Source organism: Rhipicephalus sanguineus, chromosome 1 (assembly GCF_013339695.2).
Source record: "Rhipicephalus sanguineus isolate Rsan-2018 chromosome 1, BIME_Rsan_1.4, whole genome shotgun sequence".
In the NCBI taxonomy this organism is placed as follows: domain Eukaryota; kingdom Metazoa; phylum Arthropoda; class Arachnida; order Ixodida; family Ixodidae; genus Rhipicephalus; species Rhipicephalus sanguineus.
In genome coordinates, this window is record NC_051176.1 from 278433517 (window position 1) to 278505139 (window position 71623).

General features: G+C 46.5%; 4 protein-coding genes across 4 annotated transcripts; 2 read left to right on the forward strand and 2 right to left on the reverse strand.

The window, feature by feature from the left end:
* Positions 1-1801: 1801 nt before the first annotated feature.
* Positions 1802-6119, reverse strand: LOC119379058 (eukaryotic peptide chain release factor subunit 1). The gene is made up of 4 exons (XM_037648207.2): positions 5722-6119; positions 5434-5609; positions 4483-5376; positions 1802-4422 (listed from the first exon to the last, which is right to left on the reverse strand). The coding sequence occupies exons 1-4, from the start codon at positions 5820-5822 to the stop codon at positions 4268-4270; spliced, it is 1326 nt and encodes a 441-aa protein (XP_037504135.1). The 5' UTR covers positions 5823-6119; the 3' UTR covers positions 1802-4267.
* A 2887-nt stretch (positions 6120-9006) lies between these two features.
* On the forward strand, positions 9007-33669 carry LOC119379060 (L-seryl-tRNA(Sec) kinase). The gene is made up of 5 exons (XM_037648211.2): positions 9007-9282; positions 17105-17354; positions 22631-22814; positions 33066-33226; positions 33349-33669. Exons 1-5 carry the CDS (start codon positions 9103-9105, stop codon positions 33516-33518), a joined length of 945 nt encoding a protein of 314 aa, XP_037504139.1. The 5' UTR covers positions 9007-9102; the 3' UTR covers positions 33519-33669.
* An 824-nt stretch (positions 33670-34493) lies between these two features.
* On the forward strand, positions 34494-43869 carry LOC119379059 (docking protein 1). Its single transcript, XM_037648208.2, has 4 exons — positions 34494-34727; positions 35192-35371; positions 36350-36524; positions 43285-43869. The coding sequence occupies exons 1-4, from the start codon at positions 34665-34667 to the stop codon at positions 43851-43853; spliced, it is 987 nt and encodes a 328-aa protein (XP_037504136.1). The 5' UTR covers positions 34494-34664; the 3' UTR covers positions 43854-43869.
* Positions 43870-46633: 2764 nt separating this feature from the next.
* LOC119382929 (endothelin-converting enzyme 1) lies at positions 46634-48628 on the reverse strand. Its single transcript, XM_037650851.2, has one exon. It carries the CDS (start codon positions 48492-48494, stop codon positions 46641-46643), a length of 1854 nt encoding a protein of 617 aa, XP_037506779.1. The 5' UTR covers positions 48495-48628; the 3' UTR covers positions 46634-46640.
* Between the last annotated feature and the right edge of the window lie 22995 nt (positions 48629-71623).

The following is a 71623-nucleotide window of genomic DNA, read 5'->3' on the forward strand; positions in this document are numbered from 1 at the left end:
GCAATACAAGTGAGCATGCAGAATCCACTAATGATAGATTAAAGGGAAGCTGAAGCACCTAAAAAAAAAAAGTTCATTGCTGCTGAATTCAAAAACGAATGTGCAAATTCTCAAAAGTGAACACAAATAGGATTTTTTGGCAAAACACAGCCACTGCGGCAGCAGAGTTTCGTGAGATGCTGAGCGAACGCTGTGACGTCATCTTCTGTATGCCACATCATCTCCAACAGCAGCACTGCTGAAGCATGGCCTCCGTGATTAGCCCCGTCAACGGCACGCAGCTGGGGCTAGTCACAAGGCCACGCTACGATACGAGAGACTTGCGTTCAAATTGCACTCAGCTGTTTGTCATTATGGCAGATATGTAATCTAACTGCGGAACTTTCAGTGTCTCTACTTCCTTGAGCATCCGGTACATAAACAGCGCTCTCACAGCTCAGATCAGCGAGTGGCGGGAACCTTCCGTCGGAGCGCAGTGCGGCTCCGCTAAAGAAACATGTAGTTCTGGTTAGTTCGTTTCCACGCCCACACTTTCGGTGCGCTCATGTGGGTGGAGCAAGACAAACTTTTCTTTTGCATATTCTAAAGCTACTGTTGCAACAACCGCGGAAAAATTATAACAGCGTCGACAATAATACCGGTCCTTGTTAACCCAAAGTTTTACAGAATTCTAAAACCACGTCAGCTTCCCTTTAAGCTTGCTATACGGCCCAGGATATTGTACCTGTTCTAAAAACAATCATTTTTGCTGCAGGCAAGTGGTTAACATGGCAAAAATGGGATACGAACAAGTGAGCCTCAATCAATAGCACATGGCAAAAATGCTTTTCGTTTAAGAACAGGCACAAGGTCCCAGCCTTGGTTCCCTACCACACAACCAGAGCCCAAGAAGCCACTGCTGCCACATACAGAAAATGCCTGTAGACAAGCTCAGCACTCCCATTCTAGTCTTCATACCCACTACCTGAAAAGCAAGCATGCACATAGGATGCTGTCAACAGTACAGTCAGACATGCTCTCTCGCGTCTATATTTTATTTGTCTCTATCAGTATATAGAAGTCAGCATAGTTCATTTAAATTGTAGGAGACAACGGTGTATATCAATTAAAGGCTTGTGCAACGTCTTCAATGCAAATGAATGGGTAGTATTGTGCTACAGAAAAAAATTAGATGAGTTGCCTGCCCTCACAAGTGTTTATAAGTCATCTAATTTGGGTCTAAGAAGACATCTAGCAAGAACTTCGGAGAAGTACTCTCATTATGTAATCTTATGTTACTAACTTGCTTTCTGACAATCTTAAAGAATGGCACTTTGCAAACCAAACGTGGAAAATTATGCTTTTCTGCAAACATTTGACTGTGCTCGATAGCTATGCAGTTGCATCTCCAATACTTCTGTTAAGAATGCACATGGCTATCCTTCATAGTCCGCAGAAACCCATTGTTTCTCTGCGCTAATGGCAACACTAGTCATAAATCAAATGACAAATTTCTAGCTACACAAGCTGGGGTTACTCTCCTGTGCAATGTTTCATTGCAAGAGCCACGCCTGCACTTTCCATACCATAATACAAGCAAACTGCACTTGTATAGTGCGCAATACTGAATAGTTGGGCAACCAGCATTGCTGGACAGTTTAGCAGGAAAACCAGCTTTCATAACTATAAAAAAGGTCCATTGAAGGCATAAAAAAATTTGGCTAAGAGAAGCATCTTTCTCTATATATGCACCAGCACAAATTGAGGTTATGAAGATTTGAAAAGACAGGCAAGTGCAAAAAGAGAGGCCCTACAATGCAGGTCAGGCATACATTTTTTTTTATTTTACCTTGGCATAGTAGAGCTGTGCTGATGAGAGCAGCAACATCAGAACATTTTGCATTTTAATTTGGTTAATGCATATCCCGTAGTAACTGCTGCAGCATACAGTGGCAACATTTGGAAGCAAAAACTCTGCACCTGAGCATGTTCACCATGATTCATTGGGGCAGAGTAAGTCTTTTCCCCTTGTTCTTATCAACAAATGAAAAAAAAGGGGGGGGGGTGAAAATTGAGTCATTTTATCTAGTAAGCAAGCACAAAAACGAATGCATCCAAAGGCTGGAATTTTGAGATTGGGCTAACAGGGGTGAAATGAAATCTATGCATGCATTACTTCCAACAGGACATACTCTTTTGCTCTCCCCTTTCCACCAAATAGTTTTCTATCCTTTGGAAGTTCTGTGAATGCACTACTGAGCAGATACTTGTTTTCCAACATCTGCACAAAGGAGTCCTGGGTAAGTCCTTTTGAGCAGTTGGAAGCATCAACATAAACCCCCAAAATGCTGCCTCTAAAGCAGTGGCAACAAGATAACCTTGTTAGCAAGCTTCCAATATGTACATAAAAGCCCTGCTCTCATTCATGGCAAGATTGGCATTGCTAAGCACGTGAAATGCGAGAGGCTTATTTTCATCTCCTTTGTTCAAGGTTCAGGTTTAATACCTTTTTGTCACATGTGCAAATTTTAGCAATTTTTGTGCAGTGAACAAAAAATTGAAGTCGAATGGTTTTGTCCAGGTAACGTCATGGGGCCCCTTTAAGAAGGGTTGCAGAATCAGTGTGTGAACATTTAAGATACTCATTAACGCACAGTCATTTGGCAGTCTTTCCATGCTACAATGTTTGGGTCCTGTTTTATGGAGTGAAACAATTTGGGCCAAAATGGCAGAAAACACGTTTCCAACATGATGTTGCTCTGATGCACACAGTGCTCAGAAAATTAAGGACACATTCTACAAAGATAATAGCTCAATATGCGCACCATCAAGTATGCATATTATTCACCTAATTAGGCCAAGTTGCACTGCACTAAGCAGACTTATCCCCCCACACAAACCGGTGCCTACAACAAAGAACAAATTATTTTCTGCAATGATAAACCTTCTTGCATTGCTACCTGGCTCAAAGCATCAAGGCAATTCATAGATCCCTGGCATGGAAAGAGTACTGCTGGTTTTAATTTATTCCTGCTTCTTTGAACTACAGAATTGCTAAAATTTCTTGACCAGCCATATGCACAAAAACCATTTACTGTACATGCATTGAAGCCATGCAGAAGATGGTTAGAAAGTTCCTTCTGCCTGCCTTCATAGCTATGTGCTCAAGACAATGCTGACTGGGTGTGGCAAGACGCACCAGTTGTCTTGCACTTCCTCCAACAAAGGCCAATAGTCAAAAGTTAGCAAGAGAGAGAGAGAGAAAGGCTTGGTACTTGTCTCCCCAGCTTTAATTGAACAAAATTTTAGTGTCATCATGTGCAGGTGTTCTATCTACACGCACCACAGATGTATTGTCAATGCCTCTTTACAATCCATTTCTTCAGCACCATGCACCAGAACAAATACCTTCACAAGCACATCCAGGTAGGTCCGCAGTATTCCTATCAACCAACTTTCACACACATTTCACACATGTTTCACATTTCACAGAAACCCACACCACCTTTTAAAGGCAAAAATGAAAAAGCAGGGCAAAAATGTTTAACAAGCACTGCACCAAATTAGGCTGCCAGTAAGAGAAAGAGGAAAATAAAAATAAAAAGACTGCAGCCTAGAATCTTGCATAGCTAGCTCCCAGGATCATACAATGTGTGTGCGTACCATGTCCACTTGGAAATACGTTCTTGCTAACAATGGTCTTGTCAATAAAATGGGTGGCTATTAAGAATACAATGGCAATAACCACAGCCAGAAGCCTGGAGAAATTTAGAACCATTGTACACACACAGCCGCACACCATTAAAAAAAATCCATTCGCACACATTCAGACCATTTGTAAAAATACAAATTCTAATGTATAATAAAGTTCCTGGCATAGGCATTTTAGTTTACCGCTTGCCTCACTGCCAAAAGGCACACATCTTGTTCATCCCAGACCCACAACTACACTTCAAAGTGACAAAAAAAATTTGTCGACTTGTGCAGGAAAGGCAGCAGCAGCAGCACTGCTTTGATAGCAATTCACTAGGAATCCTCTCCCCATCACGAACAGTCTTCCAATGAAGGGGAGGGCACAGGGCACACATGCTGTCTGGCCAGTAGAGCTTGGGAAGGACAAAGCAGCAAGAGTCATCTTCTGCAATGTCGCTCACCCTTGTGGCCCACTGTACAGCACACCCAGGGCAGATGGAAGGCCAGGCAGTTAGCCAAGTGTGCGTTATAATAGTTGGAAACTCCTCGTGCACAGCGGCCACTAACCAAAGTGCTGAAGGAGCTAAATGGGCGTTTACAGGTCATCTAAATCAAAGTCATCCACAAGGTCATTCACCTCGAGAGACTGGAAGTCCACACGGTAGCGCAAGATGCCTCCTATGCCACCAAAACCCTTGACAAACTGTGAGCCCTCCTGAGACTTGTCTGTGATTATCTCTAGTGTGGCACCTGTAACAGAAAGGAGAGTTGATAAGCAAGGGCTACTACCCACACGCTGTCAGTACTCACCAAAATTCTTGTAGTTATTTGCCAGCCATTCTAGCAGTGCCATGGACTCCACCAGCTCCAGCTCCACGCCCGTCTCTCGATCCAGAAAGTGGGTCTTGTCTTTCTCTTGCTCGGGGGTAAGGTGCAGTATCTTCTCTTCGTCACTTGTGTGGTTCTTCAGCACATAGCGCACAATGTCAAGATTTTCCCATGCAATTAGGATCTCAACAGAGCCCATCTCGAGTGCTTTCAGTGTGTCTTCTACACCGAAACAATACTTGCCAGTGTCCTGAGAAATTTCATCGAAGTAGCGGCCAATAAGTTTCTTCTCCTGAATGAACTTCACATTGGACAGCACCTCAGCTGACAGCTCAATGGCCTGATTGAAGCCATTTTCGCCACCGTAAGACACGTCAACCAGCTTGAGCACCTTGACCTGCAACCTTGGGTCAAACATATCTGATTGGCTCAACTCAGTCTTGAAGTCAGCAGAACCAGCCAAAATGAGGCCTGCAATGTTTGGCCTATCATTGCTTATGTAAAGCGTTGTGGCCACTTCGGCTACTTTGCGCACATAGTTGTGCCTCTTCTCCATACGTAGTCGAGCAAATCGCAGAGCAGACTGACCTCCACGTCCGTGCTTTTTCGGCAAATCTACCGTGAACTTGTGCAGCACCTCCCGCGTGTTGCCTTGAAGGGTGCCAAAGAGAGCTCCGTTGCCGTCCATCACAATGAAGCCGAATTTGTTATCGTCCGCAAGCAACGCAGACAGGGCCTCTGTGTGAAACTTATTATCGCACAGATACAGTGATGTGTTAATTGGCTTGAACGGCTCGAAGTCGATGTTAACCTTTTTCTCTTTGCCCTCCTCGGTTACAATCGTACCACAGTAGATGACCAATCCATTGGGCGGCACTGCGTGGATGGCGAATGACAAATGAGACACTGGTCACCGCAGAGAGTTCTGCTCACCTTTCGTGTAGAGCTTGAGCCGGTGCTGTACGGACGTGATAGCGCCGAGAACTGACAGCCGGTTCACACGGCTCTTGATGTTGGAAGCCGTTCCGAATTCGTCGGCCAACATTTTGGATACTCGAGAGATCTGGTCCTTCGGTGGGATGATCAATGAGATCATACTCGTGCCATTGCTGCACAGAAATTATCATCAGCGCATGACAACTTTAAAACGCCGGTCTGACACTCTAGGCTTAGCCTTTAACCCTAACATATGCCAAACACCGATGGGAAAATGTCACTCACCCCCGCGCGGCCTCCAAGCTCTTGATCAGTTTCTTGATCTTCCAGATTTCCACATTCCTATCAGCGTTGGATTCCTCCAAGTTATACCCAGTAGAAGCCATGGTTAAATTAAATTAAAACTATAAATACTTCAACGTGGCCGGTTCACACCGATGGTATCCACCGCTCGTAGGCCTAATGTCGGCCCCAAGCGCTTCGCTTTCTGGCCGTCAGGAGCGAATCCCACAGTAACAGCGCACTAGCAACGATAGGTGAACCGCTCCTAAATGTTACGCAAGATTCTGCGTGCCAGAACAGAAACGATAGCGATTACATGAACTGGCAGTGCCCACTACAGAGCCAGTAGAGAACAGGACAAAACGTGACTACACCAGCGGACCCATGTGGAATTCACGAGTCAGTCAGTCGACGTCACACGCCGCGCGCAGTCAGAGTTCTTCAGGGTGTCCAACTGAAAACCAGCTTTCGCGCTGACCCTGTCGTGCTCTCAACAAACGTGTTTCTGGCATGCTTTGTTTTATACAAAATTACGCACTAAAACAACAAACAACACCGCTTAGTTATCATGACGCATACTTGGATGCCACCAGCATAACGAGAAGTGTTATGCGTGATTTCCTCATTTCATCACTGCTTTTTCTTTTCTTTTTTTAGCCTCTTTCAGGTCGTTGGAGTCATGTGGTCGAAGTTGACTCAGCTTTATCACCGTGTATTCAGATTAATTTGAGTTCCATTGTAGATGTTCTGTGACCATGGACATGGTGGTTACAACCCTTTCTCCTTACTGAAGGAATGGTCGCCTACCCCACCAACGCAAACTTCCCGTCATGTCAGTTTTATAAAAGGACAGTTTCCATTTCCTGAACAATGTCGGTGTCTCCCAGCGCCGACAGTAGCTTAATTAGCACCCTGCATTTCCGAGCAAAGGAGTTAGTGTGGTTCGGGGCTCTGAGACTCTAGAAACACTATGAGCTCCAGACTATGCAGGCACTGCAACTTAACTCATTTTCTTATGTGCCAATACCAATACATCTAAACAGCGCAAGGCAGCAGTCACAAGGAAGAGACACGTAAGCAGGGCAGGGCATAGAATTTAATACTATAAATGAAACTATATGGGACAGGGCTTATGTACCATCTGCCATCTGCTACTTCTAGCAGACGATGCCTCTTTACTGACCACAGCGCAGTTTTTGCATCGTGATGCGGAGAAGTAATGAAGCAGGCTCTAGATGACGCGGCCTCTGCAATCGGCTCCGGCAGCGCACAAATCGCAGAGGCCACGCATACGAGTGCGGGTCACTCTGCTACTTCTCTAACCACCGTAGTGACGGTAACCGCCGTGTAAACCGTAAATCGTAGTACGGTCCCTACCGTAGTACGAGTACGGAAGGCCCAGGGACCATGGAATTTGTGTACCACTATACCTAAAGTCCCTAGATTTTTGAAAAATCTAGGGACTTTTACTGCTTTTACCTTTGGAAGCGTCTCGTGCGCCGCGCGGTGCAGGAGCCGATGCCCGATGCCACACAGAACTGGCTCCTGCAACGCACGGAAGTGACGTCACCTCATTAAAGTAAACTTAAAACAACTCAAATGGACAGATTATTACTTCATAATGTGTTAAACCTACAAAAATATTAAACAAAACGTGTTTGACGACTTATTTAATGTACATTTGTTAATGACATATCGCAACCACCACCTTAAATCCAGGGGGCGCTGTGAAAGGTAACAGAAGGCAAACATAGCAGCTGCGAAAAAATCTATGCGCGGCAGAGTTTGATGATCTGCGGGTTGTTGCGTTGTTGTTGGAAGTACTGCATTTTCTAGTGCGCGATGTAAAAACGTGGTGTTGTCGAGGGTGAAATTGACCTTGCAACCGAGTACCTCATTTTGCTTGTCGCGAAGGGTAAGGTTGACGATGAAATAAATGTTGTTGCACAGTTCGTGTGAACGTCCAGGCGCACAAGAAATCCCAGTGCGGCTGGGAAGTGTTTTTACTAAGCCTGTGATTTCCGATGGCCAATGCTCCTGCACTGCAGGTTTTTCGCAAAGTGCGAACACGTAGCGACCGTTCATCCGTTGCTAGGTAAATCATGCTGTGAGGTCACCGGCCGTCTATTCAGCAAGGCAGACAAACTGTGCGGCACTGTTTTGTAGGTAGGTGGGCTAACGCAGTCGGCTTTTGCCATTGGGCATCGTTTATCAAGTGCTGATCGCCTAGAGTACAGTGTAGCCTAAAGCATCACGGCAACACTTCAGCATTTTGAAGCGACTTAGTCTGCCGATTACTTCGTGAGGCGGTAACGGTACCAACGGTACACTGAGCGACATAAGATTTCGTGTTGCATATTCGGCGTGGCTACAAGAGGCGAAGAGAAACAGTGACTGCTAGCTGCTAAAAAAATGATGGCAGGAAACTTGTCCATCATCATTTGTTATGGTTATCATCTACCAGTCATGTCTTGTACTCGGGACACACACGCAATGCGATAGCGCCAGCCGGAGCAATATTCTGGCGCTACAGTGACGCCGGCCGAAAGCACAGATTCGCCCAGCGATATTCAAAGCGTGCTGAAGTTCGACTGTGCCGAAAGCCACGCTTTACGCAGTTCGCGTTTCTTTCTGTTGCGATATAGTACGTCACCACGAGCCGTTCGCGAAATCTAGGCGCCCAGTGACTCAGTTCTGAGACCACGTTCTGTCATCCGAGCCTTGATAAGCCGTGCAAATCAACATTCCTGACGCGGATGCCGGAGAAACCAATGCAGCCAGCTGCACCTGATCATCAAACATCCAATATCAAAGGGCCTGTGTAGACAGGACCACCAGCAGCGCAGCAGCAGCAAGTCCGGCTGACAGGAGGCCGATGGGGAGGCATACTCGCTTGCCGACTCGGCGAATTCACGGCATATTCAAACGGCGCGCCTAACCGGAAAACGCATGACGTCACTTCCGTGCGGTGCAGGAGTCGTTTCTGTGTGGGAGCGGCTCGTGCACCGCGCGGCGCAGCAGTCTCTGCCTTTACCTTTTTGCCCGGGGCCACGCAACCAGCCTTTATGCTATGGTAGCCACCATATTTATGCCATAAAAGCACGGAAAAAATGCTAGCTGGCGGAAGTTACGTAGGTCTTTTATTTTCGGTTGCCGAATGTTCTGAACGTTAAACGTGAAACTTTTCCCGCAGAAAGAAACGCGACAGAAAAAAAAAAAAAAAGAAAGAAGGCGGGCAACGCGGGTGCCTTTAGAAACGTACTGAAGAAGTTTCGCCAGTTTCGCTCGCTTCGTTGTTGTACGGTCCGGAGAATCTCCGCTCCTTGCCAACGCCGGTGTTTTGTTTGAATGATAAGGTGAACCAACGTTGGGTGAACTTGCAAGATGACTGCTGATCACGCCTCTGTGCTGGCACTTTTTTGTGGTTTACCAGCGAGTGGGAAAACTACGCTGGTGCAAAGAATCCGTACTGTATTGGAAAGTCGTGGAGCGCCTGGTGTGCCTTGGTGCCCATGTGTCATTTGCTATGACGAACTCGTGAGCATGGATGCACAAGCCGAAATGGTAAACACCACTGGTTTTGTATGCGCGCAGGTGATATCACAATATTGAAGCCGTGACATTGCACATTGCCAGCGCAAACTGTCGACATTTAGACTTATGAGTACCTGCCAGTGAAGAACCGTTTTCACAGTGACAGTTGGAGCCAAAGCGTGACATCTTTTCTATTTCTGGTTCAATTGAAACAGATGGCACGGAGCCCGCAGAGCAATGTTTAAGAACACTTTCGGTGAAACTGGAAATTATTCTGGATTGCGAGCAGAAAGTAGTTCCAATTCGCAAGGAAATTTATTGTGGTTTCGGGAAAAATTGAAACACCGGGTGCTGTTCCGTGTTCAATTTAGTAACAGCGCAAAGGAAAACTAACGTTTAATGGGATTGCTTTTGGTGACGGAGGGAGTTGTTTTTACGATCTTGTTTGAAACTCGTGAATATTGAGTGTTTTTTTTAAAGCGGAAAACGGAGGAGGAATCTTGACTTTGCTGTCTGGCAGCCCAAACTTGTTTTTTTTTTCTTTTTTTTTCCCGCACCCTTAAGACAAAGAATTAATGGTCATCGTATGGACGTAAGGTTCCTTATTTAAAGGAATGATATCACTGACAGTTGTCTACAACTCATGCCACTTATTTGTACCAATTCTCACTTGCAGGCATTTACATTAAAAAAAAACATAAACAAGAACAGCCAAAAGATACATTCTTGATGACTCCAATTGTCTATTTTAATTCTCCTATGCATGTTTTTGTCGAGGAATTGTAGTGTATACGGGGATGCCTCACAAAAATTCCGAGACTCTTCCTTACCTTTCAAGCTCTTTTGGATGTACAGTCAACCGCAAAACTTTGCGGACCCCGCGTGTGCGTGGCTAACAGCCTCTTCGTGACATTTCTGCTACTTCAGTGATGGATCGATAGCAACGCTATGCCCAAGATGCGTCCCTCCCTTCATATATGGCCTGTCTATTTTCTTACTGGGTACAAATATTTCCCATCTTTCTCTGTTTAACACGACTCACTCTTCGGCAGCCATGGCTATGTGTATACGCGCAATTATATCTTGAGAGCAGTATATGAAAATCAGTGTTGTACACGTTCCTCTAAAACAGTAACGAAAGCTCGTTCCTTCCCATATTAGAAACGGGTTCCCGTTACACGTTCCTTTAATGCGAAAGGAATTCATTCCAGTTACATTTCCAACATTGGGATGTGTCGTTACTTTAAAGGGGTATTTACACCTTTTTTCGAAGGCGAGTTTACTCTGCCATACAAATCTCCTTTATGCAGAGACGGCTCTGAGCAAGTGTGAAGCTCAGCAAATGCTGATAAGATATTTTAATTTGATATTAAAGTCAATTCTTCCGTAGTGCGCCTACCGACATCGACACTAGCTTGACGTCACACTACAGTACTAATGCTGGTGACTTCATGCAGCAGTCTGGCTAGTTGTGATGACGTCAGGTACCAAAACTTCCAAGATGGTTGCTTGTGCGTCACCAACGGAGCCACGGTGTAGAGCGGCCGTGCAAACGTCACTATATATTGTGCGAGCACGTGACGAGAAGCTCATACCGTGTTGTGACGTCAGGGTACAGTAGGAACCGAAACTAGCTTTTGAAAACTGATTGTAATTACTTTTTCAGGGTGCACTCGCGCTTAGCGCCATCTTTTCTAGGGTGTTAAGGGCTTGGCCTTCCATTTGACGCAAATAAACAACTGAAAATTTTCGTGTCAGAACCCCTTTAATGTTATATTTTATTCCTTAAATTGAAGTATAGTGCCGGATAATACTGAGGCAAAATAAAGTGAGCAATTTAAAACTCACATTGAACTACGTATATTATACGAATTTGAACATTGCTCGCAGTATATTATCTGGCGATAAAAAGAGTCCAGTGAAACTCACGTAAAGAATTTTTCAAGGGAGCACGAGCCATACCCCAGACATGCCTAACTGCAACAATGGTGCTAGTATATTACAAGTGCTTTGACTGATCTAAGCGCACACAAACGAAAACAAAAAAGGGGAAGACAGCAGGATAAGCGCTTGTCCTGTTGTCTTCCCCTTTTTTGTCTTTGTCTGCATGTGCTTAGATCAGTCAATCCATGCATTTTAACCAACTAGCCCAGTTGTCGATTCTCTTGCACTATATTTCAAGTGCACCTATAGGTCAGCAAACTCACTCATGAGTCGACTCACTTAGATTTGCTCAGACTCGGATTGAGCCATGAGTCTGATCACGATGGAGGAGAATTTAGGCGAGTCTGAGTCCGAGTGAGTCCAGTTGAAAATTTTAGTGAGTCTGGTTGTGGTGCTTTTCACAGAGCTGTAATTTGCATTGGACGACGGATATGCCCCGAAAAATGCATCAGCTTGTGCGAAGTCAGCTTCTGCAACACCGAATAAATAAATATGCCATCTTTTCTCCAGGATTGGCATACCTTGTTATGACACTGGCTGCAGGATAAGCACTTGGGGTACCTTTGGTGGTCTGAGAGATAGTGCAATATATGAAGCTAAAAAAAAATCATAGTCGTTTATTGAATGCTGACTCGATATTACAGTATAAATGGAAAATAAATGTCCAGAATATACATTCGCAACTTCATAAGGTCCTTGTTTGAAGTGAGCAAGAGCTGTGTATCGATGTGGGTGTCCGACAGACGACCCATTTTTTTCGTCAGCACTTAGTTAGCAACGTTGAAGAGCCGTTGCACCAAAGCACTTGACGGTATTGCCATGTTGTAATTGAGAAAACGTTAGTTCAGGCCCTCGAAATTCTTCGAGAGCAGGTAGTCAACTGGTACAAGCAGGTGCTGTGACAGCTCATCCTGTGCCTCATCTGGAAAGGTTTGGTGTCCGACCGACACGAAATTAACCTAATGAGAGCAACATTTTGGGCTAGTTGGTGATCCATGACATCAAAGAAATAGCACGACGAAAAGACGGACAGCTCTGTGTACGGTTGTTTCACGCGGCAGAATGCAGCTAATTCGCGAAGTGACAGAGGCAGAGGCGATTATAAAATTAGGTGATTTGTGCGTTAGCTCACCATCACTGGCCCTCACTGATAAGGAGCTTGTGTTCCTAAGATCTTCTTACGCGTAACTGTTTATTTCACTCATTATTATTACTTTTTTTATGCATGCGTGGTCTTTTTTGCGTCGCGTCCTTTCGCGTGCATGCGTGATGTACTATACTGTGGCATATATAAGCACAATCCAGTGGCACAATAAATCCAGTTGAAAGTTTGCGCTGTGTTTGTACTTGTCTTCTGTCCATGTTTTCGTCGCGCAATTTCTTTGACGACAAGAAATCTTCGGGCGCAGACGTGGAGGCAACATCTTCGTTGGCTGGCTTGATTACAACAGCCATGGCTCTGCCTTTATGTTGATGGCCGCGTGGTCTGGCATAGAAATGTCTACGATCTATCATAGCTTAAACCTTGGGATAAACAATTGGGCACAACAAGGTCACCACAAGTTCCTTGCGCCTCATGCGGCCGCCCATCCACCCAGCATGATGTGCTGCATACGTGCGTGCATCTCTTCCAATGCGAGAGTTAGGGATGGATAGGTAGGTGTGTGACAGTCCCTTGATTATCCAAGTACATGCTGGCAACGTAAAGGAAGAGCCAGAGTCTGGTAAACAGCGCTTATTTGAACTTTTGAAGCCGGCTGTCCGGCTGGGCTGCGCCAAGCGAACTCTCCTGGTCCCATTTTCCAAGCACTCATTTTGGCTCGGTCGTTAAAAAAAAAGAAAACAATCACACAAACCCATTGGCGTAAATCATGGGGGGGTCGGGGGGTCCTACCTCCCTTGTGAACAGACTGGGGGGACACCTCTCGCAAGTGTCCCCCCTTGAGATTTAGCTTTAGAACATCATATATTTGAATTACTTGACAGTTAAGTATAGCACTTTCAACTTTTTTTTAAAGGCTGATTATTTTTTAGTGTGTACCTGTATTCATTACCCCTCAGCTGCGTCACACTATATCGCAAAAGCCGCTCGACAGGTTCAAGGAAGACTGAATAGAACAATGCAATTGCCCAAGCTGGGACCCCATGCTCATTTTTAAATTTTATTTCAAAGCATCGTTTAATTCTTATGTAAATAAAAATACAACCCAAAAACAAAATGGTCGCGATTGTCTGATGAGTGTCCCCCCTTGTGATTTTTCTGGATTTACACCCTGCACAAACTGCATACATTCCCGCTCTCCACAGAAAGGAGAAAAGGACCTGGACAATACACCCTTTTGGCAACACTGCCAGCGTTCCCCACTACTGCAGCCGGTGTTTCTACTTTTGTTTCTTCGTGGCCAGAAGAAGAACAACTTTATTTATGCATGCGTGGTGATTGGTGCATATGGGTGGAGCCGCTATTCCAGGGCCCCGCTGGCTTCTGCGGCTCGCCGGGCCCGGTCGAGGGTTGCCAGCTGGCATCCCAAGTTCAGTTCAGAGAGTCACGCCTCCCCCGACCAGTTTGTGAGTACTAGCGGCGAGACGGCACTTGCTGGGCGCCTCTGGCATTCCTGTGTGATGTACCTGGCTTCCACGAGCCTCCGCAGCGGTCCTGCCGCGGAGGCTCACTTCACCAAAACCCGTTCTCCACGCAGTGTTTCAGGGAATGCCGCCACGGCTTTCAAATTACAGAACCGCATTCATTATGAACAAATAGCCCAGGAAACAAAGCAAGCTACAGCCAGCTTATACACTCACAGACTGACACTGCAGAACGTTTACAGAAGGAATGCCGTAACCTCTACTGTTCCTTCATAAACGTAACGAGTTACCGTTACAATGTCACTGACTCTTAACGGAATGGTGGCGTTCCTCCACAAAGGAACTAGTTCCAGGAACACCGTTTTGTACAACACTGATGAAAATAACTGTTATCTGTTGCAACCCTTCGCACAAACTAATGGCCACCCTATGGTACACTGCTCAAGGCATGCTGGGATTGCTGTGGAAAGTAGAAGTGTGATAGCCTTACTGCAGCGCTATGTGTGAAAACAAACAACTAACGATGCTCTGCACGGCAGTACAAAGTTGATATGCCAGTGAATAACAACAAGACCCGTTTCTAGCCCAGCGCTGTGATTGACGGAAGGTGGTGCACCGCTAGGTGGCTCGGACAGGCAGTTTAGCACGCGCTTGCATGGTTTGTAAACTTTCGCGGTTGAGTGTATATGACCATGTACATTTTGAGAATTTCTCTGTCTATCCTTCGTCCATTATGCTTGTCCTGTTTTAAGCACACGCATACAAATACATGCCGGCAGCCCATGTACACATGGGAGCGCCCCCTTCTGCAAAGGGAGACTTGAAACACTGAATGTAACATAGATTAGTGAACGCCCTCTAAACATCACATCTGCCGTAAATTTGCTGCCGCATCACCACCATTTAAATGTGCTCGGATGTGTTGGGAACTGTGATGAGCCATTGTATTCATGTACTTTGCCACTGCACTGGGTGCAAATAAATCCCTAATTCACATTTCTGTCATACACTAGTCGCAAAAACTGCAAGGCAGCTTTCCTTTACAGCGAAAATTCATGCACAGTGGTGTTGCCTCCCGTCCTTGCTAGACTTGTTATTTGTAGTGTAGCAAGGACGTGAGGCATTGTGCATTAATGCACAATGATGGGTGGGGAGACGCCCTTCTAGGCCAGCCATGGAGAAACACAGAAACGCCTCATAGTTTTTGCAACTCATCTATTGTGAGTACATATTTAAGAAGTCTCATAGTTAATAACATTGTTAATGTGCTGCTTTTAGCTCAGATCAGATTTTATATTAATTCCCAGGTGCTCATAAGGACTAATACAACCTAAGCAAGTATTGCTAAAGGTATGGCTAGTTACCAGAAGGGCTGTTAGTATGTGAAACATTTAAGGCTTTGCATTTGTTAGTGCTGTGTTTGAGTTCATGTGCAATTTTTTGCACCAACAATCAAGGCTAGTAATTTCTTATAAAAGATTTTAATGTCTCGGTTATTTGTTATATAATGATAAACAAATCAGTCTTGTGCAAAGAGGTGTTTAATTAAGTAAGAGATTCAGGGAGAGATAATGTCACCCAACAAAATATAGCGATAACTTGGTGCATAATTGGGCCAGATCTGCTTCAGTAATGTGACTGTTCAAGTTTGTTGGTGCAACATATTGGTAAATTGCTGCACAAAAAGACAAAGACAGAAGTAGGGCTTGTCTGATGTCCCATTTCTTATTCTGTACCTGTGCATATCTCTGCTGTAGTTTACCAGTCGTTCTGTTGCAGCTTGATAATATTAATATGGCATACTCATAGAAGCTCTCGCATCCCATTAGCCATTCATTATTAAATATTGTTAAGTGCCATTAATGATTAGCATAATATCTTCATTGCCACAGCAGAAATATACGATTATCATCAGGCATATCTAAGCCCATAAAGGCTTGTGGGATATTGCCCGGCAAATTTGGCATAGCAATATATCATGATCAAAGAATATTCAGGAATGAACAGAAAAGAACACTAACACAAATGCCATGGTGCACAAATATAATACAGCTGTGCAAAGAGTTGAGTCATATGTCTAAGGAAACATTAACAAACAGACTGTTATGTTCAAATCTGTAATGCATGTGGCAACATGCAGTTGCCACATGCATGTTGCATAAAGTAAAAATCCCATGTAATCCTTAAATTGAAAATGATAAAATATTATTAATCAATTAAAGGGGCCCTGCAACACTTTTCCAAGTAATCATTAAATGACCTCACTGTAGTGTCGCCGCCGCACTCACCATCACAGGTTATTGCCTTGGGAATCGACTGCAGCAGAAATTTTTAGAATCTATTAGTGGGTATAACGTTGCGCATAAAGGACACGGACACAAGAAGAGACGATGTAACACACAGGGCGCAAGTGTCGTCTCTTCTTGTGTCCGCGTCCTTTATGCGCAACGTTATACCCACTAATGGCAATCCAACTGGCCCAAATTGCAACCTTGGTGAAATTTTAGAATCTGTCAAGTACGAGCGGAGTTACAGGGATTTGTCGCACACTCCAAGCGCTTTCTCCTTTCGTCCCAGCGAGCGCGCTGAAAGCTACACAAGGGGAGATGACAAGGGGTCAGGAAGCTACGTCTGTACATCAGTGTGTGTCATCACTTTGTGCACTTTCTTTTCTTGTTTTCTCTGAACGCATAGCTCACTTTCAGTGTGATCACAAGCGCTAGAGCTCTATACAGTGCAGCGCGGACACATCGTGGCACACCACGGCAGCTGCAGTAACTAGGCAGCTCACGATCCTCAAATCAGCCCATTGCCATGCCCATGTGGTTTTGGGTGTGTGACGCAATTGGTATTGGGTATACGGCATCATTTGTCAAGAAAAGAGAGTGATTTCTGCCTGACTTTGAAATTTAATTGTAAATCCCATGCCACATGTGGCGCTATGCCGTTTGGCTCGCATGTTTGCAGGAGCCACGACTACCAATTGGCAGCATTTTCTGACTATATTCAAGAAGTCTTGCTGGGCCTCTTTTATACTTAATTCATAAACATTACAAAGTTTACTTCTTGAATACCTTACAGAAAAAAGTTTTATCAACCAAGAGTGTAAATTACTTAAACATTTAAGCTTAATGAAAAAAAAAATGAAATGTGGATGATTATTGTTCTGAAAGCTTCCACAGCACTAGTAATCGAGAATACCAAGTATCAACAAAGGTTTATGATGTTGATAGTAGATATCTGTATTGACCCTGTAGCGTTTTTTCTGTGGACAGTTAATTTAGGGCTATTCAGCTTTGTTTTGTGGCAAATTTTGACACAGGCACAGAGCAAAGGTCTCACTAAGGAATCCCGTCAGCATTTGCTTGAAGCAGCCGACTGCTACATTGGATGGCTTTGTGGAGAGGGCTGTGAAGCCAGCCCCATGTGTGCTGACCCTGTGATGGAAATGCTTGGTCGCCTAAAGGCTGCAAGAAGAGGACAGAAGCCTGATGAGAAACCTTTAATCATGGTTGATGACAACCTGTACTACCGCAGCATGCGCGCTGCATGGTTCAAACTGGCCCGCAAGTGTAAGTCCTAACTTGTCTCTACCAATAATATATGTGGCTAGCTTATGAGAAGACAAGAATGTTGCAGAGTTTAGATGGTAAACACGCCAACGAATGGTATCTTGGCTATTTTTTGGTTATTTGCACAATTTTAGTGTCCGAATAGTGTCCAACCAGAATCGGAATGTATTTTGGGACCAATTTTATGCCTTCCTTGAGTTAAATTATCAAGTGGTGAGTAGTAAAACTCATTATTAGTTATTTGTAAAAGGCAAATGTGATGTGAAAAAGAATAGTGCTTTACATAAATGTTTTTTATTTCATTAATTATAGGCTTCTAAGATATACAGATGTAGTACAGTCAGTTGCTAGAATAACTAACTTAGAGAAATGCTGTAATTAGTGACCTAATGTATTAAAACATTATGAGAGAAATATAATTGAGAAGCAAAGCAAGTGCAAAACGGGGGGAAAATACAGTTGTTTCTATGGGTAGTTTGATATAATATGCTTCATTGCTTTTTTGTATAGTTTGACAGCTATGGAAATCAAGGAAATTGAAAAATAAATTCCAGTTATGGTGGCATACAACTTATTCAGTTTATAGTTAATTATTTCTGGTGGCATATAACTTATTTGCTTTACTGCTAATTAACTGAACAAGATGGGTAATGTTGTCAATATGTTTAGCTTCCAGCTTCTAAGTTACAACAGATAGTGCAGTCATGTGTTACTCTTCGAATAAATATATACTGCAAAAAAAGATGCGCAATAAGTTGTCACTGGGCTTGAAGAGGCCTATTCTATGAATTTTAAGTCACTTTTAGTTTCCTACGAATCTGAAAAAGAAACAAATGAAAACCTTTTGTAGTTAACAAATGGAACGATGTTCTCAAGAAATAGCAGAACGATGAGTGATAAATAGGGCTCCTTGTTATTGGAGTTTATTTTTTGGCGAAAATTCAAAGTTTATCGGAGTTTATTTTTCTTAAATCCCCAATTCTCCAAAATTCAGAGCTTAATTTTGCATTATTCTCAATACTCCAATATCAGGTGAAATGATACCTGAATACGAAAACATCAGAATACACGAAGCATACCATAGTTATCTGGAAGCTTTGAAAGCACAAACACATATACACGCAAGCACAAATACTTGAACACAAAACATCCACTTCTGTGCGTATTACAATCTTAAAGCTTGTAACAGATGCAAGCACGTTTTGCGAGGTCCGTATATTTGATATCTGGTGTGCCCCAGTGCCGCCAGAGGACCGTATATCAAGCAGTCGTCTCGTGCTCTTGGGTGCCCTACATAAGTTGACGTCTCTTGCTCTGTGCGCGACAAGCCTGTTAAATGTGCGATGGGGGCAGTGTACGAGATACTAAAGTCCCTGAAAAATAACTAAAATAGCGTCGTTCATGTCAGTGTACAGGCATCTCCTCTCTCTTGCACTTTGTAGATTGTAAATGAAGTTAGTTGAAGTGCAAAGCTCAAGGAACATGGCTCTTGGCTGGAAGGAGGGGCTTGTGCAATTCTTCCGCTAGAGCGCATAAGGGCGCTGTGGTACTAAGCGGTGGAGTGGGAAAGGTCCGCGAGAAAAATAATGTGAAAGAATAACGGTAAATACAACAGTAACGTGTAGAGAAGCAAGTAACACATTTTTGTGGTGGGTGAAAGCGCGTAAGCGTAAAACTGTATGGTACATAATCAGTGAGTACACTAAAGTGCTCGCTCCTTATGGCAACATTGCTGCAAACTCGGCAGCGCTAATTGCTAGTTTTTGAAGCGTGACGTGCTAGCCTTTTAGAAGGTTGTGCAAGCACCATCTTGTTCGTTCACTTCTGGGTTGTTTACTTGATCGGCGTACGGTGGTGTGTGGTCAACTGTGCTTGACTCTGTTTGTACGGTGGTTTTAACAGCGAAGCTGTTTAGCAAATCGTTCCTTGTCCGACGAACCAAAAGACTATCATCATACACGGGTTTGTGCCACAGAAATTTGGTAAATCCCACTACTCACCACTGGTCCACTAAAAATGAAGAAGGCAACAGTTAGCCCAACAACAAATGGCTGTGAAGTGACGGCGGCGAGCCGAAGACCCCGAGTACGTACGACAAGAGAATACTACGTAACGGACGGCAGCTGCGAGAAGACCCTGAAGCGATGGAAGGCCTACGCCAACGACGACATGCCCGTAGATCTATGAGAGGTGTGAACGCTTGGTTTCAGCGCGGGTTTCTTTTTTTGGAGTTTGGACATTTGTGTCGTGTCTGTGACTGTCTGTGGTTTAACTCGAACCTCTCCACACCAAGAATAGAAGCAACCTAGAAACAACCTGCGTCACCTAGCTAAGGCCTAGAAGGAGCCTAGAAGCAATCAGATCAGTCTTCAGAATCGTCCAGTTTCTCCATTTCAAGCCTTTCGTGGCTTAGTGCAAGCTTTGCCAATTGTTTTCAGACTTCGGTGTGCTGATCTGCTGTGCCAGTGGTATCAAGAACTGGCACAACAGCAGAATGAAGCAGCTTTCACTACAGCACGAAAAATCCATAGTTTCCTGGTGGACACCCTAGAGGCGCTGCTGCAGCTGTCAGGAGAGGAGGCAGAGGCAAAGGGACGCAGTTGGTGCTACTTTATATTTTTCAGGGACTTTACGAGACACTGTTGACATGAGGTAAAGTTTGCGTGGGCCAAACCGGCCTATGTATCAATGACCGCTTAGAACACAGAAGAGGGTCACATTGGCCGTTAAAATCGGAGTTTATCGGATAAATCCGAATTGTCAAAAATTTTACTGGTGAGTGTTTATCGCATTTTTTTGGATTTATCCGAAAACACGGAGCCCTAGTGATACGAGAAAATACTTTTTCCGGTTTCTCATGAGGGTGGATCAGAAAGATGTTATTTTGTATATATATATATATATATATATATATATATATATATATATATATATATATATATATATATATATATATATATATATATATATATATATATGCTGTATATTGTAGTCTTTGTACTCCAGTTCCATAGAAACAAGTGACTGAGAATCGTGAAAATAATTAAAAAGAAGTGCTTCCCAAGAACACCATCCCTGAGCTTGCTTTGAGCAGTGTGGTGCTGTCTGTAGAAATTTTGTTGACAATTTCACATGCATCAGTCATCTGATAATGTGGAGCTTCACCTGTGGAACCTCTACTGCACTTACACTGCACTATGTCTCTGTGGTGGATGCAGTGGCCGCAGTATAGCATCACCACAAATGTATGAATGAATATTGATCCACTCAGCCTTGCCAAGACTGTAGCTACTGTACCAATGCAAGGCACACTGTAATTTGCACTTACCGGTCGTGGTAGCTCAGCAGGTAAGGTGTCGCTCTGCTGAGCTTCAGGATTGGGGTTTGATTCCCAGCCATGGTGGCCACATTTTGATAGGGGGCAAAATGCAAGAACACTGGTGTACTTAGATTTAGGTGAGCTTTAAGAACCCCAGCTGGTCATAATTAATCCAGAGTCCCCATTCCATGATGGCAAGTGTTCCACAATGGCCGTTATGGTTACAAGAGGCGCTATGACGTGCCTCATAATTGCATTAAATAAGGGGAATTTTTAAGCACTCGTTTTTCTTTGTCAGACACAACATTAATGAAAACTAATGGATAATCAAGCCAAGGAAATTATAGGGGATGTTATTTGTAGTAATTGTCATATAAATGTGAAGAAATTAAAGTGGATAAATAGATAACTTGTCGCCAGCAGGGACCGAACCTGCAACCTTCGAATAATGCGTCTGATGCCCTACCAATTGAACTACGGCGGCGGTCATCCTCCCAGCTACTTAGGGAGTACATCTATGCATTTAAACCTGTGAGTGTTAATCGGCACTGCTCGTAACCGTGACAGCGAGTGTGGAACACTTTTTGTCTGCCTGCTGGCGTCACGTAGCACTTGATCTTTTCACGAGCTGGCAGCTGACCAATAATACCTTGTATACTACCTGAAGCCATGAAGTCTGCCAGAACAAGACCCTTGCTATGAATGAACGAAATAAGGGGAATTTTCAAAAGCTCGTTTTTCCTTGTTAGACACAACATTACTTCATGCAGACTTCATGTCTTCAGGAGGGATTATTGGTAAATTGCCAGCTCGTGAAAAGATACGTGCTGTGTGACGCCAGCAGGCACAAAAACAGTGTTCCACACTCGCCGTCATGGTTATGAGGGGCCATAGGCATGCATAGGGTTCCCCCTCGGGGGAAGCAAAGGTTCGTTGTAGCGCCCTCCCTCCCAGTTATGTCAGTGTATGGCGCTGACATTGCCCCCCCCCCTCCCTATTATGTCAATGTGTGGGACTGACTTTGTGCCACCCCCTCTTAGGTGAATGAGGGGGGCCGCTGCCCCCCCCCCCCCCCAACCCCCATGTGCACACCTGTGTGAGAGGCACTGATTAACACTCCCAGGTTTAAATGCACAGATATACTCCATAAAGTGGACGGGAGGACGACCGCCGCCATAATTCAATTGGTAGAGTATCGGATACATTATTCGAAGGTTGCAGGTTTGGTCGCTGCTGGCGGCAAGTTATCTATTTGTCCACTTTTATTTCTTCACATTTATATCACAGTTACTAAAAAATAACGTCCACTATACTTTCCTTGGCTTGATTGTCTGTTAGTTCTCATTAATGTTATATCTAACAAAGAAAAACAGGCCCTTAAAAATTTCCCTTATTTCGTTAATTCATAGCAAGGGTCTCGTTCTGGCAGATTCATGCCTTCAGGTAGTTATTGGTCAGCTGCCAGCTTGTGAAAAGATCACATGCTACGTGACACCAGCAGGCAGAAAAAGAGTGTTCCACACTCGCCGTCATGGTTATTTGCAGCGCTGATTAACACTCCCATGTTTAAATGCACAGATATACCTGATGAAGTGGACAGGAGGATGACCGCCGTCATAGCTCAATTGGTAGAGCATCGGACGCGTTATTTGAAGGTTGCAGATTCGGTCCATGCCAGCATCAAGTTACCTTCTCATCCACTTTAATTTGTCCACATTTATATCACATTTACTGCAAGTAATATCCTCTATACTTGGCTCTATTGTCTGTTAGTTCTCATTAATGTTTTGTCTGATAAATGCATTGTGGTTTTGGCGCATAAAACCCTTTAAATTATTATTTTTGTTGTTTCTTGCATTTGACCATTAGCAGGCATGGACTAAGGGAGAGGCTACTTTCTAGGGCATGTAATTGTGTATATATCTACCCATTTTTGTCATGCTCTCTGCTCTTGCAGACGCTTTGGGTTTCTGCCAGGTATTTCTGCTCTGCTCTGCAGAACAGGCTATTCAAAGAAATGCCACTCGTGTCTTACCTGTGCCTGAACTAACAATTAAGACCATGGTGCAAAAATTTGAGCTGCCCCGTGACGAGCCTTGGGAGCAGCACTCTGTAGTCGTGGATGGAGGGCCAGGCAGCATGTGAGTATATGGCTCATCTTAACTATTCGCACTAATCAAGAATGTATGATGCTGATTGATTTGTGAACTTAGTTTTGCATTGCAACTTCACACTTTGTTTCGTGGGGCCCTTATTTAGGGTATGCTGTATTTTCAGTTGAAAAAGAAACTAGTTGATAACATTTAAAGGGACCAAGAACTGATTTTTCTTGACCCATTTTTTTTTTACGGTGCGACAGAAAGCTCATGCTTCGCAGTGTTTGTAGCTGCAGTAGTTAGTCCCCAAAACACGTAGTTATTTTACAAGCAGTATTTTTATATTTGAAAGGCTCTAAACACAGACGTACCTTTCCTCTAGCAACGCTGAGAATTGATAGTGATGCCGCCAGCCCTTCTCGCGATTTGTAAAAGCTATCGTTCTGCTTTCGCAGCAGTTCCTGTAACTATGCTTAACCCCCTTTATTTAGAGCTTTTCAGCTATTTTTGAAAATAACAAGCTGTTACAATGAGATGCTATGGCATTATATACCTTCCCTGTATTTGTACCGTGTTGTGTGCACATGCGTCCAAGGTTGCCTGCACCTGTGTCATGGGTGGCCTGTCCCGGCGTCATTACTCTGTCGATACACGAGCCAAGCCAAGTAATCGAAAACGTCACTCCGCATATGCGCGGCTGCACCGAGTAGCTGCGCGCGCCATTTCTGAGACGAAGTGTAGGTAGCAAAACTATTTCGCTCCAAAATCTTACTGACCTGGAAACTGCGTGCACGGTTGCATGAGCACGCTGAAAAGTTGCTCAACACGTGCTGACGCCATGTGAAGGCAGCACCACTTTAATGCATACTACTAACGCTGGCCTATATGTACATTTTCATGGAGTAACACTTTTTAGTATCAGGAAACGATACTAACAAAAAAATCGTTGACAGCGTACAGCAATCAGTGGTCACATGGCCGGGTACATCGGATTGTTCATGCTTTGACCGCCAGAATCGCCACAGGTAATTTTTCCCGACTAGTTAAGAAATTTTTTTTTTTTTTTTAATTTCAAAGTCAAAGTTTATTTTCCATTCTGTCGTACAGAAAGAAAGGACTGTGAAAAAAAGCTGTGTTAAACAGCTTGACTAGTTCACAGCCCCATACAAAAAGAAAGCAGAAAATAAATATAAAGTAAAAAGTCGGAGCGGTAGCAGCACCGTGGTAAACATGGAAACAAATAAAAATATAAATCCACCTCTCGCAAAAAAAAAAAACAGGGTTGGTTTAAGTCACTGCGACAGACAATCCTTCCATCAGTGCTGTCATCTCATTTCGTGTTCTGGGCAGTTGTCGGTCCCTTTAAGCAATATTCGACTATCAGGAGTTGAAGAGAAATTTTCTACAGAGTTTTAGAATGCTGAGTGAATAGTCACTACAAAAGCCCTTCTGCCACCTCTATCTGTGAGCATTGCATGCACTTGCTATGCTGCACTGGCCGCCTATGCAGCATAACTGCCACATGCAAAGCTAGCTGGTGCCTAAAGCAGTGCAGTAGCTCATTCTGCTACTAGACACCTCGCAGGTGTGGTCACACACAGTTATGTAGTGTGCTTGCCGAAGTAGACCGAGAAATATAGCTGGATGTTGATTTTGTGTTTTGAAAATTTTGTTTATTGTCATTGCTACTTTTTTGCTTTTTGTAAATTCTTGAGGAAGTCTTCATACTAACACACAAATCAAATTGGGCATTAAAAATCTGCTGCTAAGCATTATAATTAGCGTGCCAAAGGAACTTATTGAATTCTTTTGTATTATAAGCTAGCACTCTATTTCTGTCAAAATTTCCTTGATAGTGCTAGCGCTGAGCGCATGCCCAAAATTTTTAGCTTAATTTTCCTGTTCGTAGCTTCATTATGTTGCGGTGTTTATTTTACTGCAATAGCAGTTGAACACTCCAAGCTGAGTTTACTGGGTCTCTTTACCTATTTGTTGTTTCAGTCATATTGGTAATGAAGTTGTCATTGTGATTAAGCAGCTGTGATCGTGTTGTCATTGCGGGGTCACCTCCTCATCCTCAGCTTTACCTGCACCATAAGGTGAAGGAAAAAACTTATTGTCTTGAAAAACTTGTGCAACTTCCTGGGCCTGAAATCATTGGCATATTTTGAGATTGCATTTAGTGAAATGGGAGGTGCCTCACTGAAGATCTTCGATTGTGCATTTGGGCACAAGTAAGCTTCTCGGATTCAGTACATGTAATAAGACAACCTAATTTCTCTAGCTGAAATGGCATCACCTGTGTTTAGGGCTGAATTCACAATGCTTTTCATTCACATGTTATACTGGTTTGTAAGTCACATTCAGTTGAATGACTAGAGCAGTCCAATTGGGAAATTACTTGGATGCCGCTTAGATCCACTTGTATTTGACATGTGACAGTGGTCACCGCTGTTTTATTTCTTCTGTGAGGTACACCAAATTGCAAATTTGGCAAAATCCAGTGAGAGTACTTCTGCCTGACAGGGGATTTCTACAATTTTCTCAGCAAGACAAGTCTTATGTCACAAAACTATGATTGATTTTATTGCTCTTGACACCGTTGCAGTAAAATATATTTTTTCATCAATATTTAATACGGTCACTGAAATGCCGAGCCAGACTTATTTGAGCACAACCGTAGTTTTGTGAAAATGGTTGGGTTTTACGAGCCTGATGTGTAATTGCCATCGAGCAAACTTCAGCAACTGTGTCTGTTTTCATCTCACTTTACATTATTACCTTAAGGACCCCTTTAGGGGGTATTACGCGCGGGTGCCCATTACATTCTGATGCTGCATGTGGATAAAATGACGAGGAAAATGCAACAGTTCAAGCACGTTGGCATGACACTTTGTATGGTGGGATGAGATGTGCATGCTGGGGATCAGATATACAGTGGGTGACCGAGAGAGCTGTGAAAGAATGCGTAGAACAGAGATACTGTGGCAGTACAACGGCGAAGGGAAAGACTTGATAAACCTGATTCAGCTTTTAATGATGACATGCTAACTTGATATTGATAAGTGGACTCATCTAGCATTGTAGTCCTGCAATGCTTCTAAAGCAGTGGTGAAGTAAGGTTGGTGTGGGCTCCAAGTGGCAGATGCATACTCAAGTTTCCGACTAATACCCCTGTCACACGGCAAATCTAATGTCATTTACAACGAATGACATTAGGTGAACTTAATGTCATTTTACCTGCCTGCTGTCACACGACGAAAACAAATATCATTTTAAAATGATAACAACGACCTTAGCCCTCCTGAGCCGTGACTTTTGGAGAAATAAAAACCTGTTACAACATGCATCAAACATGCGTGTATCCCGGAAAATAATTTTCTGTCACCAAAAAGCTGCTCCAAGTATATAAATGCAGCCGTTTTACACAACTTGCCACAGCTACACGACACAAATGCAGTCAAGCCAAGAACCAAGTGAAAACCAACATGGCCGACGATATGGCCAGGCGTGGGTACACTGAACTGAAGCGTGGGAGCACGACTGACACTCCGGCTGCAGAAATGAGATGGCGGCAGCTAATTCGTGTAGTCACCACCTTGATCACAAAAACATGTGCAATCGGACGATCAACACTCACGATACAGGCAACAACAAGAGAACACAAATGAAACATGGCCGGCGTCCAGCCGCTGTAGTTGAGAGTAGCTTTCTTTTAGAAACTTTCGTGTGTGCTGTTACGGCATCAAATCAGTAATAAGTTAATCTAGTAAGGAATAAGATATTTACAAATTACAAAAGTTACGTATACATAACTCATCAGCCATCTACCTAAAAGGTCCCTGGCATCGAGACTATGCATTCGGTCCGAAATCGAATGCGAATGTGTTTCGGGAACACATTCGACAGGAAATGTCGTTTTCATCGAATGGCATTAGTTTCCCCGGGTGACAGGGGTATAATTTGTGACTTATAAGCGGAAGGCTTTACATTTTCTCGAGCATGGCGCAAGTTTGATTTGAAGAAAGCTAGGATTTTATTTTCTGCAAAGATGATTTTAGTAATTATGTGTATGCCAGGATAAGTCATTACATAATGTGACACCCAAATCTTTGATTGAATTAAAGGGGCCCTGCAACACTTTTCTGAGTTATAGAATAGCCTCACTATTAGCGCATTGCGCTTTGCAAATCACATGCCGCAAAAATTTTTAGAATTCGTAAAGTATGAGCGAAGTTACAGGGATTTGTCGTACGCTTCAAGCGCTTTCCCTCTCCTCTTGTATCAGCGAGCACGCTGAAAGCTATGCCAGAAGTGGGGTGACAAGGGGTCAAGAAGATGTGGCCCTTCGTCAACGCACGTCCTTGAGCAATTTCTTTTTGTTTTTCTTCAAACGCGCGGCTTACTTTCAGTGTGATCGTGAGCGTGCACGCAGGCATGTGGCGGCATCACGCGGCAGCCACGGTAACTATACAGCTTAGGACATAGGCGGAGAGTTTTCATTTTCCCGGAGGGGCCGGGGGACCGCCTTGCTTTTTTTCCACATTGCTCTCTCACTCTTCCCATATATATATATATATATATATATATATATATATATATAGAGAGAGAGAGAGAGAGAGAGAGAGAGAGAGAGGGGGGGGGTGGAGGGAGTCACTACTTCTAAATTAAATAATTTAATATATATTTAGTCTCTAGGTGCCAATCGCGGGTTCGATCCCGGCCGCGGCGGTCACATTTCGATGGAGGCGAAATGGTAGAGGCCCGTGTACTTAGATTTAGGTGCACGTTAAAGAACACCAGATGGTCGAAATTTCCGGAGCCCTCCACTACGGCGTCTCTCATAATCATAGCGTGGTTTTGGGACGTTAAACCCCAGGTATTATTATTATTATATCTCTAGGTGCCAACACCGTGATATCATTACGAAGTTCTGTAGTGGGAGACTCCAGATTTATTTTTCAATCTACACAAAGACGTCGGTCCACCTTGCAATGCTTGGCTCAAGGCGAAAAAGACCGCATACGCTACTACTCGCTGACTGCATTGCATAAAATCGATTCCCACAATGCGTGGGATCTGCCGAATTTTTTGTGACATGCTTTACTTTGTTAAAACATGCACCAGACAGGAGAGAGTAGGCTAATGGTGGCACAGGAAGCTTTAATTATGCCGGTGAAATCAATTTAAGATGGCCAAAAATAATTCTCAGAAGCTAGAAAATGCTATTTGCTACCAGTACACCTTGTGCGAAGCTGAGGTTACTAATTTTTCTGCCAAAGGTTGTTTTCTGGACGAGTATTTCAGTTGCTCTTTGGCCGCCGAAATGGTAGTAAAACCCTTTTCTGATAAATAAAAAATGCATACCACCTTTTCTCGGCACTTTTATAGGCAGGCATGTCGAAGGGTACCCATTTGTAGACAACCAAGAAAATACACTTCTTTTACTTTTTTTTACTGTGTCGGGATTGCTTTGTATTCTCAGTAACAGTTTTCTGTTCTGAAAACCAGTCGCAAAGCAATTTAAGACTTTTTAACTTGTCATAGCTTAAGTGGTCGCTTCATTTGTTCATCAAACAACGTATTCTGCACATACAAATTCGTTGTAGGGGCATGTTCCTACGGAATTTTTTACTTGTCACTGGCCCATGATCCGAATTATAAAAGCCTGAAATGAAAACGAAGTGGTCATAAACATCCCGCTGTGAAACAGCTGCCAGACATATGACGCCCAACACTCCGTTGTCAGTGAACCGGGACCTAAGCCAAGCTCTTAAAAAATATTCTGGGCCGGCGCCAGGAGGGTCTCTGCCCCCCGTGAAGCAGTCCGGAGGGGGGCCCGAGCCCCCCAGCCCCCCCGTACTCTCCGCCTGTGGCTTAGGATGCTCAAATCAGCCAATGGCGGTGACTTTGGGTATATGGCGCAGTAATTAGGGTATATGGCATCATTTGTAGAGAGAAGAGGGAGCGATTTTTAGCTGACTTTGAGAATTAATTGTCAATTCCAGGCTGCGTGCTGCGCTATAATGTTTGGTTCGTGTGTTCTTGGGAGCCTCGACTACCGATCGACAGCATTTTCTGGCCATGCTCAAAAAGTTTTGCAGGGCCCTTTTGTATCAGCGAGCGCGCTGAAAGCTACGCCAGAAGGGGGGTGACAAGGGGTCAAGAAGATGTGGCCCTTCGTCAACGCACGTCCTTGAGCAATTTCTTTTTTTTTTCTTCAAACACGCGGCTTACTTTCAGTGTGATCGTGAGCGTGCACGCAGGCATGTGACGGCATCACGCGGCAGCCACGGTAACTATACAGCTTAGGATGCTCAAATCAGCCAATGGCGGTGACTTTGGGTATATGGCGCAGTAATTAGGGTATATGGCATCATTCGTAGAGAGAAGAGGGAGCGATTTTTAGCTGACTTTGAGAATTATTTGTCAATTCCAGGCTGCGTGCTGCGCTATAATGTTTGGTTCGTGTGTTCTTGGGAGCCTCGACTACTGATCGACAGCATTTTCTGGCCATGCTCAAAAAGTTTTGCAGGGCCCTTTGAATTAAGGGCTTCTGTGGCATTGTTACAAATTGAGTTCAGAAGGTGAAGATAGTTAGACATCGGGAGAATGATACAGCATCACACTTATAAATACTGAGCATCATTAAAGATTGTTCGCACCAATTTAGCGCTGAGGTAAGGTCAGTCTGTCGAATTATGACTGATGGTGTGATAGATTATGTGTTCAATGGGAAACATGCACATATGGGAGAAGATATGTAGAGGGAGGTCATTACATAACAAGAGGTGGCACCCGAGAATGGATTCTTGGGGGACACCAGACATTATGGGGAACTAGAATTGTGGAATTGTTAATAGAAGTTATCTGGCAATGATTCGTGAGGAATAGACCTTTTTCAAGCGCACGAGCGCCACCAACGGGCGCGCAAGCGCTCATGGGAAATGTGTGTACGCCCCACCAGCCGCCGCGACGAGCGCGCGGGACTCGTGCTGTAGCTTTCCTCTTGCGCCGTGCCAGGACTTCTTAGACACAGTAAATTTGGCAAGTTGCAACATGTTACTGCGCAATTCAATCACGGACTGCAGTGTTTAGCTGCGACGGCCTCTCGATGATTTTTATCTGTCCCAATGTTTAACCAGTTGAGCGGCTCAGAAGCGTCACCTTATACATATGTGGAATAACTGCAATATTTCTAGTTTCTTCATTATTTACGGATGGAGGACGTCCGTGGTAATCTTTCTTTGCCATGCGAACAGACCTTTGCAAACCGATACAATGATACACAGGATATCCCGCCTCTTTGATCACTTTGCAGCTGGAAACTACTGCTCATCTTATGTGCGCAAGTTTCTTTTCCAATGCCGTGCGTAATCATGACATCACAATTCCTCGTTTAACAATATTCGAATGCGCCGACGCGAAATTAAACACATATTTTGCTGAACGCGGGCTATACTGCAAGTAAACATGCTCCGCAGTCAAACTTAAAAGCATGTATCAAGAAACTGCAAATTATCAGAGCAAGACATCTCGCAAGTGAATTCTAGTCCCATCCCTTTTTCTTTAGACATGTTTAGAATGTGCTCACTTTTTTGTACAGCGCATGATTTGTCAATTAAAATCAAATAATCATCTGCATACCTGAACACTGTAACACCTCTCTACAGTTTTGTTTAAACCAGATCACGAGCTGCTATGGCATTAAATGCCATAGCGGCTTGTGAACAAATAATCATTGAATAAATATGAATTGGTGTTCCAGCTCACACTGCTCACGATAGCACGTTTTGACTGCATGTATCGGCACGTGATAACTCGCATGCCGCTTAACTACTACATCCGGTATACATCCGCTCGTTAATACCTACACTGACTGCATGATTCCTTTCGCATTTCATTAAAGAACCCCAGGTGGTCGAAATTTCCGGAGTCCTCCACTACGGCGTCTCTCATAATCATATGGTGGTTTTGGGACGTTAAACCCCAGATATCATCATCATCATTTCGCATTTCATGCGTAGAGACACATGCAGGTGCGTTCAGACGTGTAGTATTTAGGATTTAAAGGCCAACTCCGGCGATTTTTCGAGGTCGATGGATCTCAATGAAATTCGCTGGGTACGTTCATTTGCACGTTTCCGTCGTTTATGCCAAATTACAGGCTTGAGACATGCGCAGATTGTTTGCAAATGAATTTTAAAGATTGTCTGAAAACGCCCTTCTGGCTTCCCACAATTATTGGCAACATTGCGTCTGTGACGTCAGTATTGGGAAGGCGGCGGAAGTGACGCAGCCGAGGGCACCGCTAATTTCGGCGCTTCGGCCACTACAGCGAGCGTCTGCTGTGCACAAGGCGACAGACAGCGTTGGTTTGGCCGGCGCTTCGCTGGTCGTCCCGGCTGTCACAGTTTTCATACTCGGCGCCAGCGTGACCGGCATGCCTTGCACGACTTCCTGTTCGTTCGTAACAACATCTACGTCATACGTAGACAGCACACTCGGTTGGGTTTCGGTTTCGGTGTTGCGCTTTTTTGCCTATTTAAAATTATTCTTCAATTTGCCGAGTATTTCTGCTATCGGGCCCGTAACAGGAGCGTCTCAGGAACATAAAAGCACCATTACTTTGACATGGCCAAAAAATCGCCGGAGTTGGCCTTTAATAATAGTCAACCAGTGGCGACGCGTTTTTTTTGTTTGGTGCTCTCACGGCGCCAACGAGCAGCGAGCGACAGAACAGCTGGCGGGCTCGCCGTACACACTTTTCCCATAGTGCTTCACGCGCCTGCGGGGGGGTTCTGGGATTGCTTAAAAAAGGTCTATTCCTTGACCCACCCAAGAATATCAGGGTGTATATTTCAAGAGAGAATTCCGAATTCGTATGCTGCTGTTGAGCGCAGATCAGTGGCTTCATTGTTGCATTCATTTTCATAGACTTCACAGGATTTTCACTGCCATTGATAAAATGTATAATGGCCCTGATCTGTTGGTCATTGGCAGCTATCTTATCTCTGAAAATTTTTCAAAGATCAGACACCCTTCAGGTTAGACTGCTTTGATTTTATTTTTTGACATTTTATGGAGTACTTTTCAAGGTTCTTTTGTTTACTTGTTTTTATTTATTTATTGATGTCCTCAAGGCCAATGGCATTACAGAGTAAAGTGGTCGTAACCAATAAACAATGCAATATAGGGGGAAAAAAATAATAAAAATACAAGTGTTGTGTTCCTGGGTTATATTAACGCGATAGCGTTAAAGAGCTCGTATCGCAGAAATTGCGCTGTCGGCGTCGGGGCCGTTGGTTGTGAGCGAAAAATCATCATCATGTCCGTGACCGAAAAATCGAAAAAGCTGCAAATAAAATAAATAATAAAAATGTTGGGTGCGAATGAGAATCGAACCCAGGACGTCTGCGTGGCAAGCAGGTGTTCTACCACACAGCCACGCCTCTGCTTGGAGCTGCACTGAAAGTAACTTTCATGCTTCCCAAAAATACGCGTCCTGTATACAGGTGTCACAGTACGAGATGTAATATCGCAGTAGTATTGCGTGGTACAAGTGTACATTGCCCATAGGGCGTCACACCATGCCAATATCATAACGACTTCGTGGTTTAAAGACAGCCACCCATTACAAAAGGCGCACACATTAGTGCGCGTATTCCCTTAAGACCACGTAGTGGGTGCACCGCAACTTCGAAGAAGTTTCTCGCGCATAATTGCTCCTGGTTTAAAGCATGCTACCCATTACATAAGGCACACACCTTAGTGGGCGCATTCTGTTAAACCCTCGTAGTGTTCGAACTGCGCAGTAGGAACAGAATATCGCTATCGCGTTCAGCTCTTAAAGGCGAAGCTTAAGCGTCCCCCAATTTTTTATATTTGAAGCAGCGCAAATGACTGAACAAGAGGACAAGAAGTTGACACAACAAACACTTTGATTTTATTCTGGTTTTATTCTGGGTCTGGGTTATACATTTATATCTAATGTGATAAGTATTTACTAGCAAAAATAAGAAGGTAGTTAAAAACAAATGCACACATTTTTGCTAGCCTTTGTACAAAACATTAAAGTTATTAAGGAAACAAGGGTTGTCCTGGATGCCGGCCGTCGATCCTGGAAGGTGGTTCCACTCTGCTGATGTGCAGGATACGAAAGACTGAACGAAATTTTGTCTGAAATGAAGTTATGCCCACTGTGCGAGAATGATCTAGCCTGGGTGTTCCACATATATTTTGGTTGCGTTAGTAGTAAAATTGCAGAACTATTAACTTACCTTTGTTCCCATGTAGGGAGAAAGTAATGGCCATTCTAGAGACTGCATCAAAGCAACCATGGTCTCCTGTGGATGTATTGGATAGCGTCACTGAACCAACACCTGCCAGTCAGATTCATATCTGGGACCTTGAGCTTCGTACCATTGTGTCCAAACTCATCAGACAAGCACAAGATGGTAAGGCTACATTTTTGAGCCTGACGTACAAAGGTCCACCTGGAAATAACCTCTTCAGTGATTAAAATATCTTGCCACCTTTAAAATGGGCCACTTGGCTGTGGGCGCTTGCTTTTTTTCAGAAAAGTCAACCAAGTCGAAGCTTCAGGCATGGTGTCTTAGGGTGCAGAAGGCTCGCCAGAATGTTCTAGCCTACTTAAGAACCCTGGATTCTTGCAGTGAAAAGGAGGAGGTGGACTTGGAAAGGCTCATGCAGGAGCATCTTGACTGCAGCACTTCAGGTGCAAGCTGACAATTTAATGCCTTTCATTCTTTTTTTTAATTTTCTGTGGGTGCTTGTGCCAGCAGGAGTAGATGTACGTACATAATGGGGCAAATCAGTCGGATGAATACGTGTTCAAGGGATGCTGCAGTAAAAGGCAAAATTGCTTTCCATTTTTTTTAATTTAGCACCTAAAATCCAACGTGACGGATTTCTAATCACCTATTTGTATATTCACTTAGTTGCCTCAATAAAAGCTTACAAAACTTGCCATGTGAAGTCATTCTGGCACCTTAAGAGCACAGCGTAATTAATTTTTTTGCCGATAGAGAATTATGCATATTGCCGTCAAAGTCTATGACGTCACGGCAAGCTTGCGCGGAAACTTCAAGGCACGGAGGAAGGCAAGGGTGCTTCAGCGCAAGGGTGGTGTTTCTGTTGGTGTGAAATGGTAATTTACTGTGATGTTTGTGTGTGGGGTGGTGGCGGGGTAGCGCATAGACCTAGCCATAGGCGTGTGCAGGGTGCCCCTTCAGGGGGGGGGGGGGGGTCGGAGGTTCGTCGCAGCGCCCCCCCCCCCTCCCAATTATGTCAATATGTGGCGCTGACATTGCGCCCCCCCCCCCCCCCGAGTCGCAGCGCCACCCTCCCTATTATGCCAATGTGTGGAGCTGACGTTGCGCCCCCCCCCCCTCCTCTTAGGTGAACAGGGGGGCGGCCGCCCCCCCCCCCCCTGCCCCCTCTGTGCGCACGCCTATGGACTTAGCCATGGTGTTTTGAGGGAATGGTGTGCTTGCCGGAAAATATGCAACACACACGCAGCGAAACCAAAAGAGCACCGCGCTAGCGAACCGAATATAAATATAAACACCGCAACGTCTCGTTCAGCCCGTCGTCGCGCAGACTGCAATCGCGGCTGTTTCTTTTTACTTTGTGAGCGGGGCGGCGGGGCACCCACTTCTCTGGCGGCGCCCGCAGCGCCGACGCGCTCGTAGCCGCTCCGACGACCAACCAACGCACAGACAAAAGGCGGGCGAATTTCAGAGGCACACTTCCGCAATCGGCGCGGCCGCCGCCGCAACGTGCCCCCTGTGCACTGACGTCTTCCACATCCGGAGGGTGTTTCCTCGCGTTGTCGCCGCTCGCATCAGACGGGCCGCCTTGCACGATGGTGAGATGGGCAGCGAGGAACCCGCCAAGACTGGCTACCTGCACGTCCTACACCAGGGATTCCTCAAGGTAGAAACGCATGTCATTTCACATTACCGCCTGTGGCCTGGCGACCCGTTCGTGTGTCTCGTCGCGGTTAACGCACGAGCGGGATTCGCTGAAAAACTGGCGCGATTCTGCAAACTGTCTGCACCGACACAGGCCATGTCGAAGACGCGCCAGCGTATGTCACTGTAGCATACCTTTTTTTTTTTTTTTCGTCATTTTCGCTGTTTGGGGTGTCCCATCGATCTGAACACTGTTCACCTTCCTTGTGGTCTCAACTGTACAAATGTGTCGCGGAGATAACGAAAGCGTGCGTGCTCTTTCTCGTTGCGATCAGTATCGCCGCCCAACTTCCCATTTGTGGCCTAAACGTGAAAATAGCCAGAACCGGCGTAAAGCCCGGTTGTATGGGAAAATAGCCAGAACCGGCGTAAAGCCCGGTTGTATGGACGGCGCACGGTAACCTGCCGAGTATGATGTTCTTGCAGAAGTCGTGGTTGCACAAGTACTGTGCCCTGTACGATAGCGGCCGTCACGGCGTGAAGCGACTTGAGGTGTACGACTCGGAGGAGAGCTTCTCTCGCCATGCCCAGCAAAAGTGCATCACCTTGGAGGACTGCATTAAGGTCGTGCCCGCGTTGCAGAAGCAGCAGCCCAACGTTTTCGAGGTGAGCAACTCTATCGCGGAGTCGATCGAACGTACGCTGCTGCCGCCCTAGAAACGAAACTGCCTTTTACCGCGCGCTTTCAGGCACGTCCGCGGAAACTTGACACGTAGTGTCGCGAAATGAATGCCAAAATTGCCATTTCTTCACGCAGAACTTTAGCACTGCTATACGTAAACGACCCCCAGGCTCGTATGAAGTGTCCGTTCTTGTAGCAAAAGTGTTCATAGGTAACAACAGCACAAACGAAACACGAGGAAGACACGGGACAGAATGTCCTTGTGTTTCATTTCGTTTGTGCTGTTACCTATGAACTATGCATCACCAACTAGCCCGCCAGCAAATTTTATGAAAGCGTTCACTTTTTTTTTTTTTTACAGTGGCACATTTTACTGATCTTTTGCTTTGGCGCCGACGGGCACAGAAAATTGTCCCGTTACTTCAATATAAAATCAATTAGGTCTTTAGTTAATTGCAAAACATTTCGCAATTGCGTAAGGGTCGGAACCAGTCGGTTTATTGTCTGTAAAGCACGCTATTGATGTTCATTTTTTATGCTCTTTCGCTTTTTCTGGATAGGACAAAAGTGCGTGGGACACCTGTATATTGCAAAACAGGCTAATGGACGAATGTGTGTATCGCTAAAATTTGAAGCGCACATAAATCTATGGCGACAGTATGCATGGATAAACACGCCCGAAAGCACCTCGTCATTATACACACTTCTGCAATAATTAATGCAGTTTCTTAAATTCCAAGTGCGCTTCACGGACTGTCAAAGATGCCGTGAAAGGTCGCAGGGTGCCGAGGGCGTGCGCCCAAAGTAGATACTCGAGCATTTACTTCTTTTTTTTTTTTTTCCTCTATTCTCCTCATTGGAACGTGCTTGCCGCTATTGAGAACCGAACCTGCGTCTGCACAGTAATTTCATTTTTCTTGCGTCGCATGTCCACACAACGAGACGCACGTGTCGCTTCGCAGGTGCATACGCGGACTCAGAGCCAGCACTTCTCGGCCGACTCGTTCAGCGAGATGACGGAGTGGATCGAGGCGATCAGAGGCGTCACGTTTGGACAGCAGGCTGTCGCGACATCAGCAGCGCAGGATTCGCCCACCCTGGAGGAGGAGAACACCCTGTACGGATCTCTAGATGCTCGTAAGTGGACGATTAGTCGACAGCTCTTAAGCTTATATCATCGCCTATCACCAAATTCATAGCCGCATAGAATGGCATGCAAGAATAAATAGTAAACCTGTTTTGACTGACAGCCTTATTTTCATTAATTTTGCAGTAAAAAGTTCAGTATTAACGAACGTCATTTCCCTTAGTCAAATTTCGCGCTGGAACCACATCACCTGAGCATTATTTGGCTCATTGTGTGACCCCGCCGTCGTCGGAAAGTCGTGGCAGAAAAACGGAGCATAAATAGCTATAAAGAAAATGGCCACGCTGAGGATTCGAACCACTGTTCGAGCGTTGCGACAGGTGATGAATGGCTGTGGCGGCCGATTTACGAGTTTGTTGTTGTTGTTTGTGGTTATGTAGAGGAAGAGACGCTTATTTCTGTAGCCCAGTCGGGAGCACGGCGCAGCGTCTTAAGGGGGGGGGGGGGATGAAAGAGGATAGTGGTGTGTAGGATGTCATTGTGTCTCGTTCGCCGTGGCCGGAGCAGCAGGCAAGGAGGCAGCAAGGGCTGGGGCGGCAAGTTCCCAGCTCATCTGTAGGCTGCTATTCCCGTCTCATCCAGGAACTCCACCAGGCTCCGGAGCGCTGGCAGGTGGGGACGCGACGGGAAGAGTAGTGACGAGGTGGCACTTGAGCTCGCTCCGTTGCCGATCGTTTTGCGCCTTTCCCCTTGTCGGGAAACCAACGCGTTTCGGGTACCACACAGTGCTCACAACGGCCGAAATGCGAAAAGGGCTTTAAATTAAATTGCATAGTGTGTTTTATACCCCTGTCACACGGGACGTTTTAATGTCATTCGAATGGAATAACATTAGCACCTAATGACATTATGCGGCTGCTACACAGTGATATTTAATGTAATTAGAATCGAATGCCTTAAGAAATCGAATGATTTCGAAAAACTCATTCGCCGTCGCAGCCGAACCGAACCCCAGAGACTACTGAAAATGTGGCATTCAGCATTCCCAATTTGACACGCATTCATACGAACTCGCTATTAACGTTTTTTTTTTTTTTTTTTTTTTTTTTTTTTTTTTTTTTTTTTTTTAAAGGGCATCTCTCATTTTAACGAGAACAGGTGTACGCAAGGCTGCTGCAAAATCTTTTTACTCTCCTACTCAGTGGCGTGTCTGGCCGCCGGCGCTGTCTGTCGTAGTGTAAACAAACAGACGCCTGTGTGCACGTGTATCTGCAGCGATGGCATCAGCTCCACGAGCGCACTGGATCCAGGCGGAGGCGTTTGCTCTCATAAGGCTACGGGAAGACAATTTTGCGGAGTTCCTTTGCAAACTGCTTTCCCGCATGGACGCATGTGAGACTGCGTTTTGAAAGCGAATAAACGTGGAACGCTCTGGGTTTCTGAGTGTGTGCTGTCGCACTGCAAGCTGCCACGGGTGCCTCTGTCACTTCGTGTTGGGGAAAGCTTCAATAGACGCGGCACATCTTTTTTTTTTTTTTCGTCACGCCGCGCATGCCTTAGGCGAACGCACTCCGCCTTGTTTCATATTCATACCCAACAGGCTGCATCTTGATTCTTCTTCTTTCTGTAGATCAATGAGTCTCTTCGATTGTCTTATGCGCTTTTCTCGCAACGCGAAGTACAAAGCAACTAAATGCTTTATTTGCTGCAGCTTAGCGTCGTTGTTCAGCGGCACTGCCATGTGAGCCATGTTGCTTGTGTTCATGTTGCTACTGGCTAAGCGTCGTCTTGGCTAATTCTGGCCAGATATTATGCGATACAAAATTTTAACCGTTTATTTTTTTGTGAAGCGACTTTCCCCATTGCTTTTAAAATAAATAACTTCACTTTTCTACAACTCTACATGACCTTCCTCAACTTTTCAGGCCATTTTTTGTCTGAATTATCGACATTGGTATCATGAACTAATGACATTACTTTTTCCTGTGTAGCACCATCACGGATCGAATGGCACTCTTTGCACCTAATGACATTAACACCTCCAGTGTGACTGGGGTATTAGGTGCCGCGGCACCTAAAACACACTATGCAATTTAATTTCGCCATATCGTGACGTTCGCGAACGCCACGATAGGATTATGAAGCTGTGGGCGAATGCGGATTAATTTTGACTTCTCGGGTTCCTGAACGTGCGCTTAAATCTGTGTGCGTGGTCGTTTACTTATTATAGCTTTTTCTTCTTCTTCTTCTTCTTTTTTTTTTTCACTTCGCGCCTTGCCACCCGCGCGAGTGCGATGCCGTTATCGCTAAACCGCCACAGCGGGTACACTTCTAAATCTGCATCGTCACACTGATGTCACGGAGTTAAAAAATATACATTTTGAAGAATAAGGCGCGGCGTACAAACGCTGTTTCTTGCCCAGCGTGTCTAGTGCGTGATCAGCGCGACAGCGGGCCGGATGTTCCGCCTTGTGACACATTATCGCTGCGCTTTTCTTCCGGCAAGGCCGGTGCCCGCTGCTTGCAACTCGCAGCAGCCACGACGCCATGCGGCACTGTGTGCTGTCTCCCATAGGCGTGTGCATAGGGGGGCAGGGAGGGGTGACCCCCCCCCCCTTAATCACCTAAGAGGTGGGGGCGCGAAATCTGCCCCGTACATTGACCCTTCTAGTCACCTAAGAGGGGGGGGGGGGCGCAAAATCTGCCCCATACATTGACTTAGTGGGGGGGGATGCTGCGATGAACCTTCGCCCCCCCCCCCCCCTGATGGGGAACCCTGCGCACGCCTATGCTGTCACCTTCCACGCACCCTCAATTAGCAGTTGCTTGTGCAAGGCAGTTATATGGGATATATGCTTGGTTTATCATTGCTAGGTGAATTTAAAACGTCAAAGACATATATAACACGGCAGCAAATGACGATAACTTCGGATCATTTCGAAGAACGGCCGTACTGGAACGCTGGCACTGTGTTCCAGCATGGCCGTGACGTACGATGAGCTCATTGTTTCCGCGGCCTCATCGTGCGAGCATGAATTTGAGCCAGTACTAAGGCTCGACCTCCCTCGTTTCATCCTCATTCGATTATAGTTAGGCTAGACCGGTTGCGTCACTTGTGGGTGGCTACTGTGGCCATACCCGGACTGCGAGAACGAGTGCTCCATAGATAATTCCTGGCGTTTTACATGCCAAAACCACGATGTGATGATGAGGCGCACTGTAGTGGTGGACTGCAGATTAATTTCGACCACCTGAGGTTCTTTAACTTGCACCGAATCCTAAGTACACGGGTGTTCTTTTGCAGCCGTGGCACGTAGCACGTAAGGTGTCGCGCTGCTAACTCGAGGGCACGGGTTCGATTCCCGGCAAAACTGGATTTGAACCCGTACAAAAAAAAAATGCAAAAGCAAAAGAACGGGTGGGCCGTTGTTGAACGCCTTCAGTAACGGGAGCAAGCAGGCATCGTCAGCCGCTGCCATCCACTCCGGCACAGTTCCGACGAATAGCGGGGCATCACTTAGTAGGAATTTTAGATATGAAAGGCCAGAAGAAAGATGCGGTTTGTCGTGAACGGCAAGAACTGCGTCGCAGTGACTTGAAGATATATGCATATACTATGAAACTGTTTGCAAGCTTGATCCGCACAGCGTTACCGTCATCGCTTTGGTAAGCATGCAAGTCACTTAGGTATCATATGCATATCAATTTGGATAAACGTGCAAGTCAGCGCGACGTCCTTGCATCACGAATGCGCGACTGACTTGTTCGAGCAACTTCATTTTCAGTAGAAGCGAAGTCAAACATGGAATATCGGCAGGCACCACGAGTTTTCTCTCTGCACCGGGAATAGAGTTGACATATGCGTATGTAGACGTCCTAGCCGGGAATCTAACAGCAGTTCCCCGAGCGATGTGACCTGACACATTTTTGTAGGCGCGTACGTAAATACATTTTAATCGGCGCTGCAAGTAATCGGAAAACCATTGTCAAGCTACCTGATCAGCTGTGGAGACTAGAAGGACGCAGTCGCAAGTTCTCGTACCCATTCACCGTGGTGTAAGTAATAATCAGTGGCGAATCCAGAGGGGGGGGGGGGGGGGGGGCGATCGCCTCCCCAAAGCCTGTGTCAGACCCCCACCCCCTGTCTGCATTGCCTGTCGCCCACCTCCTTTATCAAGTTGCTTCGGCTACCATTACACAAAAGCGGGAAGGAGAATCTTGTCCCCGCCCTCTACCTCTCTCCTCATCCCTACCCTACCCCCCCCCCCCCCCCCCAAATGTGGCACCTGGATCCGCCCCTGGTTCTGATCCTTTCGTTGCCTTCGATCGGGAACGGCTCAATCACGCGCGACCAATTTGTTTGAGAACAGTCGCTTCGCAAATGGTCGTCGCTTTGGTCTAAAAGCGACTCTTTTGGCTCAATCGATCGCTGCTCGATTTTTTAGTTGCGCGGCTGCAGTCGCAAAGCTATTGAACCAATCAGACGCGTTGGAACAGGACGTGCGTCAACGGCATCACAGTCGCGAGGAATTTTGGTGCAGCGACGGCAGGTCGCCCAAGCCGCGGTGTGAACATCAGTTAGGGCGGCTAGCCACCTTACGTCGGTCGCTTTGAGTCGCTTCTTGGTCGCGTCACCTCTTCAAGTCGATAGCAGTGCAAGTGAAATGGATAAAAAAAAAAAAAGATGCTCGCACCGCTGCTGCAGCTTTAACTAAAGTTTTATGTTGTCCACCCACTCACTGCTCACCGTGTAATGGCGCTGTCTGGTCCCATTGATGTTCTACCACCTCACAACAGAAAATCGGGCAGGCGAAATTCTCTCTGACACTATTGAACTCGTCGACTCTTTGGAAATGGCTATGCAGCGTGCTTGTCAAACGTGCTTGTCAGCAAGCCTTCGATCGCTCTATCTGTGCGCGCAATCTGTGGGGATTACGGTAGCGGTACTTGATAATACTTATCAGGTGTTTTTTCATTGTTCTTTCTTCTTTTGTTATATACTGCGGAAGTATTACAACGCTGTTGTGATGTATAAAGCTTGTAAGTCAGCGCTGCTGTCAACGTCCACAATTTCTACGGCCGTGCCTCATTTTCTCTGTCGCAAACTTCTCAGTGTGTCTTGCCGATTCGCCCAAGCATCAGCGTTAGCGGTGCTTGCTTTTCTCTCTCTCTCTCTCTCTCTCTCTCTTTCCTTGTATATTTATGTGTGACATGTAGTTCCCCAATAAACATTTCTGGAAAGTAGCGCCGCGTTTTCGTTTCATGTTTCGTATGACGCGCGGTGTTCGTATATTCAGGTGTTATAAATTACCAACTAGCACGATGAGAGGAGGACAGTGCAAGGTACACACATGCCCCCGAAACTGGTTTCGTTGTATCGTTCTGGTTATCGTCCCCGCACATTCCGTTCATCGAAGTCACGTGGACGAGAACTTTCAGAGCGATGGTTCTGCACCTCAAGGTACAAACCCAGAAAACACCTGGTTCCGTTAGTCTCACCATGAAGCTCAGCCAAGGTCACGCTAGCGTCTCTGAGCGGCGTCAGCGCAGCAGAAATCTTTACGCATTGCCCGCGAGATGACGCCAAGTTCTCGCTGATGATTGATGAGTTCGCGCCGACGTTTCTCCATCGTATCAGCGCGTTGATCACGTGCTTCGTTCCACGCGCTAGGTGCACGCGCATCGCGTGTCGTCGCAACGACGGCCAAAGAGCTTCAGGGAAGCGCTAGTCGCGCTGAAGAAAAAGCGCGCTGGCATGCCTGTCCGCCAACGGGAACAAAGTTCATCTGCGCGTAAGGCATGCTACAGCTCAACGCCGCAGGTTTGTCGACAGGATCCCGCAGTTGGCGAGTACAAAGTCTCGTCCTTGCCTAAATCAAGACATGCAATAGAGTTAAATCTCTGCCAGTGATCTCGTCCTTTCCCAAAGCGAGCAAAACCGAGCTATCGCTCGACAAACTTGGCGTTCAACCACGGCAATTTCTTACTTTGGACGGAGCCTTACAGGGCAGCCGAATAAATCCGTGGACTGGAAAGGCCTCGCCGAACGATGGCGTCACTGCGCGTCGCCATGGCAACCGGGCGCAGCCAAAATCATAAAAATGGCGCGAAACGCATTGGCTATGCTCGCTTGAGCTTGTATACACGTTTAATACATGTCTGATCGGTAACCAATAAATACACAATAATTTATGGAGATGCAAATGCCGCGATGTATGCTCGCTTGAACTTGGATACACGTACGTTTAATTCCGATCGATGGCCAATCGATAACCAATCTACTGATCGATAGCTGTAGCCGATGCCGATTACGACCTCGACGAAACCAGATGAGCAATACTTGGCCAATTCGGACTTAATCGGGACAATCCATGCCGATCGATATGCAAAACTAATGGAGCACGATACCGACATAGCATATCCATATATAGTATAGTATAGCAAGGGGTAGGAAAGGGAAGTGAAGGATGAAGAGGAGTAGGGGAACGACACCAGCTTCGCTCGTCCCTGTCTTCGCACCACTAGTGCGTAGCTGCCCTGTTTTTATTTATTTATTTATTTATTTATTTATTTTTAATAGTCCACTAAAGGACCATTTCCGAAACGCGCACCAGCCTGCGTTGGAAGTCCCGAAGCGGTCTTGTGAAGTGAACGTTTCACCGTCTGTAGTGAAACGTTTGCGAAGCCTCCGAAGATTCCGGGCAGTGCCATACCGAGCCTCAGAGCTTCGAACTCCTTTAGTTTTTTTTTTTCGGTGGGTCGATGCACGAACTGCTCGAATTGCATTACATCTGCCTTCTTTCTTTTCAGCGCACGTGTTTCGGGTGCGCGCCCTGCCGACGGAGGCCGGCGAGCGGTGCGGCCTACGAGGCTCATTCTTTCTGCTGGTCGGACCCCGGGGCGTGACGCTGGCCGAGCGGGGCCCACGCGGCGCGCTGGGCGCCGCGCTGCTCTGGTGGCCGTACAACAGCATCCGCCGGTACGGCCTTCTGGCCGGCACCTTCTCGCTTGAGGCCGGACGCAAGGCGGCCTCCGGCGAGGGCCTCTTCAGCTGGCACGCCACCGATGCCGAAGACATCTTCCGCGCGGTCGCCTCGTGCGTGCGCGCCTCGCTGGACGGCTCGGCGCTGCTCGAACAGCTGGAGCAGCACTGCTACGAGAACGTGCCCCTGGTTCAGAACGCTGGGGGGGACTCTGAAGACGTGCAGCACGTGCGCCGTAACGGCGACGAGTATGCCGTGGTGCAGAAGGCCGAAAATCTTTCAGCCGCAGTAAAAGAAAAAAAAAAACGTCACTTCACTCGCTCGTCTCCCACTCGGGTAGGCGCGCAAGCCCGCAGGAAGTGGGGTAGTTGGCAAAACTTTGGGACGAATGTATAGCGACTGCCTTGATATAATCGTGTGTGTTTCAACTTGTAATAAACTCTGTGCGCACAATTGGTAAAAGTGCTTGCCTGATGCTGAATGTGTGCGACTATCGCGAACAGTCGTCGTTTCATTGAAAGTACTTCCAAACTGCTTTTTGGCGTCTACGGCTCACGTTCTTAAACTTAGGCGACCGGAATTGCATTACATGGTATAAAATGCTTGTTACTTAAGTGGTCCTGCTACCCAGGCTGCCGCAATGCAGTGATGCATATTCCTCACAAAAGTTTACTTGCTGCGTTGGACACTACTCAACGGAAATAAATCTTACGTGTCATCATCGTAAAACAGTACAAGGCAATCACGACAACAAAAACAATCACAACATAGTTGAACCAGCCGTCTGAAAGTTTCCAACGCTCGAAGGGGGCTCGTGACCGGAGTGATCGTGACGTCATGGATTTTTACAGCGTCTGCTTAAGTCTATAGTTAATTTCTTATCGCAGTGGTGAAAGCAGCTGCGACAAATTGTGCCATCGTGCTCAAAAAAATAGAATTTTAATTAGTGATGAACTTGAGGCTATGTCATATATGAAGTATAAGAACGAAAGCACCCGTCACTTGATGCTGCATGTTAGCAAAACTAAATACCCAAAGCATTCCGCCGCCGTCGTCCTGCAAGTCAACTGAGCAGTACGATGCCGTCGGCTCTTCGCCGAGCCTCTCTCCGGCGAATTTTCCTCTGAATGTGTCGCCGCTGTGTGGTCATTTTCATCATACTGACTGTGTTGAATTTCGGGACTTGTTTGGGGAGAAACAAGAAACTTCCATTGCGAACATGCGCGGTTCGTTTACATATCGGCCGCCATATTACCGGGTTCTGTATATAAGGTTATTTGAGTTCGCCGGCATGTTGGCTTGCGCGATTATGACGTGACGTTGTCTGTCATAAGGTTCCGTGAACGTATAGTGTTCATGTGACCTCACTTCCGCCGCTCTCGCCGTCGCCCGCCATCCCTGAGTCGCCCGCCATCCCTTGGTACCTACCGCAGTTCACGTGCTGCAGCGTGGGGTGTTGAGGGGTTGTCAGCTGTTGCTCTGCGCCATGTTGAAAATCAAGCACTGTGGTTTTTTTGATGTCGTCCTTCGACGAGCTCATCGGACCAGGAAGACCTCGAATGTTTGCTCGATCAAGATGTGTGACACGTCGACCCGTATCGGTGATCCATCAGCAGAGATGCCACCGCGGGCTTGAGCTTGTTGACCTACGTGGTCATGTTTAATTACGTCGTTTTCTACAAATTACATAGGCGTGGCCCAACAACAAGTGAAAGCCCAAAGTCCCTCGAGGCCCACAATATTTTACGAGAGGATGAGTGAAGTGAAGCAGCTCCCATCGAAAACGAGTCGTCGTGCAGCGCGAGGCAAGTTTACAGGAGATGCGGCCCACGTACGCCACCAAAGTAGTTCATGCAGCTCGAAATCGAGACTTCCCAAGTGTTTTTCAACAGTGATAATGCTGAGGCTCTTTGATCGGCATTTGTTGAAACAGCCGGGGAAAAAAAATGTGCAAGTGCGAGGTACTTCGCGTGGTACGTAACGCCTGCCACTTTTTCTGTCCCGTATGTTTCTGCCACTTTTTTTTTACCTTGTATTTTACTTCCGTTGTTGTGCGCTAATGTAAAGTGGTGCCCCTGAAAATGATGGAGACTGTTTTAGGAAATTAACTAATGGTTAAAAAGAACGAGTTTGCCTGACCCTCCCACTTGAACCGATCGGAAGCTTAACTAACTTCGTTTCAATGCAATCCCCAAACCCCCGCGATTGGCATCACGATTTCAACAGCTTCGCTAACCCGCTGACTGTGCACGCGGTGGTCGTGGCGAAGTTTGTAGGTATAGTAATCACGGTAAGCTATCTCTCTTTACAGATAAGTGCGCACTTACTCGTAATGAAGTTGCGTCTGAAGACGCGAATATTATCGAGGTTCTTTAAGTCATTTCTGTTAGTCCGCGCCATCCAAACACGCCGGTGCTTCTCGGAAAGTCGCAGTGTGCATTGACAATATCGCGTGATAAGTTTCGGCAAAGAGAACACCCCGACGCTTTGTTCGCACGTGCACACTATGTATACTGAAAGTGTTTAACTTGACCTGAATTTGTGCTCCCCCACCGGCGATGGAACACGGGTATGCCTCCCCCCCCCCCCTCATGGCGTCATGTCGACACGTATGACTAGGAATAATTATGTCTGCAGGTAATGAACTGTAGAAGCGTGGCTCATTGGGCGAAGCAGTACCGATCCATATTTTACACAGCGCGAACTCCCATGGTGTTGTCTTCCTCTGTTCATACTGCGAGTTCGCGCTGTTAGTAAAATATGCAGTAATGTACTGCACGCCATGTAACAACAATGTTCATGTAGACCATGAACATTGTTGATTCAGTGTCTTAGAAAGGAATGGCCGCGCATATGTGTGTGGGGCAGTGGTGTAGCCGGGGGGGGGGGGGGTGACACCGGGCCCGTGCCCTCCCAGAAATTTTTTTTTTTTGCCATGGCATACACAGCAGAAAATGACACTCGACGACATCTGCCCTACCCTCACATCAGATCATGGAGGTCCCCCCCCTCCCTCGAAAAAATTTCTGCCTACGCCCCTGGTGTGGGGTGCTATGGGTGTGATCGACTGAGAAGGCAAGACAATGATACAGCGCCCAAGCCTGTTTTCTTGCACCCTTCAAGCTTGCGCGTGGCGATGACCTTCGAAGAGGTGCCGGTTCGCATACATGTGATTGGTCCTTCTCACACGAGTAGCGGGCACCGCTCGTGCGGGCTCATGGGATCGCCCGGGCTGCACTTGAAAGCAGCCGAGAACTCTTCGAGGTTACGCACGGCTGCATTGCAGGAGCTGTTCTCGTGCCCACACCACTTGTGACAGCTGCTGATAAAAAATATCTGGTCAGGGGTGTAGACCTCGAGACCTTTGAGCAGCACGTGCTGGTGTGTTCTTCGGAATGCGTGGAAGGCAAGCCGCAGGGCGCTGCTCTCCATGAGTGCCTCGCCGCCGCCGTGTCGACACTCGAGCCTGTTTCGGAACTCGTCGGCCGTCGCGTCGTCCCACCAGTTGCTGGGCCGACCGCGCTCGTCGTACCAGCGTCCCTGCTCGTCGAAAGTGTGCAGCAGCTCGAGCGCCATACGTTGTCCGAGGCCAGCGTAGTTGAAGGCGGCTGGCAGTGTATCCTCGAAGAAGGGCGCGTTAAGCATGCCGGCGGATACGATGATGGCGTTTCGCTGTGCCGTGTAGACGACGTCGACGGACGCCTGGTTGGCCTCATGTGCTTCCCTGTGGCCACTGTGCTCGGTCACGTTGATGTACGCCTTTAGAAAGTCCTTCAGGCCGAGGTCGCTCACGGCAGCATAGATGTGGTTGACCTGCGCCTCGCTGCGGTGTCGTGGCAGAATCCAGGAGAGCTTGCGCAGCTTGAGCGTCGCCATGGCCTTGGGCCTGTCGCTCATCCACCGCGTTGCGCGCACGCTGGTAATGGCGGCCGCACGCAAGCCGTCGGCTATCGACTCTACGGCCCTGCGAGAACGACGCGTGGCGAAGTGGCGCACCACGAACGCGTTATAGGCGAGCGGCATGAGGTTTGCAGCTTGTGCTAGGCAGGTGGTCTTGATCAGGTTCGGGCTGGGCTCGAGCCGTCCCAGCTGGGTTTCTAGGGTGGCGCGGAACATGTCGTACTGGGTGAGCGAGCCGAAAACGCGGGCCGTATGCCAAGCCACGTAGCGTCGCAGCGCGGGCTCCCCACGATGGCGCCGCAGGAAGTTTGCGTACCAGCGCACAGCTGTCGGCCCCTCGACGTCCACCGGCGTGTGCGAGTTGGTGCCGGGCAGCTCGGTGAGCAAGTCGCTGAGCGAGCCGCACTCCTCGGCCACCACCTCCAGGGGTACGGTGCGAGTCATGGGCTCGGCGGCGGGCGACGCGGTTAGTTCTCGCTCGATGAGCTGAAGGTCGTGCGCTACGGCTTGAGGGTCATCCAGCAATGCGAGCTCGGCCACGCGGAGCACGTAGCCTGGCGGGCTGTTTGTCGGCGGTGGATGAGCAGGTCGCAGCGTGATCCCGGCGCTTGCGTTGTACTGCACTGCTAGAAGCAAGTGCAGTGCATGACGCGTCGAGAGCCGCAGTAGTGCTCGGAAGGCGCTGCCCATGCTCGCGTTGGCGGGTCCTAGGCCTAGCTGCACGATGAATGCGCGTAGCGTGCTGCGCTCACCGCCGCCGGGCGACAGCGATGCCACGCAGCTTTGGTAGAGCGCCACGACCTTGTCGACAGCCGACTGGCTCCGCCGCGGTACCCGGTACGCAGTCCAAGCGTAGTTCATGATGAGCTGCACGCGCGATCCGGCCCTCTCCATGTGCGGCCAGCCATCACAAACGAAGCGCTCCAGGTCCTGGCAGGGCCCGACGCTGCGGCTCAGCGACATGTTGAGCGCCAGCGCGGCAGTGCGACAGGCTGCCGTCGAGCAGAGCCCTGGCGAGGAGACCGTGCCCCGGCGGCCCAGGAACGTGGCTAGCCCCAGCAGCGACAGGGGCAGACCGACGAGCATGGCCCCAGTCACGCCGCAACGCCATTTGCTGCGACGTTGCTCGCACGACATTCTCCTCCTGGAACAGGCAGCGATGGCCTCCGTGCCGCCTCAAGTGGCCATTATCATGCGCCACGAGACAGCTTTGGATCCACGGTTGGGTTCTGGGGGTGTTCCCACTACGGGGCATTGACCCTGAATCTGGAGGCATCAGGAGGGAAAAAGACTATCAACGATTACGACACCTTTTGATGGAACAGACAAATGGGCGAGTTGGTTGGGCTTCATCCTACAAACGGCGTGAACAACACATGCTGACGAAGGAAGGGAAACTCTGTAATAAGGGCACTGATGCACATATCTTTTTCTTTACAAATACGATGCGCTTCGACGATTTCCCTTGTGAGATGACGGTTCGCCATAACGGTTCGAGTTATGACTCTTAGCATGGTTCGCAGCCACATGCATTGTGGCGCATTGCGGTGCATACTCCCCCCCTCATCCCATCTGTCTTCTCATTGGCCTACTTGCGACAGGCTGCTTGCGTAAGCCAATTATTGGGGGAAAAAAAACTATTGCCATCCTTAGGCGCGTGGACGCGATATCATCCAGGCATATTCCGCACTAACAAAAACAAAAAATTCGGCAGATCCCACGTCCCGTGGGAGTCGATGTTATGCGAAGCATGCGACGGGAAGGTGACTATGGCGTAATTTTTTTTACTGAGAGAAATGTTACAAAATAACGCTAAAGATTTGTGTAAATTTTATACGCACACATATATGTTGAAGAGCCGCCTATGTGTTATATAACCAGTCGTTTACAGTTGGGTAACGTTGCCAATGGCAACGTTGGTATTATACAAACACCAGAAGTGGTAAGCTGATATGTAGTGCTTATACTTGTCCCTTATGATTGAGAACGCACGCACGTTTCACGAACACGTGTGCATGTGTGGAAGAAGTTCGTGACAGTTATAGAACAAGGTCATCATCACCGTGATCACTGAGCACCAGCAGCTGGTCATGACTTGTTATCGGATCAGGTCGTGATCGCGATGACGAGGGGTCCATGTGTATTGAAGTATGAGGTATAGTACAACTGTTGGAAATCGTGGATGCCTCGGTCATTTCGTCGACAAATTGTCTGTTGATAGAGCCGGCGACATGTCGGAATCTGAAGTCACCTTTCGCGTTGGTGAGGTATAGGCCGTCGAGGCTGGTAGGCCTGAATAGTGCTACGTAGCCCAACATCAGTGGATGGCGCCTGTCGTATTCGTAGACTACCTGGGCGTATGTGGCCTATGTAGCCTAGTCTACAAAGCGGCTGTCAATCAAACTGGCATCATCCTCGGTCAGCATGAGGCCATCGCCCAGCCTCGTAAGAAATGGACACTGCGTCGTTCTGGCGGACTAAGTGCACTTTACGGTGCGATGATGTGAATATCATACGTAACTTTCGTTAATGTATTCCTCCGGGATCGAGCAATGCTTCAATATAGCTTGCCGAATCGTAGGAATACAAATGTAATGTTTATTAGACTGCTATAAAAGCGGAACCAACACTGGAACCACAGACGTTAAACATCGTAGGAGTATCATGTAGTGTTTATTGCTTTCTTGTAAAATTAGAATAACAGAGAGCTGAGCTAGTTGGTAAGTATTCATTGTAAAAAGACAGGGCGTGCAAACACGGACACAAGAAGGAAGTCAGGACACCACAAACGCCGACTAACAACTGAAGAGACGCACAACGGCTGAAAAGAAAGAAGGCACGAAAACTTATCTGCGCATGCCCATCCAACAGGCGAACCTATCAATCCGGTACGCGTGGCGGTCTACGTGGAAGATAACTGTTAAGGTATTTGATTTCATCTTTATGCAAGTTAATCGACGGTTGGCTCACGCATGCGCTACCACTATTCTCGATATGCCATGCTTCAATCATCAGGCGCGTTTCTTCATTTCTATGCCGATACAACACTGCGCATTCATCAAATTTTGGCGTGCACTTACAATCTCGACAATGTAAGGATAGATTAGAAGGTGAGCCTCCTGTTAGCGATCTCTTATGTTCTAATAATCTCTGGTTGATGCATCGGCCCGTCTGTCCTACGTAGAAGCGGCCGCAGCTGAAAGGGATCTTATACACCACACTCGTACGGCAATCAATGAATTTGTTGGTGTGTTTCACGAAACAAATATCGGTCCGCTTCTTGTCTTTTACTCCCTCATTCTTCCTCTGCACAGCGGCACAAATCTTACCTAGCTTATTGGCAGCCGTGAAAACAACATTAACGCCGTATCTAGTTCCTACTTTCTTTAGCCTGTGAGATACGCGATGAATGTACGGTATACCTACGACACGTTTCTTCCTATCGCTTTCTGCAACCATGCTCGGACTTAACACAATAGACTTCTTTAAACGTTCAGCGACCGTGGCCACTGCATCACGAGGATACCCTACATCTAAAAGACGTGTAACCTGTGCGTTAAAGCTATCACTCATTTTGTGCTCACACGACTTGGTGAGGGCTGACTTAAGGCAAGACATGGCGATGCCGTTTTTTACAACCTTCGAGTGCTTCGACGAAAAATTTAACAGCGGTTTCGAAGATCTAGGAGAATAATGCCAGCACACGTGGTTCTTCTGGAACGTTAAGGAAATGTCTAGAAATTGTATTCCATTATTCTGAGGCACCTCTTTAGTGAAGCTCAGCCCTCCTCCATTTAATTCAAATTTTTCGCTCACGGAAGTTACCACCTTTTCAAAGTCCTCACCACTACAAAAAATCAAGTAATCGTCCACATAACGAAAAACCTTAATAACCGAATTACCTAAGACGCCTTCCAAAAGATTGTCAACCTTGCTAAGGTATAAATCACTAAGAACCGGAGCAACTTTAGACCCAATACATATCCCTGATTTCAAATTTTTGTAAAATGAGATGGCAAGCACCACAACCACAATTGACGTTGCACCGACATCACGCCTGCATAGGCTGTTTTTCTAGACCAGCTTATAGACCTGGCGTGGCTCTGTGGTAGAATACCTGATTGCCACGCAGAATGCTTTGGTTCGATTCCTGCTGGGATCCTATTTTTCATTCTTTCCATTCGTCGGGGTCAACGCTGCCGATGTCGGTGTTTCTTAATGCCCTCGCATTTAATGTCTGTTCTCGGAGTTCCTGGGTAGATATAAACTGTCAATCACCTGTGGCGCATACCCGTACACCGCGGCCCGTGGTAAACGGGTATGTGCCACACGTGGCTGGAGGAAAGGGTTTGACGACGTACGCGACAGGATTCTCACTTTATTCATATCATAACCCGACAGTCATATTCGTCAAATCCTCTTACTCTTGCCAATTTTGGTCTACGCCAAGTTAAGGAGGCGATCATGAAAGCCACCAGACGGTAGGCGGCTAGATAGATAGATAGATAGATAGATAGATAGATAGATAGATAGATAGAAACGCTCAAAGTGCCAAAGGTTCGCTAAGAAATGCTTCGCATTTAAAAAACCGTGATTGTTGCATCCCAGTTCCCTCCATCACCCGCCATGGTGGTCTAGTGGTTATGGCAGTTATGGTGCTCGACTGCTGACCCGAAGGTCGCGGGATCGAATCTCGGCCGCGGCAGCCGCATTTTCGGTGGAGGCGGAAATGTTTGAGGCCCGTGTAGTTAGATTTAAGTGCACGTTAAAGGCACACTGAAGGCAAACAACAATTTATGTCAGAGTTAAAGGTCAATGTTTGAGAATGTCTAAAACGTCAATATTATAAATAGCAGTGCTCTAGTAATCGAGAAATTAAAGGAGTATTGACATGAATTTTAAGAGTTTTCGGATTGTTGCTCTAAATAAAAATACTGGTGTCGAGAGACCTAAAACGAGTATTGTGGTGCCTTGGAATGCATCGTATATATATTAATTACCGCCACCTTAAAAAGACACTTTAGGTTTCGATATCGAGGGGGTGGCTTCTGAGGGACGTTTCATAGCAGTGTGACGTCACAGGGATACAGAAACTCGCGACGTACTAGCGGCAAATCCATCATCTGCTCGTGGTGCACATAAACAACGATGAGTGAATTGTCGTCCAGTGACCCCGACAGTGATTTCTACGATTTAAGCTTTATGCAGGACGCATAAATCGGAAACTCGGGGGAACTGTCTTGACTCGTCGAGAGAATGTCCATTGCAGTAGGGCTGGCTTGCAGATGTTCAGTGACGAAAACTTTAAAGTCAAATTAAAATATTTTATACGTGTTCTCCGACTCCGGTGTGTGGACAGCGTTGACACTGCATACCAAGGAAACGAAAAATGTCTCTTTTGCGATGTCTCAAAATCATGTCAGTACTCCTTCAAGGTAAATGTAGGACATTATATGCGCCACCAGTGGGACGTTTGGAAACGTCCCACTGGTGACGTCAAGAGTTCCGAGTACAAATTATCACCAGTATTCAAACTACTTATGATAAAAAAAGAACATTGCGTAATAATACTGACGTAATAAAATGCTGCTTTTGCGTTTCTGTTTGATTCACGGAAAAAAGAACTTGACGTTACAGTGGAGAACGGCGCGGGTTGTGCATAAGTTCCGTTTTCGCAGGGCTGCGTTCCGATCGCGTCTCATGATGCGTGTGTCTTGCACGCTCATGAAAGTCGCTCTAATGAAAAGTTCGACAAGATGATGTGTCCATGTGCCCTTCACAGCAGAAACCACAGCGTCGGCTGCCAGGCAGTAAAGGCGGGCTACGTTGGGCAAGGCAAGTGCTTCGTTAGGTCACTCTAGCTACGTCAGGAGGCCTTTTTTTCTTTTTATTCATATACCCTAAAGGCCCATTCGGGCATTACATAGGGGGTTTTGAGACAGATTATATGAACAAACTTGCAAATAAGACCATTGGTAATATACACTGAAAATAGTAAACAATATAAAACACTACTATTAACAAGGCCGGGTGCAAAAAGATTGGTAACATATAAACAAATTGTTAAGACAAAGTTACAAAATCAAGGATGCTAAAGAGAGCGAGAGATAAAAAGAACACTCCAATTATACACTGAAAAATAAAAAAATACAATGAAAATTGAGCTGAAAAAATCGATTTGTACAATGAAAAGGGAAAGAAAGAACTTGTATATATACATACATGCATATACCCACATGTATAGGCTAGTCATACATTCAAGAAAATCTTCAAGTTATTAACAAAAGCGTCATGATCAATGATCGAAGCTATGCCCCTCGGTAGTGCGTTCCAGTGATGTATGGCTAGAAGTAATGGTGAATATTGATACGTATTAGTGCGTGCAAAGAAAGGCTGTACTTTGAGTGCCTGATCAAAACGTTGGGAAATATTATGAGGTGTTTTAATGTGAGCTTCACGGAACCGGGATTTACTATGATAAAATGTGTGAAAATGTGATAACAGTGCTATTAGTCCGCGTTTTTGAAGAGAGGGCAATGAAAGTGAGTGTTTGATATCTGTAATGCTATAGTTGCACGAATATTTCTTGGTGATAAATCTTGCCGCTTTATTTTGTATCGATTCTAGTTGATCGATAAGATATGATTGATGTGGGTTCCAGATGATGGTTGCATATTCTATCTTTGAACGGACAAGTGTGGTGTATGCTAACAATTTGGTGGAAGAGTTCGCCAAGTATAGGTTTCGCCTAATGAAGCCAAGTGTTTTGGATGTCTTACTAGTTATGATATTAATGTGCTCGTTGCAAGTTAAATCAGAAGATAAATCTACTCCGAGATATTTAAGTGTGGATACTTTTTCAATAGGGACACCTTGAATTTCGTAATGGCTTAGTACTGATTGTGAAGGTCATGGCCTTAGTTTTAGAAGCGTTAATTTGCATTTGCCACTGGTGACACCAACATGCGAGTTTATCGAGATCCGACTGTAATGACTTATCTTGGATGTTATCAATTCGTCTGTAGATGATGCAGTCGTCTGCAAATAACCTGATTGTAGATGATAAGGTATGTCCGATGATGACTGAGGGGCGCGAGAAAACGGCACACAACGAAAAGAAGTACACGGGACGACGCGCTACTAGCAACTGGAATATTTTTATTCAGGAAAGACATATTTATACCGCAGTGAAATCAAATCTAACCCAACGAGTCGACCAAAAAAAATATAAAACCATATGCCCGGCATACCTACGTGAAGTAACGTTGTAGATAGGCTATCTCCCCTTCCTGCAGACTGATAGAGGGGTGACTGATCCAATCCCGCCCCTCCCTCTGGATAAAGAGGGCTTCTATAATCTCCCTCTTCGCGGAGCCTCGCGGAGTCATATCGTGGTTTTGGGACTTTAAACCCCAGATATTATTTATTATTATTATTATTGTTGAACAATTAACGCACTCTAATGGTTGCATTTTATGCGCTAGCATGTGGTTGTTTTATGTATATATTCATTCCGCGGTTTGCAATAAACCTGTCACTTGTTAGCTCAATGCATTTTCCTGTGATCTTCTTTGTCCTGTGCTTCCGTCTTTCTCGCTGCCTTAATATTATACATACGTATCACTGCCTGCTGTGGATCAGTGACGATTCCAGGACGTCATCAGTAGACCGAAGTGGCTTTCTTTTACAGCGAAAGCTGTTATGAGATCATTTCACCGGCCGTTTTTGGTGCCGTAGTTGTCCGCCGCCGCCGCCGGTGTCCGTAACCAGTATCGCTCGAAATAAGAAAAAAAAAACTAAATAAGAAAAAAATTCCAGGATGGAACGAGGTTCGAACCTGGGCCCTCTGCGTGGGAGCCCAGTATTCAGCCTCTGAGCCATGCCGGTGCTTGAAACTGCTTTGCAAAAAGGCCCTATACAGGCTTCATGTCGGGAAGGAACCACATTAGCATATGCAATATAGCGTGGTAAAAGAGTAGAATAAGCACCAAGCGTCGCACAACGCGAATTCTGTAACCAGGCGTCACGCAATGCGAATTGCGCAACGAATAGGTTGTTGAATGCTTCCAACCCATTACAAAGAGCGCTTCCATAATTCTTCATCATCATCACGCACAGCATCAACAAAGTGCGCATAATGCCTTACATGCGTTTAGCAGGTACCACGGCTGTCTGTAGAATGACGAAAAATGGCACAGTGCCTACTGCCCTACTTCTCAAAAATTACAATGATTTATAGCGTAGTGGGTTCCTCGCAAGTGCACTTCTGTTGGTTGCCAAGGAAGCCCATAAGGCTCCCATGATCCATTTCCTCAGGGTCTCAATAATGTCAATTCTCTCTCTCTCTCTCGCTCTACGTTTCTCTGGTTAAAGTGTGTTATAAAGCGTGGTGGGACAGTTAAATAACGACCGGGCGTCACACAATATGCATTACGTAACTAGTGGGTCGTTTAAAGCTTCCAACCCATTACAAAGGGCGCAACCATAATTATTCATCGTCATCAACCGCCGCATCAACAAACTGCACATAATCGCTTACATATGGTACTTCGCTTCTCCGCAGAACAACGAATAATGTCGTGCTGGGTGCTTCCCAACTTCCCAAAAATTACGCTTTGTTGCGTTGTGGGTACGTTGCTAATGTACCTGTATTAGTAGCCACAGGAGAGTTTATAACGGGCTCTAGAAATGCCGCTCTTCCAGCTTTCGCTGTGACAGTGCTGCGCTTTCCGCGCAGGCCTGGCGTTTTTTTTTTTTTTTTTTTAAAGCTGAGGACAGTGTTTTGGTCTCGGTGACCTCGAGATTGTGTATTTACCAACTATAATACTATATATTAATACTCTTTATTTCTAATTTCAAAAGAAAATAGTACATATGCCAGGCCTACCAAAGCCACATAGGGCTTGAGCGGCAGTGCCTGGCAGCAGCGGAAAGAAACAGTAGTCTGAAGTTATGCATTTGCATATAAAAACAAACAGCACAGGAGAGATTAAGGCGATAAACAAATAATTTTAACTTATGTTATGTCCGAGTGCGCAGTACGGAGCGATATCTCCGCTTTATTTCTTGACAATGTCAATCTCCTTGCATGAGTATGTTTTCTGAATGCCGTTGGCAACTAAACAAGGCAACTAGGTAACTGTACGTGGCAAAAACATTTATATATTTTATATTTATGTGAAATGGCCGGTCTGTTGGAGATATCCTAGCGCGCTACGTGAGGGGCAAAGAAGCAGCGGTACGTATAGTCGCGACACCTGGATGACCGAAAGGTAGCGGTAAGCTCGAAATATTTTGTGATGTTTCCGGATGACTCGGACGTGCAAAGTTGCATTTCACCCACTGATCTCCACTAGGTTTGGAGATCAGTGATTTCACCAATTTCACCTTGTAAGCTCTTTATTTCGTTTCAAAGATAACAGTGCGCGCGCGCCTTAATGAAACTGCAGGTGTAAATTAATGTCACTGATCGCCGCACATTTGTGCATGTGCCTTGGCGATCGCGATTACTTGCGGATATTCTTCAGGTGACTCGCCCGCTCTTTATAATGTCTGGCATCACCTTTTAGTGTGTGCAAAGCCAGGTGGGGTAAGAAACGAGAAGTGTGTGAGGTAGCTAGTGTAAGCTTGAAGGATACGTACGAGCTCCTGTCACCGAGATTGCGAACGACAGAGAGAGAGAGAAATTGTTTGCCGCTGAATATTTGTGAAAATTTTGCATCTCTAGTTGCGAAATAGCGGATCGTCCAATGAAAAATTGCACGCGACAGTATGTATTCTTGCTTAGGAGACAAACCTCGAGTATGGAGGATTGATCGACAGGCAGCGACGCTATCGTTTCATTTTGCGGAAATATGAAAGCGTGCACGTTGGACGAGGTAGGTCTTGGGGGATCACTGGTCACGCAACTGATTTAGGCAATTGATAGAAACCGCTCTCTAAGGTCGTGGATTTGTAGTAACCAAATTTTTATGCATGAACACGAATGAGGCAATGCATACGTTAGTGAGTGCATTTTTTTTTCGATCACGTGGGAGACTAGCCTCCTCGCCACCCCCGAAAAAAAATTTCTGACTGCTCCCCCGCAGAACTCAATAAAAACTTCAATAAAATCTTCTGTAGACCTCCCTGACCTTTCTAACAGAAGGAAGCAGGCCCGCCTATGCCTCTTTCATAAAATCTTCTTTATGAGGAAACGCTCGTGCGCTCGGTGACTGAAGACGTGCGCGTCTCGGCTCTGCAGACAACCTCACTTTCTTTCCGCAAACATCACCAGAGACCAATGTGACTCATCTCACTCGAAAGAACACGACGAGAGGATTGCGCCGATACCATCGCCAAGACCGTGAGTGCATTTTCCACTTCTCAACGGCTTCTTGAAGTATCGACGCGGCGGCGGCGGCGGCGGCGGCGGCCTCGACAAGCCAGACGCGCCATGCGTCCCGCCATAGGGAATGCATAGCCCTCGTCAAGCCTAGGCGTTGTCGACGATTCTGGCGACAGCAATGAGTTCAACTTCGCTTCCAGGACCTTCTAGTGGTCCCGAAAATCACCTTGTTCCCTCCGCTGGTGCCAGCGATGAACCCTCAATGGATTTTCAAGAAACTCAAGTGGATTTTACGACTCAACGCCACGAGACGCCGCTTGCGCACAAAGCGGCGCAAGACAACGACGGCAACTGGAACATAGTGATGCGGAAACGCAGTAAAAAACAGCTCAACAAAGAAAGTGTCAGCCTGCACCAAGCCAGCTGTCAAGAGAAGAACGCCAACAAACCTTTATGCAATAAGGAAGAAGCTTCGCAAGGCTTTCGCGCTAGAAATTCAGGCAAGCCTCCCATCCGACGGAAATTGCCGCCACTACCTAAGAGTGACATCAAAGTAATTATTAGACCCAAGAAAGGCCTACTCGTTAGCAACTATAACAACCATGATATTGCACGGTCAATAGTCGCTGCATGTGGAGATCCCTACAAATGCAAAGATGGAGACATCTTGACTAGAATTCGCCACGGATCCAACATTATTATAGTTAGCACGCCAAGTGAGCAGGCTGCTGATGCAATACGAAAGCTGGATAAAATAAACCTCCAAGGACAGATGCACGAGGTCAACGCCTACGTGGCTGCACCAGAAGGCGTGAGCAAAGGCGTCATACATGGAGTAGACAGAGGTACCACTTCAGAAGAACTCCTGGCTCATCTCAGAGTACGAACTCAAGGAGTTAAAATTCTGCATGCCAGAATGCTGGGACAAACAAAGACTGCAGTTATCACATTCGATGGAGACTTCGTTCCTCGATACGTGAACTACTACGGAGGCGAAGAACCATGCTACCCGTACAAGCCAACCAAGCAAGTCTGCAAAGTCTGCAACAGGCTAGGTCACCGCTCCGACGTTTGCCCTCATCCAGAGAACCCTGCGTGCGAAAAATGTGGGACAGAAAACCCGGAACAAGACCACACCTGTGAGTTACAGTGCGCCTTGTGCGGGGAGGCACACCTAACTGGCGACACTCACTGCAAAAAGAAGCTCAAGCCAATTCGACGACACGTGCCGCGATCTGCGCAAAAACACACAGGTACCGCCGGACGACGGAAATGGTTCAGCTCTGATAAGGACTTTGACTCATCTGGAAATGAACTTGAGGCCACAAAGCGTCAGCCCCGCTCTCTATCTCGCTCCCAGTCGGCAGGCAACGAATTCACCACTACCGAAGACGACACCTCCTCAACCAGTTCAGCACCGACAGCTAAGAAAATGAAGAAAAAGAAAACCAAGAAAGCCTCTAGGAAGACGGCTGATCACCAGAACCCTCCGTCCAGTCATGAGGTGAGGTGGGCAGATATCGCTTCTTCCGCTGCTCCGAAACACAAAAATCTATCACAGCTTGAACAGGAGAACAATTCGTTAAAAAAGGAACTTCAGAAACTCCAAAAACAACTGCAGACCGAACGACAGGACTCCCTTCGCAGAATAAGGGAACTAGAACTCAAACTAACTAACAAAATCAATCAATTAGAACATCTTGAACCATCTAAAACAGCACCGCTCTTAACCCAGCAACAAAAGCAAGTTGCTGCAGAAGCTATGGAAGTCGCAATACTAACGCTCGACAACCCATCCATAGGAAATAACCTGACCGCGAACGATATTAAAGACATTTTCTTAGAACATTTCCGCCATTTCGCCGAACAATTCAATGAACGACAGGAAAAACTACGCAGCGAACTAGAAACTCAGAGGTGCTACACCGAGGAAGCTTTGGGCTCCATGCAGCGACAACTCAACAAAAGAACCGGAACCACGCTAAAACTGAAAGGCGCAAAAGCTAGCCGTATAGACAATGATGAATCGCAAACCTCTGGCACCGATCTGCCAGCAGAGTTGAAGAAATAAATCACTTGTAGGAAACATGGCTAGCAGGACATTCCTTAGCAAGCAAAATACACCGGCCCAAAACATTGACATTTGGCAATGGAACTGCCGCTCGTTTCGAAACAAAGCGGCAGCACTCCACAACTTCATTCAAAACTCTATAACCCCTCCAGACGTAATTTGCTTACAAGAGGTAGGTACACAACCCGCTAAACTACGCAACTATTACGTCTTGGGGGAGCCCCAAAACACCAAAGTACAGACGCTGGTGCACAGGCAGGTCACGGCGATTCAAAAATCTATAGGCGTACCAGAACTCGACACTAATTTTCTTCTAATTGGCGTCCTACCGAACAAAAAAGCGAAAACCAGAACTTGGATCCTTAATATATATAGTTCGCCAAAGAGCAAAGGCTCTGACATTCCAGCAATTTTAACGGCAGCCAAACGTGTGGCGGGCGCCAGGGATACACTTGTGGTGGTGGGCGACTTCAATGCGCCCGCAATTTCGTGGGGTTATGCCACTGACTCCCCCAAAGGAAAACTGGTTGAACGCACGATAGAAGACCTAAACCTTTCTATCTTAAACCATCCAGATACCCCTACACGAACTGGCAATAGTGTCAGCAGAGACACGGCTCCTGACCTCTCTCTAACCAGCAATGCACAACATGCAACTTGGACAAACCTTGGTGAAAATCTGGGCAGTGATCACGACATCATCTGCACGGCCTTAAACTCACCGAAAATCCGCAAGGCATTGGGCAAAATAATCTTAACAGATTGGGATAAATTCCGTAAACATCAACGATCCCTCAACTCAAATGACGCACCCACAAGCATAACAGAATGGGTAGCACAGATTAAAGAGGCTCATAAAAGCACCTCTAAAGAAATTACTCGCACAATGGAATACCCTGTGGTAGATCGCCACCTATTAAGGTTATGGGACGATAGGCGAAAATTAGCAAAACGCTGGAAACGCCAGAAGTTAAACAAAAAGTTGCAGCAGCGGCTCTCAGCCCTAGCACAGGAGTCTAACGAATATGCAAGAAAGCTGGAGCAAGATAACTGGGTTCAGTTTTGCAGTTCTTTGCGGAATACATTAAGCACCTCAAAAACCTGGACGATACTAAGAAGTATTCTTAACCCAGAACAAACCAAGACGGAAAATGAGCACCGGGTAAGGAAGATAATAGATTCATTTGAAGGCTCAGAACAAGAACTCATTCAGACACTTAAGGACACATACGCTAGTACGACCCCTGGTCTCCGCCAGTGCACAAGTCCTAGGAACTATCAGGGTCAACCAAACCATGAACTAGATGCCCCAATCACAAAGGCTGAAGTATTCGAAAGATCGGCGCGAAAAAACACAGCTCCAGGCCCTGACAAAATAACCAATAGTATACTGCGAAACTTAGATGGCTCTACTCTTGACGGTCTGACGGAGATGTTTAACTCTCAATATTAGGAAACGGGAGAAATGCCCAAAGAATGGAAAGAAGCACACATCATCCTAATCCCCAAACCAGGTAAAACCCCGTCACTAAGCAGCCTTCGCCCTATAGCTCTGACGTCCTGTCTGGGCAAATTGTTCGAACGAGTCATCCAACGCAGACTACAAACCTACATAGAAAAACACAACCTTTTCCCCCGCACAATGATAGGTTTTCGAGAAGGTCTATCCACTCAAGATGCCTTTTTGTTGCTGAGGGACGAAGTACTTAACAACGTAGCACCCGGAAATGAAAATCTAATTCTGGCGTTAGATCTGAAAGGCGCATTTGACAATGTGTCTCACGAGGCCATATTGCGAGGTCTGGAGGATATAAATTGTGGTAAACGAGTCTTCACCTACATCTACAACTTCCTCACAGGAAGGACCGCAACAATAGGCCTAGGTAGCATTCGATCAGAAAATTTTGAGATGCCCAGTAAAGGAACCCCTCAAGGCGCAATACTATCCCCTTTACTTTTCAACTTAGCAATGTTAGATCTCTGCAGACGCCTAGATCAAATACCGGACCTCGGCTACACCGTATATGCAGACGATATTACGCTATGGACCTCTAAAGGATCGCTCGGAAACAAAGAATGGACACTGCAACAGGCCGCTGACGCTGTGTCTACCTTCGCTCGGCAAAGTGGTCTGCAATGCGCACCCGAAAAGTCCGAATTCATTCGTATACTGCCACCACGCAGTGGCAACAAAAAAACACAAGAACTCGTGGAGCTTTTCGTTGACGGTCACCGCATACAGGAGGTACCCAAACTTAGGATACTGGGCTTCTGGTTACAGCAGAATGGGCGGGCCACCCATACGATACGGGCTCTACGAACCACTACCAACAATGTAGCGAAAATGATTCGTCGAATTACCTATCATAAACAAGGAATGAAAGAGACACACCATCACGCTGGTGCAAGCCTTAATAATTAGCAGAGTCACCTATAGCCTTCCTTATTATTCATTAAACAAAACTGAAGAATCACAGGTGGATTCAATAATTAGAACAGCTTACAAAACGGCACTCAGTCTTCCCCAAAGCACATCAACAGAGAAATTACTGGCGCTAGGCATCCACAATACTTACAGTGAACTCGCTGCGGCGACTATGATAACACAACGAGAGAGACTCAGCCAGACCGTAGCGGGCAGAGACATATTAAAGAGGGTTGGAATTCCAACCTACCCGCAGCATGTGGGCAAGGAGCTCGAGGAGCTTGATCCATCGGACAGGGACCACTTATACGTGGCCCCATTGCCGAGGAACATGCACCCAGAGCGCCATAAGGGGAGACGTAGGGCTCGCACAGCGTGGCTCCGCGCACTCCTGCGCCGCCTGAACAGGGAAGACGTCTACTATGTGGACGTCGCTTCCTACAGGCAACCACTTCCTCTAAAGAAACGTCATGACCATCAAAACTTTGTCGCGGTGGTGATTGACAAACATGATGAAATAGTAAATGCGCTCTCGTTCAGAGACTCCTCAGTGGCGGAGGCGGAAACCAGGGCCATCGCGCTGGCCATACATACCGCTGAACGTAAAGGACATGACAGCACCATCGTCACGGACTCTCAGGCAGCCTGTCGTCTCTTATTACGAGGCAGAATTCCCAGTGGATGCCGTGGTTTAATAAAGCATCGCGTCAATAACGACCATACAATCTTCTGGTGCCCGGCTCACGCAGGGTTGGAGGGAAATGAGAGGGCGGATGCCGCGGCTCGTGCATTAACTTTCCGAGCACAGGCTCTGGCCCCCTCAGCAGATTTACGAACCCCCGCGCCTTCTGACACCTACAACCCCACAATCGCAAAAGACCTGCTTGCCCATCAGCGTTTTACCCGACAAGTATACGCCCCTCCCGACAAACACCTAACAGGAGAGGAGGCAATAAATTGGAGAAAAATTCAAACTGGGGTTTATCCCCACTTAAAGAGATTACACGCCATGTTCCCTACGTGCTATTGAAGTTCCTGCCCCTGGTGCGGAGGAAGCCCTACACTCTACCAGATTACCTGGGGCTGCTCTAAACACCCCCCACACCTGACACACACAGGCACGATACCAACACACACGTTGGAGCAGTGGGAGGCGCGACTGTCCAGCTCAGACCTGGCCGATCAGCAAGCGCTGATCGACCAGGTTGAACGGGCGACCAAGGCCAGTGGGGCCCTCGACTAGGGTTCCCCCCAAAAGAATTTTTTTTATTGTAAATAAAGTTTATCTCTCTCTCTCTCTTTATGAATCCTGAACTAAAAACGCACATTGTTCTCGCCACCTTCTTACGTTTCATCTCGCGTCGACCATAACTTCAAAGTTCAAGTGCCGTTCTGCCAGACCAACATGTACTTCCACTCCTACGTGCCGAAGACGCCGAAGACTTCATCCGAATGGAATCACCTCCCTGCCGCCATCGCCAGCAACCCTGATCATGCATCATTCAAGACTGCCATTTTAAACTTGTTACACCACTCACATCTGTAACACCGCAAATGGTATTGAGGGTATTTAAATAAATAAATAAATGAACTCTGGAAAGTAGTACTCACTGTAATACAAGCTGCATCCGTGGCATTAAAAACGAAGTTCAGTTTGCCATACTCTTTAGTCTGCAATATATAGGCTACTGGGTGGCAGACATTACTTGCGCGAGAGATGCGAATACTTAATCGCTTATTATTTTTTTAATTACTTACTTTAGGACACGAGTTGCAGTTTTCGAATTGTAGCCGGATAGTTCACAAGGCGGATACCACTTTGAGCGAATTTCCAGTGTGACGCAAATTTTGACACGTTAATTCCCAAGCTGTCTGATGAAATACAGGTATACATATATATATATATGCTCTGTAGTTGTCTGCCTCGATGCACAAAACAGCGGTTTGTTAAAAAGTAGACTGGAAGAATAACAACAGAGCATTTTTACAGCATGTTGCATGGCGCCAATCTCGAGATTTATGCCACACTCTGATTTTTAATTCATATATGGGTATGCCCCGGGAGCTAGTTGTACTCGTCAATTACAATATCTGTAGTAAGCAATCAATTTGAAAAGTTAATTAGTGAATTTTCGTTATTCAGTCGAATGTGGATTTTTATTTTTTGTTAAAGTAATACCGCCGCTTCGAGTAATCAAACTCAGCGTTTACAATAATGCTATCTGTGACTCAGGACTATTTTTTGAAATTCTGTCCTAGTTAAACTTAATTTTTTTAATATGAAATAATCGTGAACTTTACCACTGATGTATATATGGCGGCTTCTGCCGCTGTTGTGAGTATCCGGAAAGAAAAAGAGAAAGAAACATCGACAACGCTCGCCAACAACGCCTTCACATTCAGCCAATTAAAAAAAAAAAAAATATATATATATATATATATATATATATATATATATATATATATATATATATATATATATATATATATGTGTGTGTGTGTGTGTGTGTGTGTGTGTGTGTGTGTGTGTGTGTGTGTGTGTGTGTGTGTGTGCGTGTGCGTGCGCGCGCGTGTGTGTGTGTGTGTGTGTGTGCGTGTGTGTGTGCGTGTGAGAAAAGTTATACACAAATATAAACAAGACTTCAGATATGCGGGACACAGCTAGAAGCTTGGTAATTACAAATTGGAGAAGACTTGGGAGGGGGGGGGGGTGCTGTACACGTTATGTCTTGCAAAATCAACTCACTTTTTACATCACTGACGTAGCTACACGCGGTCGCGCATCCTGCAGTTTTCGTAGTTCGCGAGCTACGAGTAAAGTTCGGAAAAAAACGAATTATCCAGAGCATATATTACATTCCGCTGAAAACTACATAGGGCATAGGCGAAGAGTACGGGGGGGAAGGGGGCTCCTCCCCCCCCCCCCCCCGGATGGCTTCATGGGGGGCAAAGCCCCCCCTGGCGCCGGCCCGCGCTTGGCTTAGGTTCCCGCCACAGATAACAGAATATTTGGCCGTCCTGTCTGGCAGCCATCTCACAGAAGGCCGCAGCTGGTTATGCCCACTTCTTCTCCATTTCAGGCTTTTAACATTCGGATCATGAATCAGTGAGAAGTCAAACGTTCAGTTGAAAGTTTCCCTCAAATGGATTTGTATGTGCAGAATATGTTGTGTTGATAAACAACTGAAGCGACCGCTTAAGCTATGACAAGTTAAAAGAAGTAATGAACCACGTAGCGACTGGTTTTCAGAACTCAAGAATGCTACTGAGAATACAAAGCAATCCCGACACCAGGGTCGTACCCAGGAATTTCGAACGGCTAACTTTGGCAACCGGTGGTCGCTGTGAAGGCGTGTACATATTTTAGCATCACCCGAAAAGTTAAAGCATCAAAAAATTCGGAGGAAAGGGGGGGGGGGGGGGCTAACCACCTCAACCCCCCCCCCCCCCGCCCCTAGTTACGGCCCTGCCCGACACAATCAGTCAGAGCATTCTTTCTCAGAGACTTAGTTGTCTACAAAGAGGCACCCTTCGACATGCCTGCCGAGAAAATTGCCGAGAAAAGCTGGCACGCATTTTTTTTTATTCATCAGCAAATGGTTTTACTATACCAGTTCGGCGACCGAAAGGCAATTGAAATACTTGTCGAGAAAACAACCTTCGGCGGAAAAATTCGTAACTCCAGCTTCGCACAAGGTCTATAGTGGTAGCAAATTGTATTTGGTACCGTCTGATAATTATTTTTTGCGATCTTAAATTGAATTATCTGGCATAATTAAAGCTTCCTGTGCCAGCATTAGCCAACTCCCTCCTGCCTGGTGCATGATTTAATAAGGCAAGTAAAGCATGCGAATAAATAAATTTGGCAGATCACACGCATTGTGGGAATCGATTTTATACGATGCAGTCAGCGAGTACCAGCTTATGCGGCCTTTTTCGCTTTGAACCAAGCGTTACGAGGCGGATCGATGTCTTTGTGTACATTGTAAAATAAATCTGGAGTCTCCCACGAGAGATCTTCATAATGATATCTTGGCATGACTAAAGTTGGTAAGTCGGACTCTCTCTCTCGACACACACACACACACACACACGCACAAATATATATATATATATATATATATATATATATATATATATATATATATATATATATATATATATATATATATATATATTGGGGGACTCGAGCGCGCCCTCCCCTTTGGCGCCTCGTTCCCCAGCTAACGCGTGTGACCCCGCGCGGCTCCAGCGCCGGGGATCGCCGTTATTCGGCGACATGGCTACCGTGGCTACGCCGCCAGGCCTTTCTGCTTGGTGCCGTTGTCAGATGGCAGGAGACGCGGCGCCCGGAGGCGCTTTGTCCCAGAGTTCTACGATACTCATCAATCATCCGTACGTCTATCCCGGCACGACTCCCCCCCCCCCCCCCCGGGTTGAGGTGGGGAAGATTTGTTTCGGAAAGACGGTCCTTGCCCGGATAAGGGGGCTACCGCTCGGCGCAAAGCGCCAAGCAGACGTAGCCTGTCTCACGGCCCCACGCCAGAGAGACTCGGCCAGGGGGCTACAGTTTGGTGCAGCAACTTCAGTCGCCGCACACAAAACAGACGTACCCGAGAAAAACCTCACGGCTGGAAGCCGGCGGGGTCCTACCCGGACGGGGGTGCCACCGTTCGGCTCCACGAGTCCAATCGTCGAGCACGCGGACAAGGGGGCCGTCGTTCGGCGTGACGAACCGAGTCGCCGAGCACAGAACGAAAACGACCGACAAGGACCTCGTGGGCTGGGCCCAACAAGGCGTCTGGATTACCCGGGCGCAGCTCGCTTCTGTCTGGCGCTGGCTTGCCCGCGGGAGATGCTCGCACGCCTGCAACGATGTAGTCACGCGCGCGCTTCGGTGGTTCCCCCTTTGTGTGGTAACCGTAGCGCCGCAGGCAAGTGTACTTGATCGGTCTTGCGGAGTTACCCTGACGGCCCGCAAACCTGTGACTGTCGCACTGTGCTGCAATCTTGGGTAAAAATTCGGCAGATCCCACGTACCGTGGGAATCGATGTTATGCGAAGCATGCGCGGGATGGTGACTGTGGCGTAATTTTTCACACTGAGCGACATAGGCGGAGAGTACGGGGGGGGGGGGGGGGCGGGGGGGCTTGGGCCCCCCCGGGACTGCCTCATGAGGGGCAGAGCCCCCCCTGGCTGGCGCCGGCCCAGGATATTTTTTAAGAGCTTGTCTTAGGTCCCCGTCCATTGACAACACACTGTTGGCCGTCCTGTCTGGCAGCTGTTCGACAAAGAAGATTCACGGTCACTGACCAAGTAAACAAGGAACCCGTATGCGGTTCCGAAACGTCAGATCATCTTACCCGACTTGATTAGTGACTGTGAATCTTCTCATCCAATGCCTGACCAGACGAACTTTCGTCGAACTCTTGACTAAGCTATTTGACAGGTTTATGCCCGCTTCTTTTTCATTTCAGGCTTTTAAAGTTCGGCTCATGAGCCAGTGACAAGTCACACATTCAGTGGAAAATGCTCCTCAAACGGACCTGTACGTGCATGCAGAATACGTTGATAAACAACTGAAGCAACTGCTTAAGCTATGACAAGTTAAAAAATTCACCGACGATTACGATACTGCCTAATGCGAATTCTGAGCGCAGCTCTTGTGTTCGGGCAACGCCAACTGTGTTTGAAGTTTTGACTATCCGCAGTTGTAGCAATGTAACATTCGTTACATATTGCCACAGAAACTGCCAGCGCTCGAGCTCTAGTGCTACGCACACTACTCTGTGCGTTGCAGGCGGCGCGAACCAAGCGAAACGCTGACAGCCACGTTACGACAAGCGAAGCCAGCTGCAGTGCACGTGCCAGTCCTGCATGCGCACGAACTCCGACCGAGGGGCCAGCGCGCGTGACGGAGGAAGAAAGCGAGGTTAGAGGCCTGTGGCTCGCGATATTGACAGACTCCGCGTTCTCTCTCTTTCGTCCTCATTCGGGTTATCGGTTACGCCGCCGACGCCAACGGCGACGCCACTGAACGCAGGAATGGACGCCTATGAGCTGCTCTCTAAAGGTCCTGAACCACGCTTAGAGACTGGTTTTGAGAACACAAAAATGCTACTGAGAGTACAAAGCAATCCCGACACAGTCAGTGAATGCTTTCGCACAAACTTACTCGCCATAAAAAACGGGTAATTTCTTGGTTGTCTACAATGGGTACCCTTTGACATGCCTGCCTATAAAAGTGCCGAGAAAAGATGGTACGCATTTTTGATTTATCAGTAAAGGGTTTTACTACAAGTTCGGCCACCAATTAGCAACTCAATTGCTCGTCCAGAAAACAACCTTTAGCGGAAAAATTCGTAACCGCAGCTTCGCTCAAGGTGTAGTAGATAGCAAATGGTATTTGCTACCACCTGAGAATTACGGCTATCTTGAATTGAATTCACTGACATAATTAAAGCTTCCCGTGCCAGCGTTAGCCTACTCTCTCCTGTCTGGCGCATCTTTTAACAAAGGAAAGCCTGTTAATAAACAAAAAAATTCGGCAGATTCTGCGCATTGTGGGAATCGATCTTATGCGATGCAGTTGACGAGTAGCAGCCTATGCGGCCTTTTTCGCTTTGAGCCAAGAGTTACGAGGTGGATCGATGTCCTTGTGTAAATTAAAACTAAATCTGAAGTCTCTCACTTAACAGATCTTCATAATGATATGAAGATCTTCATAATATATATATATATATATATATATATATATATATATATATAATATATATATATATATAGAGAGAGAGAGAGAGAGAGAGAGAGAGAGAGAGGGGGGGGGGGGGGGAGAAATGTGGAAGAGCAAGTCGGGCCACCGCCCCCTCCGGTAAAATGAAAACTCGCCGCCTATGCTGAGCGAAACGTTACGGAATGACGCTAGAGAAATGTGGAAGTGGTATACGCACACTCATAAGTTGACGAGTTGCATATGTATTATATAACCACTTGTTTACAGTTGCGTATCGATGCCAAGAGCAACATGGGTGTTACCAGCACCAGACGCGGTAAGCTGATATGTAGTGCATATATTCTTCAATACTGGATAGTGCGAATCCAAACTAGACAACGCAGGAACACAGATGCGCAGGACAGGCGTTACTCGCAACTAGCTTCGTTCAGGAAAGTTTCCCTAGATATGTACACAGTCGAGTGGCACGCGCAGGTGCACTGCACGTACGTTACAGTCACAGTTGCAGTTGTTAGAATTGTTATGCTTGCACTTGTGTGTTATGACGGAGAACGAACGAACGCACTCACGCACGCACGTACGAACCCGTGTCCATGTGTGGAAGGGGTTCTTGACAGTTCTTGAACATGGTCATCATCACCGTGGTCAGTGAGCCTCAGCAGCTGGATCAGACTTGTTATTCGGATCAGTTCGTGATCGCGGCTGCAAGGGTGGTCTAAGTGCAGTGAAGTGCGAGGTGTAGTACAACTGGTGGAAATTCTGAATGCCTCTTACGATGAAATGATATATGATGCCTCCTATCCTGGACGTGGCAGCGAGGTCTTTTGATGCCCTGTCCACATCCAAGCCGTCTTTCACGCAGTATAAGGACCAGGCGTTGTTGGGTCTTGATAAACCAATGTTGAAGTCACCGGTACATATGAAAGGCCTGGTTGTCTCGGCAGATTGAATGTAGGAAGCATTCATCCGTGTTTTTGCGTGATCCACGTGGGCCACGTTGAGGACCACGTGAACGGGTGGATGGTAGTAGAGCGTCTTCCAGCGCTGGTGTGCCTTCAGCTTCCTCACTTTCCTTGCGTCCGCCGCGGCAGTGTAGCGGTTACGGAGCTCGGCTGCTGACCCGAAGGTCGCAGGTTCGATTCCGGCCACGGCGGTCGAATTTCGTTGGTGGAAAAATGCTAGATCGTGGTTTTGGGACATAAAACCCCAACAATTATTATTATTATCACTTTCCTTGCGTGTCAATGTGTGTGTGTGTGCGCGGTTACTGTGTTGGTTGAGGCTCTATCACCTGTGGGACATACCCGCAAAACATGAACTCTGGTATGCTGGCATGTGCCACACGTGACTGAGAGAAGGGGTTTCATGACGTACGCGACAGGTATTTTGCGTTGTTCATGTCATGACCGTGGATCGTGTTCGTCCCACACTGATACCCTGCTATGCCAATTTTGGTTTATTACAAGTTATGGAGACGACCTGGAGAGCGCCCAGACGTAGGCGGCTAGATAGATAGATAGATAGATAGATAGATAGATAGAAACGGTCAAAGTGCCTGAGGTTCACTTAGAAATGCTTCGCATTTAATAAACCCGTGTTTGTTGACATCCTGCCTCGAGTGCCTTTTCTGCGCCATGCCGGAGAGTCGACGAACCCGGCCGTAGTGTCCTTGTTCGCTGCGGCAGTGGAGAACGTCGCGTCGCTTGCCGGTCGCCTCGTAGGGTAAGCTTCTCGCAAACCGATTTCCACTATATATATATATATATATATATATATATATATATATATATATATATATATATATATGAGAGAGCAATGTGGAACAGCAAGTCAGGCCCCCCCGCCCCCTCCGGGAAAATGAAAACCCTCCGCCTATGACATACAGCTTGGCCAACGTTCGCTGCAATGCCCTTTAACTTCAAATATGTACGAGGCTATCTTGAGAAAGTAATCTGGCTGCAGCTGCTTTTGCTGACTTAATTATTGTTTTAAGTAGCATTGGCGTAGCGGGGGGGGGGGGGTCCACGTACCTTCTCCCCCCACATTTTTTTTAAATTTTGCATGTGTGTTTATACGCGCACACATACAAACACGAACATGCCAAAGGGTGGTTGGACCGCCCCACCCCCCATTGAAAAAAATTTTAGTCGACGTTGATTGTTGAAATAGCGGTACAGAAAGCTCGTAGCGCTACTTTTATGCCAAGGAAGTGCTTATTTTGAAATAAAATCACGTTTTAGTGGTCCGCATCGCGTTAGCGCACTTCAAATCACCCTCCTGAAAGCGGTATTTCTCACGTCACTGTTGCCGTGCCCAACGTTGCCCGCCTTTACTGCGCGGAGGCGTGCACTGGCGGCGTGCACCATTCGGGCATCCGGCAACATCACATGCATGCGGTATTTTGTCGAACTTTCTGTCTGAGCGACTTTCACGAGCGTGCAAAACACACGCGGCAGTACGCGACCGCGTGAGCGAAGCAGGGCGCCGGGAGAAGCGCAGTTCGGCGAAAACGGTCACCGCGCCGCTATAAAGGGGACGCTCATAGCATCCAGTTTTTTCTCGGTTGTTCGTTTGCCCACTGTCTGGCCGCACTCGCTAACGCATGTCCGGCATCACGATTTTGTCTACTGAGATTTGGAGAAAAATTCCAGTGTACAGGATCATTTTTGAAACCGGAAGACTGCGGACGGAACCTGCTCTTGTAGTGTTT

Bases quoted from the DNA above. Each gene is read 5' to 3' on its own strand.
- LOC119379058 (XM_037648207.2), bottom strand. From the start codon at position 5,822: ATGGCTTCTACTGGGTATAACTTGGAGGAATCCAACGCTGATAGGAAT. The intron at 5,610-5,721 runs GTGAGTGACATT...ATTTCTGTGCAG, and splicing joins AGCTTGGAGGCCGCGCGGGG to CAATGGCACGAGTATGATCT. The intron at 5,377-5,433 runs GTGAGCAGAACT...CCATCCACGCAG, and splicing joins GCTCAAGCTCTACACGAAAG to TGCCGCCCAATGGATTGGTC.
- LOC119379060 (XM_037648211.2), top strand. From the start codon at position 9,103: ATGACTGCTGATCACGCCTCTGTGCTGGCACTTTTTTGTGGTTTACCA. The intron at 17,355-22,630 runs GTAAGTCCTAAC...CTGCTCTTGCAG, and splicing joins GTTCAAACTGGCCCGCAAGT to ACGCTTTGGGTTTCTGCCAG. The intron at 22,815-33,065 runs GTGAGTATATGG...GTTCCCATGTAG, and splicing joins GATGGAGGGCCAGGCAGCAT to GGAGAAAGTAATGGCCATTC.
- LOC119379059 (XM_037648208.2), top strand. From the start codon at position 34,665: ATGGGCAGCGAGGAACCCGCCAAGACTGGCTACCTGCACGTCCTACAC. The intron at 34,728-35,191 runs GTAGAAACGCAT...ATGTTCTTGCAG, and splicing joins TACACCAGGGATTCCTCAAG to AAGTCGTGGTTGCACAAGTA. The intron at 36,525-43,284 runs GTAAGTGGACGA...CTTTCTTTTCAG, and splicing joins GTACGGATCTCTAGATGCTC to CGCACGTGTTTCGGGTGCGC.
- LOC119382929 (XM_037650851.2), bottom strand. From the start codon at position 48,494: ATGTCGTGCGAGCAACGTCGCAGCAAATGGCGTTGCGGCGTGACTGGG.